This window comes from Nasonia vitripennis (assembly GCF_009193385.2).
Source record: "Nasonia vitripennis strain AsymCx chromosome 1 unlocalized genomic scaffold, Nvit_psr_1.1 chr1_random0015, whole genome shotgun sequence".
NCBI lineage: Eukaryota > Metazoa > Arthropoda > Insecta > Hymenoptera > Pteromalidae > Nasonia > Nasonia vitripennis.
The window spans coordinates 547822-618740 of record NW_022279604.1 but is presented as its reverse complement, the minus strand read 5'-3'; the positions used below and the strand labels follow the sequence as shown (position 1 = coordinate 618740).

Here is a 70919-nt window from a genome sequence, read left to right as displayed (position 1 = left end):
GTTTCCAGTTATATTTAAATGCAAATTTTATAGTACAATTTATTTAATTATATATTATTATTATAAACAAATCATTTTTTGCTATAGCTTAATTAAATATAAATTTAAAATAAAAATAAATTTTGTACCCCCTCTAATGAATATGTACCTTTTTCACATTTAAAAATATACAATGAATTAGTGGTCGAGCGGTTAAAGGAGATCTCGTATATTTTGCTACATTTAAGGATCGTGAGTTCGAATCCACCCCATTTTTTTTTTTTTTTTTATATAATTTATGATTACAAGATATTTTAATTATTATTGTTGTATTTTTTAGTGAAAAAGGTGCATTTATTAATTGGTATAGTGTTATTAATAGTAGTAATATCTTTATTTCTTGTACAGATTTTACATCTGTTTACATTTCTTAGATAATTACATTTCTTATAGTCTTATTAATATTTTAAGCGCGTGATGTGTGATTATTTATTTATAGTTTGGGATTGTTTCTTGAAGATTGGTTTTTTGACTATGTATTCTATTCATTTTTTGGTTATTTATTAGCAAATGATTTACTGCACAAACGTAAAATGATACGTCCACTACGAATGTATTTTTTTGTTAATCAATATAAAAAAGTCACGTACTTTTTTATTTTAACTACCTTGTTGGCAAAAAATTTAACTATCTATATAAACAAATTTTATTTATTTATTTATTCCACTAGTATACATTTACTTTACAATTAAGCAAACCCACAGAGAGAAATGAATCTCTGTACGTGGATCGGTCTAACAGAACTTAAAACTATCGTATAAAACTATTAACAAACTTAATTAGTATTAAATTACCGCTCATACATTAATTAAAATTAGATAATACATTACAAGGATAGTGTCTAGACTCATATTACTGAATTCTATAATTGTGCTTATGAAGTAAATTATTAAATAGTTTAACAGCCATTATTGGTCTATTGTTAAACCCTATCGTTTTATACAGTTTCGGTAGGACCAACTTCTTATTTCTAGTTTTACTATTAGAGTTGATATACACTGATGACTCGTACGCAAATATTTAAGTTGAGTGGTTTTACATTATCGTAACAATATCCTAATTTTGTAGACGGTCGGAATGGATTCTTCGATCTGGAAATTTCAGTCTGATTGACTTGACAACGCAGCAGCTAGACAATAAGCGCAATTTGCTCTCTGCATTTTGCAGTAGACGATGTCGCATATACAGATCAGGCAGGTACGCGAAAATTAAAAAATTCTGCAGTTCCAAAAAAATATCTGTCGGATGCAGTTTTAGAAGACTATCAAGAAGTTGATGAACATGTCACTCATGAGGTGGATTTGCCTATTAATGATGGATTATCTCATGATAATTTAAATTTTGATTCGACAACATTAATTAATCTAGAGCCGGCGTTAATCGATTTAAATGAGCCATCATGTTCTACTTCATTAGCTAAGCACAAAGTAGATTCCGTTAACACCGATGACAATTCTTTTCACACCACTAAAACATCCACGTTTGAAAACTCATTAAATTTTTCATTTTTCAACATTTTTCACTTATATTCACGAATATTCACATTTTTCAATTATATATAGTTAGATTCACTTTTACTTATCTATTTCTTAAATATAATCCTCTCAATTTATTTTCAAGCATGTTTAGTACATTTTCAATTAATGCAATAAGTAATTTTTTTATATTTCCTATAAAGTTTATTGTGGTATTAGTGCATATAAAGTTTATTGTGATATAATTGCATGGATTTTAGATTATATATATATATATGTGTGTGTGTGTGTGTCTGTGTCAACATTGTCATTCCTATACCTTTTTTCCTTTTAACCTATCCTTTTCCTGATGGAAGACAACTCTGCCACCTTCCCGATTGGTTTCCATCGAATAATATTAGTTTGAAGTAAATTTTGTATTCTCTGGATACTTTATATTGCCATCAAGACGCTACCGCGCCCCTTGATACTATATTATTTTAAATGTTTTCAAACTAATATTAACAAAGAGCAAGTTCTTTTTGTACTTAAAGAAAGAGAAGGTAAAGTATTTCACGTTTTAATGTTTTAAAAATTCTTTATTATAAATATTAGAGCAAATACGAGAAATAAATAAAAAATAGAGAAAAAAAAGTTGACCATGAGATTCGAACCCCAGCATAAGAATTGCTAGCGCAACGCCTTAACCATACGGCTACCGACGACGTTACTGTTGTAAGATCGAAAGTCGCACATGATCATCGCCCCCCTTTGGGGTTTAAGTTTAAGTTTAAGTTTAAGTTTAAGTTTAAGTTTAAGTTTAAGTTTAAGTTTAAGTTTAAGTTTAAGTTTAAGTTTAAGTTTAAGTTTAAGTTTAAGTTTAAGTTTAAGTTTAAGTTTAAGTTTAAGTTTAAGTTTAAGTTTAAGTTTAAGTTTAAGTTTAAGTTTAAGTTTAAGTTTAAGTTTAAGTTTAAGTTTAAGTTTATTATAATTTCAACTTTAGTTTAAGCTTTAATTTAAGTTTTAGTTTGACACTTATTACGTATATATGCTAATCTTCAAAGCGTCTATTGACATTATTCTACGATATCACTTTAAATTTAATTCATTATGCAAAATATTTATACGAGCTTTTTTCTTATATATTTTTATTGTATTTACTAATTGCAATTAATGTAACTACAGATATTTACTATTTTCTGATGCGAAGTTCATGAAATTATGCAATCATACATTTACTAGATATTTACGTTTTAACAACAATTAAATAAAAATCGGGTTGAGGGGTATTACCAGCTTTATTTTATGTAAAAATCTTTTAGATATTAAGCTAGTTACAAGCTCGGCCAAGTTTATCGCGCCATTAGTGCGAGAGAGATAGCATGATAGAAATTAGCAATAGGTGCCATCTCGCGGAGATGATGAAACTACAGATCTCGGATCCATCGCCCCCATTAGCATGGTGCTTCTATACAGGTCTATATTCGTTGCTATAAGAATCGCGTACGCGAGCGACCTCTGGTCGTAGGCTGGCGTATGCGCCTGACGTCTCCTCGCCGACGCTCTCTCTCTCTCGCTCCTTACCTCGAGCCGTTCGGACGCTGTCACTTACTAACTACAAATAAATACCTCTTTACGATAAAGTGTCTTCTCATTCAACCCACAACAATAACAGGAAGTCCTGTACTGGTTTTTCTTAAAAAGGGTCGCCCGGTACGGCGGCTGCCCCATACAATAGGCTTTATACACTAGTACTGCCGCAAAGTATGCCCTTCTCTTCTTATTATCTAACCAGCCTACTTTCTTCCTATAGGGATTAATATGCTCGCGCCTCCCAGCACCACATATGTAGTGCACACATGCATTCTGCGATCTCTGCAGTCGTGTCGGAGCTCCCCTGACACTTCAAGGTGCACTACAGAGCAGTAATCTAGGTAGGAAACAGCAAGAGCGGCTTTCTTGCTTACGCAACGCCTTGGTAGTACAGGATCTAAAAGACCTTAGTCCATAAAGGGCTCTGTTAACCTTTCGGTTAACCACATCAACTTGCGCTTTCCACGTTAATTTAGCGTCCATGACTACACCAAGGTTAGTTACTGTGTCGACAAATGGAACAAAGATGCCGTCCTGTACCTCAACACCAGGCAAGTTCAACCCAATAAATGAATAAAATTCAATTAATAAAATTCATACAAGTGTGTTTTCTTATAATTTTTATTGGATTACTTCATAAAGTCTATGAAAAATCGTAAAGGGCAGCCATATGTTAACTATTAACATACAGCTATTTGACATATAACATAGCTACGTTAACTATTAACATACGTATTATTGGCTCGAATCGAAGATGCCTCTGTTGACAGTTAACATATATGTTTGCTGCAATATTATTTTTCTCTCAGTGCGTGATAATGACGCGAACACGCGGGCGAACGAGAAAGAGAGGGAGAGCGCGCGAGCGGCTAAAGAAGAGACGGGGAAGGCGTTCGCGCTACAGAGAGAATGGCGGACTAACGGCCACTTCTTGTAAACAAAGAAGATACCGTGATTTTTCAAATCGAAAACGCAGAATCGACGTATAACCGTTGATGAACAATGCGTGTTTATGCTACCACGTAGTAGGTTTCGATGCTGTAAGATTATATGTATTGCGTGTATAGACAGCGTCCGAGATGGCTTCGTTTCCTCTCGTGCGACATTATACGTGACAATTTCGAGCGCGAGCAAGTGTAAGCGACAAAAAAATGCGACATTGTTCAATGAAATAAAGGAAAAAGCTACGATCTTACGAAACCGATTATTTTGTAGGAATTTTCATCATACAAGCGCAACGCGTAATTACGCTTTGATCTAAAAAGTGTTGGACAACGGCGTTGCATTTTCGAGAATCGCATATTCTGCGTGTATACGTAGTATGCTGTACATGCAGCCTTGCAAAAATCACACGCGCGAGAAAAGAGAGAAATTTAGAAATACTAGAATGCAAAGCTTTTTAGGTTATAACGGCGAAGCTAACCGGAATATAATCGCTATAAGATATCTTATACTTACTTGCAACATTGATATTCGCAGCTACTTCACCCCACTTGCTTTCAACCAAGGTTTTATTTTTGTGCTCTCTCAACTCTTTGTTCCAAATAGCAGGTCTTCGATGCACTTCTTCAATTAGTAATAGCACTTTCGTTTGATCCATCGCGCTGCCGTGATGTTCTGGGAGAGAATGCCGGGGCCCGACTCTCGTGACGTTTGAAACGACTTGTCTATACTGCAACGTTGCCAAGTACCGCTCAGGCGTGCGCGCGCGTGCTCAGCAGATATAGCGGTCGGTAAAGCAGGTTTCTCATGGATATCGAGCTGGCCAAATGATGATTGATCGTGCGCGCGGGGAATTCTTAGGTGCTCGGACGCGCTCGGGTTCCATCGATGTAGGTACATCGGAGAAAGCTCGAGCATACCGGAATAATGCTAGAGCGGACCTCGATCAACGCTCGAGCAAACCTCGATCAACGCTCAAGCGGACTTCGGGAGATACATCATAGTCGGTGATTCCTGAAAGGCGGTCCGGCTGTTCGGCTTTTGTTTACTTTAGGCTGTGTAGTCCGATATGCGCTCGAGCATCGTTCCGAAGTTCGCTCGAGCGTTGAAAAGTTATAGATCTTTGAAAAATACAACTTTTTCCCATTAACATCAAATCATGAAAAAGCTTATAACTCGAGTTTACAGCCTAAAATCTATTTTTTACAGCTAAAAACCAATTATTTGCCATAAAACATTACGGATTTACGTTTTATATGAAAATGTTAAATATAAAAGTTGTAAACATTTTCAAAATACAACTTTTTACCGTGGCAAACACTTTTTGACATACACAACCCTAAAAGCGATTTTTTGATACATAAATTCAATAATAACTTCGGTGCAACATGCCCCATCCAACCCAATTATTTTCAGCAATTTTCCTATATTATTAAAAGCTGAAAGTTATATTTTGGCCTTTATCTCATACATATATACAAAATTAAACCACTTTTTTAATTAAATTATAAAAAATGCATAAGTTAGGAAATACGTAATCGCCGAATACAATCCGTGTAACTTGGCATCATATAACGACGTACGCTATATTAATTAAATCTTTTAAGCTGAATCAGTACAATTCACTTTCAAAATTCAAGTGTATATATTGAAATAGAAAAACCTAAACTCAATAAAGAAAATTGCTTAGATTGAAGAAAAGCTCTAAGTAGCTTACTACATCCCTTTAAACTATGCTAAATACCTAAACAATCAATTTTCTAATATTCTAATTGAAATCCTACAAACGAAATATCATCCTTTTGTTTACTTCCTCTTGAAAACTGCGATACGAACGTGTTGTATTATTTATCTGAAATTACAATAGAATAAAATTAAAATAAGATATATTTTCAGAATATCTACAAAGAAAAAAAAATAATTGATACAAATACAAATAAGTTACTAATTTTCCAGTAGTTTTGATGACCGCCAGAAGAATATCAATCAAAACTTTGACAACAATATTGAAAAAAAAACAGGATAATACTGTATAAGCACCGATAGGCATTACGAACGCGAAGCGCGAGCGTCAGCGGTCGTGCCTTATGCGCAAAACGTGAAGCGCGAGCGTTTTGCGTGCGCTTCGCGATGCAAGGCGGCAAGCCAACGCGGCCGTAAGGCCGCACGTGGCGCGCTAGTTCCTTTTTGATATTGTGATGTTGCGCTTTTTATAACCGATTCCGGTGACGCAAACAATCAGTTTACACTAGTATTACAAGGTTACCCGTGATAATTCCGCCTTATACTCGGCGCGTGATGTTATTCGATGATAAACGAACTCACAAAATAAACATGAGAATATCCGGTTACTGGTTTGATGAACAAATAACGAACTTTTACTAGTAAAACAAACAAGACCATCCGTGCTTCCGTGACTCTAAATTCCGTATTTTAAATCGCCCAAAATGGCGTCGGCGTCCGTCAAGATGGCGTTCGGTCGTTAGATTTGCCCTCTGGGAATCGCTGGTAATTATTCGCTCGTTGTCGCCTTTCCCGCAGTGTGAATATTTGCTGAAAAGCGCGAAAATCTCATAAAACATCGCGAAAACCACCGCAGTAAGGGATGTTTCCGTGGCGATACGAACCACGGTTATTCGTAAGTCGAAACCGCGACTACTACTCGTTGAGGGGATAACGCTACAGCTGCTCGGTCGGCGACGACGCCATACAAATATTTTAGGGGAATTTCGGGTTGCCGGACTTAAAAGACCAACGGCCTCTTGACTTAGTGTTCTCCTAATTGCTGGATCTGTTGATCGACAGCGGCTCGATGGTTCTTCTTAATGAGGCTGGATCGTTTGGCGATCAACAGCGGCGCTACACCATTAGTCGACGATTTCTGGATCGCTTAGCGATCAAGAGAGGCTTGAACAATTATCCGAGTACGTTGCTGGATTGCGGAGCAATCGACAGCGGCTCAAAAGGTTTATTATAATGGCGCGATCCAGTTAGATCGACCGCGTCTCAACGCACCGAAACGAGTATTCACTCGTTCTTGACACACGTAACTTCGTTCCGCGTCGCGTACCTCAGCCAATACACCCACCGAACAATAATTAGTGGCCCTCGTGTCGAATATGCAACCACTTACTTAATATTCTTCTTCGACTCCAACTTCCTTCTTATATTGGCTCTTACTCGTGGGAAACTCCATCAGGTCGGCAGTTACCACCGCCCACGGGCGCTCAACAATTCTTTGCCCCATTTGACCGGCCGTGCCTAACTGGGAAGTTTTATAACTCTGGCATTCGTCGCACTCTTGTACATAGTGGTTAACATCATGCCATACTCCCGGCCAGTAATACTCTCTCGCGACGCAATCATATGTCTTTTCTACTCCTAAATGATCGGAGGAAGCTTCGCGATGTGCGTCACTCAGAACTCGGGGGCGATATTTTATCGGCACCACCAGGCGCCAACCCTCTGACGGGTGAGTAATCGGGTATAATAGTGGGTCACGGCGGTATCTGTACAGCATTTCGTCCTCCACTTTCCACTCCCTAAATTTCTTTGGCGACGATATCACGTCTCACCGGCGCTGAAGATACCACTCATCCGTGATTACCTCGAAGGCGCTAACTACTTCTTCGTCTTCTCCCTTACTACGAGATAACGTGTCTGGTACGTGATGGTTGGCTCCTTTTCTATGCACGATTTCAAAGTCCCATTGTTGCAACTCGAGGGCCCAACGCGCTAATCGGCCAGTTGGGTCTTTAAGATTTTGGCGCCAACACAAGGCGCTATGATCCGTGATTACCGTGAAACCATATCCTTCAATATACGGGCGCAACTTCTTGATCGCGAAGATCGTCGCTAGGCATTCTTTCTCTGTCGTGGTGTAATTCTTTTCCGCTGGCTATAATACACGGCTTAGATACACGATTGGGTGTTACCCATCTTCAAACTCTTGAGTGAGTACCGCGCCAATTGCGAAGTCGGATGCGTCGCACTGAATCGTGAACCTCTTCGTGAAATCGGGACGCGCAAGAACTGGAGCACGAGTCAGAGCCAACTTTAGCGCCGCGAACGCTTCTTGTTGCTCCTCTTCCCATATCCACGGTTGCGTGTTCCTCAGTAGTTTCAACAGGGAAATTTTGATTTCCGAGTCATTCGGAATAAAACGACTATACCACCCCGCCATTCCTAAAAATCGGCGCAACTGCTTCTTTGTTTTTGGTGTAGTATACTCTAACACCGCCGCAATTCGCTCTGGATCGGGCCTTAACCCTTCTCTGTCTAGCAAATAACCCAAGTACCTAACTTGGGAACAACCGAACTCACCTTTCTTCCGGTTAACGGTCAGTCCCGCTTCTGTAATCTGCTTTAATACAATTTCCACCCATTTCAGGTGATCTTCGAAATTCTCTGTTACTATGCTGATATCAGTATTGTATATTGATATATATATATCAATTCATCCAAGTAACCAAACACGTACGGCTCAAATTCTGGTCCAAATAAGCTATCCGCCAGGCGCTGAAAGGTAGCTGGTGCATTAGCCAACCCAAATGGCATTCGCGTGAATTACCATAGACCCGATCCAGGCATGGAAAACGCGGTATACTTTTTACTATCTTCGTCTAGCGGCACTTGAAAGTAGGATTCCGCAAATCTATTTTTGTGATGTACCGAGCATTTCGTAATTTATCTGAAATACTATCGATTAGCGGTAGTGGATACGCGTCCTTAGCGGTTCCGTCATTTACGTCGCGATAATCAACACAAAACCTCTTTTCCCCGCCTTCTTTATTCGCCACTACAGGGGCGCTACTGAAGTCGCTATTTGAACGTTCGATTACCCCCATTCGGCGCATCTCTTCAATTTCGCGCATCGCGATAGCCCAACGAACCGGCGACCAACGACGATGCTTATGTTTAACGATTTTGTTTCCTACATACACGATCTTATGTTTAATCAACCAAGTTGCCTTCAAATCAGTGGGCGGGTTTTCCGGCAAAAATCTCTTTACCACGGCTAGTAATCGGTCATGTTCCGACTGGGTGAGTTCTGATAACCCGACACATTCGGCGTAGAGTTCCTTACCGTTCGATGATGCCTTTCCGCAAAAATCGTGCACGATCCATCTGGCAGGCGCCAATTCCACGCGCCATTTTTCTATGAAATCTATCCCTAAAATAATATCATGGTAGAGCCGTATACCAACGTCCCCCTAGGCATAATCGCTTGAATTTTCGGTTGTCGTCAACTATCGCATCGACGTCCTCCACCGGGGGCACGTTATCCGTCCCTACAGGGTCGTTCTGTACTGATTCGTCATCAGTCTCACCCCCCTCCGAAACAACACTAAGGGGGGTTTTAGTCTCCCACAGACGCACGGAGCATTTCACGGCCGGTACGTGTCGAGGCACCGCCCCCTTCGACTCGGGATCCGTCGGTAAACCCCTTTTCGGATCCCCATAATCGGCGCTCGCGTCATCGGCCAAAACCTCACTTAACTTGGGGCCCAGAGGCTGTTTTAGCAAACGATTCAGTTTCTCGCTCTTGGATTCGGCGCTACCTTTCCCCAACGTCATCCGCCCACCGATGGAGATCGCAAATTTATCACCGCTTGGTTCTGACCCACTAACTACGTTCGCCTTCGCGGTAGGCGCCCGTTTTTCCAGTGTACCTCCCTGCGACTGCGACTCCGGCTGGTCGCTAATTAATTTGGTTGGCGCCGGTTCTTCCTTCGTACCTCTCTTCGGCTTCGACTTCAATTGGTCGCCCGCCCCTTCGGACGGCACCAATCCTTCCTTCGTACATCCCTTCGACTGCGACTTCAACTGGTCGCCAAACCCTTCGGGCGGCGCCAATTCTTCCTTCGTAAATCCCTTCGACTTCTCTCGCGGGTGAGCGGCTATATACTCCGGCCACACCTTATGGTTAAATCCCTCCCACGCTTCTCCCCAATCCGACTCTCCTTCCCCTCCCGCCTCGTCTGATACACCCCCGGACGCTACTACTGGGGTATCAGCGCCAATGACCAAACCAGGATCTACTGGAACGATCGGCGCTACTGAATGTTCAACCCTCCTCACTTCGCGGGCCCCAGGGGGTTGAGCTGAGTTCCTGCTACTCCGTTTCCCAGACGTTGGAGGATATTACAATTCGAGCACTCCCGTACCGTCACCCCCTCCTTGTTGCACAGCTGGCAGTACACCTGTCGTGCCAATCTTTTCGGGCAACTAGCCGGCTGATGTTCGCTTTGGCCGCATTCGAAACAATTCATCTTCGGGCAATTTGCAGCGCGGTGTCCCTCGATTCCACACCCAAAACACAGCCCTATTTTAGGGGGTCCGTTACCGCGGCCTACTTGGGGCCCATTATTCGGCGGCTGGGCAGGCGCAAGGTACTGTTGCGGTGGAGGATTTGGCGCACAATTCGAAGGATTTCCTCCTCCCCATGGCTGATTGCCTATACGTAGTCCATCGCTGGCAGCCACGTTAGCAGGTTCTGCTACCGCGGGCGTGACTTGTACCACCGCCGTGGGGCTAGAACCCCCTGCCGGAGCATTATTCGGCCCTGCATTCGACTGGTTCCCATCCCTATTGTTCGTCTTCCGATTACGGTTATTTCTGTCCTTGTTCGGGTTATTGGATGGATTACTTCCACCGACGCTATTCATTCCTTGCCCGTTTCCCGTTTCCGGCGACGGTTCTATTGCAGCGACTCCTTTGCCCTTCTTTTTACCTCCGGCATCGGAAACATACGCTGAACCCGGAAGATTCATCTTATCAGAGGGTGGCGGAGGAACCCAGCGCGCGTTCAAATTACAATGCCGCTCATACTGGTGACCGTAACGCTCGATGTTGTCCAACGAATAACGTGGCAAATTAACCATAAAATTCCGATATTCCAGCCGCAGTCCCGCGTACACCGTCGCTACTTGATCTCGCAGGCTGGGAGGATGGCGCAAATGACCGCGAAGGTACTTATAACACGCGATATAGGCGGAGATAGTCTCACCCACCCCTTGGGTATGACGCGCCAGGTCCATCTTGACCTCCTATTCATCCGTCTCGCCTATGAACCGGAAAAGGAAAGCCCGACGAAATTGTCGCCAGCTACGGAAATCGGACTGCGCACCTCGGTACCAATGCGCGGCATCGTCCGTGAACAAACACGATAAACAGTTAAGTAAACGATGAGCGGGTGGCCGGCGGGTACGCACATATTCCGTCAAACTAGACAAAAAATTTTCTGCCTTGGACCGTCCCTCCGCCCCACTAAAACGCGGCGTCCAATTCTTCAATGATTTTGTCAACGACTCGATTTTTCGCGAACGCACTGCGTGTATTTCCGTCACTCGTCCATCCTCCACTAAGAGAGTCGGACCGCGAACTACTCGATGAGTCGCTATATCGGTATCTCCGTCTATGATTTCGTCGCGAGCCACGGCTGTAATGTCAGCTGCGGTCGTCGGTGAACGAATCCTCGCTATCCGACGCGTCGCGATGATGATGCCGTCGTTCTCGATGCACTCGGGGAGTGGGATCTCGACTCCGAGGTCGTCTGTCACGTGGCCTTCTATGATGATCGTCATGGCGCGAATGGCGACTCGGAGAACGAGAAACAGTACGATCACGAGGACGATTTACGCGATCAACCGGGCGGCGCGAACGATTGCTCCCGTGGCTGCGATGTGAGTGTCCAGAATAATTTGTTTCCGATCCACGAATCGCTTCTTGGCGAGGTCGACGTTCAGGAGTTCGGGCGCTACGTACTTTTCCTCGACTTCTCTTCGTAGTATTGCTACGTTCATTCGACACCGGCCGTCTGTCATTTGGGCACGTCCTATTTTCCCGGTTAACTTTTGGGTTTGCAACCTCCTTACCCTCCGCCGGAATGCACGGGACTGGTACTTTTCTCTTAGCCCCTGGGGCCGGAGCAATGCTACTTTCTTTGATGGAAGGGTTCACGGGCAGGTGGAGGTTGGAGGAACACCGTGGCTTGCTAAATTCCAATCCCATCGCAGGGATGGAGGGTCAAGTACACTACCCCTTCCCTCGTTCTCATGATCCGGAATATTCTGCTCTTCGTCGAGTTCGGGGTACCGCGGTACGTCTTCCGCCTGTACCGTTACCATAATCGTTGCCCGGAATAATCGTTCAGCCCTCTCAGTATGCGATACGACGGTACTATACTTTGATTCGGTTAACCGTCGGAGAAACTCGTCCGCTGGCAGTCTCTTACAGTCTCTTAATACTGCTCTCAAATCTCTCGATCGCGACAATATGGTACGCATCCGCGCCCGATAATCGTTAAGTCGATTATCCATCATCTCGAGACTCAGGGCAGCCGTCGTTTGGACTCGCTATCTACGCTCTTTGGGTAACTTATCCCGTGGGGACATATTTAAAGGCGCTACTTGTCGTTGTTCGAGATACGCTTCATCACTTCAGTATCTCTTCCTCCGTTGAAACTTCCAACTTCTCCTGAGGTTCGGCCGCTTCCTCTATCTCTCTCTCTCTCTCTCTCTCTCTGTCTCTCTCTCTCTCTCTCTCTCTCTCTCTCTCTCTCTCTCTCTCTCTCTCTCTCTCTCTCTCTCTCTCTCTCTCTCTCTCTCTCTCTCTCTCTCTCTCTCTCTCTCTCTCTCTCTCTCTCTCTGCGTTAGAATTGCTGTGGATCGCGATTGCGTCCTGTCGGTTCAACGGTCGAGACAATTGTGCTCGAGAAGATAGTCTCGTTCTTCCAAAGTCCTGCGCGTTCCAGGAAAACCCGAATCCGCGCCCTCTATATTAATTAACCGCACGGACACTCCCTTCCGTCCGCGTCGAACGAGCGAAAGAGAGACAGCGCGAACACGTCGTATCGTCCTGACGCGTCATCTAGCGCTGAAGTTATATGTAAGTCACCGTGCAGTCGCGATGCACGGGACTCCCACTAGCGCACTGGGTCGCGCCAGTGCGGCGACATGGCTCAGTTAGTGGTGCGCGCTAGTGGTGTATGAGCGCTCCCCCCACTAGTCGCGTCGGCTCCGCGGCGGCAGATGGCTTCGCGCGCGATCGCGGCGCGTTCTCTCTCTCTTTCGATGGCTCTAACTCCCTCCCTCGCTCGGCCCGCCGAGCTACCGCGGTGTGCTCGCATCTACGCGGCGACGATGCGCACTCGTCACTATGTCTCGTGCCGTGTGCTACGCTCTTCTCGAACTCGCTTACTCGTGTCGCGACGCGACTCCTGGTGTGTACAGGAGCAGGTGCGTGTCGGCTGCGTCGGTACAGCGGTACCAGACAATACCTGACAGACCGCGGCGGCGCTACCGTAATGGCATAGTCTCCTGCCAACCCTGCAGGGGAGCCACCGTTGCACCATGCGGTTGGCAGGTGAGGTTATACTCCTCGGCGCGATAGCAATCAGTGTTATTGTTCCTCTGCCGCATGATAAATTGCAGCAGGGAACAACATTGATTGCGCATACCCCCAGTGCTCGTGTACAAGTGTAGCCGAGCAGGCTACACGTCGCTATATATATATATATATATATATATATATATATATAGTACCCTGGTAGAAATATGGCTGGTTGAACCAGTCAATATCCTAGCGGCTCGGCAGATTCATTCGGTAGAATCCCGACTTGAAATACTCGAGAAATCTCGCCGATAACTCGGATCGACCACTAACGTATATTTTATAACCTTTTACGCATGCGTTTACTCGTCACGACAGACGCTACATAATACCAACGCATATAGTTGTGGCTTATTATATCAAGTGGCGCGGCAGCGCCACGAAGGCGAGTTTGAAAAGCAGACGAAGCCGCGGCGCCGCGACACTATTTACTTCTGTATTGGTGGTCGGATTTTTATAGTATCCAGGAAAAATGCATATATATTATTACTGTTTTCAATTAATTTTTGACTCATTAGCATGTTTTTTTGCTAAACTATAATTCTACCAAAAATATTGTCGAAAAAAACTGTTTCATTTTCAAAATGAATAGATGTGTAATTCCCGAATGCGCAAATCATCTCTTTATTCTCCAGACAAATGTTAGGACCGTTAAGTTACCTGCACATGCAGTGTAGTTGGATTTATTATTTATTATTGTTTTTCCCTCACTTAACCTGCTGCAAAAATTGTAGCTTATATCAAGTGGCTTATGTTTTATTAAGATTTTCAGTACAAATATTATCAAAAAGCCGATTTTATTTATGTAATGATGAACCATGTGCGATTTTGCGATTCTCCAGACAGAGAAACGTTAGGACCGTGAATTTTGCCAGTTATTAGGTATACCTATAATGTAATTGGATATTGCTTTCCCACACACTCCCATCATATCAAGTGGCGTGGATTATAAGTGCTATACGTTCTATGGTCTCTAGGTGTAGAAATCATTCGAGGACGGCGTCTAGAGGTACATGGTGGCCGATGACGAGGTCAAGATGGCGCGCCGTGGTTTTTTGTGTCTAGGTGTAGAAATCATTTGAACGGGTGTCCAGGTGTACAGGGTTGCCGATGACGACGTCTAGGTGGTGCGCTCCGTGGTTTTTGGTGTGTAGGTGTAAAATTATTTGAGGACTGTGTCTAGGTGTACAGAGTAGCCTATGACGAAGTCTGGGTGGTAAATACTCAAAAAATTTACTAAAAAGGACTGAAATCTCTAAAAAAAAATTGACTTTTAAAAAAGTAAAAGGTTGGCGAGTTTGATATTTTCCGCAACAAAATTACAAATAAAAATGAACTGAGATCAATCAAACAAAGTCAAGTTTATTATATTTAATCATAATAACGCAAAAAAATTGTTTTGTTCAATTAAGGGCTTACTTAGTTTAAAGTCAAGTTACATGATGATCCATTAGAAATAACTCTCAAGATACTTATTACGTAACTTGCTATGCCCTTTTTTATTGTACTTATGGCTATTTTTTGGTAACTGTTTGTAATTGCGCCTTATTATATTAGTTATAATATTTTTCAAAGGTATATTAGTGATACATGTATATTATGTTTACACGCAAATTAAAAGTCGGTCACACCTCTAAATTCTACGAACCATAAAAAAGCAAAAAAGCAAGGTTATGTTATGTAACCGCAACTCTTGCAGACGACTTCAAACAGATCTGGCTAGAAATATTCCAGAATTCATGTCATTTTAGATGGGATTCCTACCGATATGTTGAGACTGGAATCTACTCAGTTCACGCAAATCTTGCCTATTTCTGAAAATATTATCGTCAACATCTCTACCATGGTATCTTTATCTTTATTTTTATTTTTGTCCCTGTCCACCCTAGCAACAGTCTTTTGTGTTCTAATCGAGTTATCAGAAGAACGTTAAAAGAGGCCGCGAACAAAGTACTGGGTTAAAAAACCAAAGAGCAAACCATGGTTTGACGAAGAGAGCGAACTCTGGTTTGAAAGGCGGAAAAAGGCTAAATTAGATAGTTTACACAATAGAAGCGGCACACAGTGGGAGAAAATGGACAAAATTCGAGCCACGCGTCATTTTTAATCGTAGAGCCATGATTTTTTTTAAACACTTTAAAAAAGCATCAAGTTTAAGCTACAGGTGCGGAAATTATTGTATCACCTTCCTCTAAACCCATGCGACCCCTAGAAGCCACCCCTACCAAACCACAAGCAGTCTAACTCATCTATCCCAGGGAACAGCGCGTTAAATCGCTTTATTTTTTCTTAAAATAATTAGGCCACACACTATAAGCCAGCTAATAACCTAAATATCTACCCCTAACCCGCTTAACCCCTAGAAACCACCCCTACCAAACCACAAGCAGGCTAACTAGCCTAACCCTGGGAACAGCGAGTTAAATCGCTTTATTTTTTCTTAAAATAATTAAGTCACACACCATAAGCCTGCTAATAACTTAAATACCTACCCCCTACCCCTAGAAACCACCCCTACCAAACCACAAGCAGTTTAACTCATCTATCCCAGGGAACAGCGAGTTAAATCGCTTTAAAAAAGAACGTGCCACATTTCCTGTGTTAGTTGTTCCAGAACCTTGCTTGACTACATCTACCGTTAAACCAAGTTCGCTCTTTAAAGACTGCTGAACTAACGATTTTCTCTCTTTTTTCAAATCTTTATCTGAACCTCTTGCTGATCTTTTCTTAAAATCTAGATTGTAAGAAATATCTAAAATATATTCCATGGATCGAATCCAGGTGTGTAAGATAGGAAATCCCCATTGGTAAAACTCTGTATTGCCCTGAAGTTTTAAGACAAAATTCATATCATTAATATCTTTAGGACTAACTCCACAAATGTTGCAGCGAGAAGAAGCCTTTTGTTTAGTTAAAACATTGCATACTTTGCCATCTATCATGGTACATTTTATGTCAAATGCTACGTCAAATGCCATCTCCATACATTCAAAGTTATAATTTTTTATTTTCTTTAGCAAAGCTGAAATATTTTCGTAATGTTTCTCGGTTACTTTATCGCTTTCTTTAAGAAATTTGAAATTTATTGGACGACAATAAAACACGGATGAAGGTTTTTTGTTAACCCATAAAATTTCGTTTTTTGTAGTCCTTAGCTGCAGAGGTACAAAATTACAAATAAATACAGATGCGTCAGTGGCTGTAGTTTGATAAACAGAATTATCATCGCTTGATTCAAGATCGGTAGAGTCAACATCACCAAAATTCTATTTTTGTCTTGTCGTCTGTTGTCCTGAAGCTCCATCCATTCCCCACTTGCCCACAAATATTAAACTTTTCGTTGCATTTGTTAATACTTCTTTATCTAAAGTCATTAGAATCCGTTTTATAGTATGTTCTAGCAAAGATATAAAATGAACTTTCGCTCCACTATTAGAACAAGTGATATGCTCAGGGTAACAAGCTTTCTTAGCTTCTACGATTGCAGAATAAGGTGGATATAATTTATTTCCATGCATATTGTAAGTGTGGTTCCTTAATTTCTCATATGTTCGTTTTGTTAAATCTAAGTCCATAAACATCGCTAATACTTTATTTGTATATTTTTAAATAAATTTTTTATAGTATCCGTAGTATTATCTGCTGAAGATGTTTGTTCTTTTAATTTTAGCGCCAACGATAGCTCCTCTTTAGAATGCTTTACAGAGATTTCACGAGCTAGTCTATTTTATGTTTTTGAACATCCTTTGTCATAACTTATATGAGGTCGACCTATATTACGAACATTAGAAAATTTTTCAGAAGTACGTGAAGTATTACTAGTAAATAATGTTAAAGCTTCATTATTCATGATTGATATTGAAATATTCATATTTGATGTTGAAGTATTTATATTTGACGTTGAAGCTTCGTCAAGTAACTGAATCACAAAAGAATTTTCAAAAAATTCTTTGTGTTTCGATTTAAAAACATCTTTCTTTCGAGAAACATCTTGCCATTTTAGTTTATATTTTGGAAAAAATGATTTGGTTAGTTGGTTTCTTAGATGCTGTGTATGTCTTTCAGAAAGTGCATACTTTATTTTTACATCATTTACAAATATGTCGAGAATACAATTTTGCTCATTAGGATGATTCCATATTAATTCACATAAATATGAGCTGAGTTCTATATTGAGTAATATTATTTTAGCTCTTAAATAATTCTACGTTGTAGTTATTTAATAAATTTTAAACCCCTTCAGAAAATTATTATTGACAAAGTAAATACCATTTCGTTTTCACCTAAGTATTTATTTTATTAAGAAAATCAATATGATACCTGTATCCATTATTTCATTTCTAAATAAATCTTAAAAATCACTACTGCTGATATGAAATATAAGAAAAAAGTTAAGTAATTTTACATCCTCAATTAAAATTGAAGTCCATGTGTTTATTAATGTAGAAACAGAAAATATGAAATAAAAGTTGATTGATTCTTTAGTCGCAGCTGTATTAATTAACAAAAAATAAATACATAGAGTTAGAATCAACAGAACGCACATATGCCATATGTTATATCAGACGTAATAGAACAAATTTTACTGAAGAGAAATATTCTTGGATTTGACGGAAGAAAATTTAATTTAAATTTAAAGTTATTTTTTTTCAATATGATAAAATAAACATTTGTACGTATTATACTATAATCTAATAAATTCTAAAATAAACATTTAACCATCAAACATTCGTATGATCAATAGATTTAATTATATTAAATTATACTATAATATAATAAATTCGAGAAATCTTCAAAAAATTATGATAGAATTTCAACGTATTTTTTTATTTAATCTAAGAACTTTTTCCAGCATTCTCAAGTAAAAAAATTCTGGAAATTTTTCAGAATTTTCCGTGTTAGCCGCCATTTTATGTGCTTATACCTTTTTTTTCCAAAATTTAAACTGTGACACTGAAGTTTAAGTCTCTAGGACAAGATTTCTTCGCTCTAAACATTAAATCTAAAATGATTACAATGTGAAAAATCGACATGAATAAAGATTTTTTTTTTAAACCATGTTTTATTGCTTGTGGTTTGGTAGGGGTGGTTTCTAGGGGTTAAGCGGGCGAGGGGGAGGTATTTAGGTTATTAGCTGGCTCATGGTGTATGGTTTAATTATTTTAAGAAAAAATAAAGCGATTTAACTCGCTATTCCCTGGGATAGATGAGTTAGACTGCTTGTGGTTTGGTAGGGGTGGTTTCTAGGGGTAGGGGGTGAGTGGTTAGGTGGTTAGCTGGCTTTTTGTGTGTGGCTTTATTATTTTATGAAAAAATAAAGCGATTTAATTCGCTGTTCCCAGGGTTAGGCTAGTTAGCCTGCATGTGGTTTGGTAGGGGTGGTTTCTAGGGGTTAAGCGGGTTATGGAGAGGTATTTAGGTTATTAGCTGGCTTATGGTGTGTGACTTAATTATTTCAAGAAAAAATAAAGTGATTTAACTCGCTGTTCCCAGGGTTAGGCTAGTTAGCCTGCTTGTGGTATGGTAGGGGTGGTTTCTAGGAGTTAAGCGGGTTAGGGGGAGGTATTTAGGTGGTTAGCTGGCTTCTGGTGTGTGGCATAATTATTGTGAGAAATAATAAAGCTATTTAACTCGCTGTTCCCAGGGTTAGGCTAGTTAGCCTGCTTGTGGTTTGGTAGGGATGGTTTCTGGGGGCTAAGCGGGTTAGGGGGAGGTATTTAGGTTATTAACTGGCTCATGGTCTATGGTTTAATTATTTTAAGAAAAAATAAAACGATTTAACTCGCTGTTCCCAGGATTAGGCTAGTTAGCCTGCTTGTGGTTTGGTAGGGGTGGTTTCTAGGGGTTAAGCGGGTTAGGGGGAGGTATTTAGGTGATTAGCTGGCTTCTGGTGTGTGGCTTAATTATTTTGAGAAAAAATAAAACGATTTAACTCGCTGTTCCCAGGATTAGGCTAGTTAGCCTGCTTGTGGTTTGGTAGGGGTGGTTTCTAGGGGTTAAGCACGTTAGGGGTAGGTATTTAGGTTATTAGCTGGCTTCTGGTGTGTGGCTTAATTATTTTGAGAAAAAATAAATCGATTTAACTCGCTGTTACCAGGTTTAGGCTAGTTAGCCTGCTTGTGGTTTGGTAGGGGTGGTTTATAGGGGTTAAGCGGGTTAGAGGGAGGTATTTAGGTTATTAACTGGCTTATGGTCTATATTATTTTAAGAAAAAATAAAGCGATTTAACTCGGTGTTCCCTGGGATAGATGAATTAGACTGCTTGTGGTTTGGTAGGGGTGGCTTCTAGTGATCGCATAGGTTTATGGAAAGGTGATACAATTATTTCCGCACCTGTAGCTTAAACTTGATGCTTTTTTAAAGAGTTTTAAAAAAAATCATGGCTCTACGATTAAAAATGACGCGTGGCTCGAATTTTGTCTATTTTCTCCCACTGTGCGGCAGGACGTAAGGAAACAGGTGGACGCGACCTACAGAAATAAGAAGCGGGAGTATCAAAAGAACCTAATTAGGAGAATAGGAACCAACAGTAAGGAAAATAACTTCCGCGAAATGTACAGAGGTATAAACGTCATCAGAAAGGGTTTTAGGAGTAGGGCGTAATTGATGAAGGATGAAAACGGGGGACCTCGTAACAAATGACGGCTAATTACTGTCGCTGTGGAAAAATTATTTCGATAAATTATTAAACGTGCACGAATATAGCGAAGAATTAGGAGACAAAATTCACATCGCTGAACTCCACATGGAGGAGCCGAGCTACTAAGAACCAGAGGCCGCGTTAAAAAAATTAAAAAACAACAAAGCCGCGGAAATGATTCCATACCAGCTAAGTTACTCAAATATGGGAGCGTCGAACTCACTTTTAAAATCTATAAACTAGTATGTGCCATTTGGAAAAATGAAACAATACCCGAAAATTGGAAGGAATCTATCATTATACCGATTTTTAATAAGGGGGATGAGACGCAGACTGCGATAACTAGAGGGATATCTCACTTTTAGCAACGTGCTACAAAGTTCTGTCAAACGTAATACAAGCTAGACTCACTCTATCCGTGGAAGATATAGTAGGAGATTGTCAGTGCGGATTCCGGCGCAATAGATTGACGAACGATCAAATGTTTGATTATATAAGACAATTGTAGAGAAAAAGTGGGAGTGAATAAACGTTGACTATCTAACTTGCCTTAGGTGGCAGGTTAGTTATTCTTAAAAAGAGATAATTTTGTTGAATTGAAAAATTAGGATACTTTGACTTTAAATTCTTATGATTTTACACTGTTGGATAAAAGTTTTAAAATGGAAACACTTGTTTACGGGAAAAAGCCTTTCGGCATAAAAAAACCCGGATTTATTAATATTTAAGCAAACTGACACAATAAAAAGCGAAATGATATATAAAAGATAAAACGAGAAAAAACGCCGAACACGCACACAAAGCACTGATTGCACTCGCACGCATAGATACGGAAAATAACGCACTAATTTAATAAATCGTTCGTTAAGTTGATGTTAATGCAAAAAATGGCGTTGATGTCACGTTGTGACAGAGGATCGGAAATCCTCGTTGAATGTTAAGTTAACGTTAAGAATTCGGTTGTAGTCGCGATTCAGATATGAACGCTGCCGAAGTCGTTGAACTAACTGCTCGTTCATGCGCGCTAGTCCGAGTTCGCAAGAAAGAGGCCCCTGGAAGGTGCTGCCCTCTCTCACTACTGTCATGCAAACGCACACATAACCTGCTCGTGCATACATGCGCATGCGTATTGCGTGTTGCGGAATAGTTATGACGGAACAGGGAGTTTTGTGAAACCATACACCAACTATTTATGGAAAACCGTACGACTCTATTAAGCGAAGCAAAATGTATCAAATTCTAGTACTTCTCGGTGTACCAAAAAAACGCGAGATTAATTCAAATATGTTTAAACGGAAGCAAGGGAAAGGTCCGAGTAGGCGGTAATGTATCAGAACCCTTTACGATACGCGATGGTTTAAAACAAGCGGATGGGCTCTCTACGGTGCTGTTCAACTTGACGGTAGAGTACGTCGTTAGAAAAATGGAGGTTAGCCAGCTGGGCGCAACGCTTAATGGAACAACGTAGATATTAGGCTGCGCAAATGATTTGGATATACTGGGAGATTATAGGGAAACGATAGCAAGAAATGCGGAAATCCTCATAAAAGCAGCTGAGTATACAGGGTTAGAAGTGAGTGAATAAAAAACAAAGTACATGACTGTGGATAAACTGGGCATCTGCAGAGGGGAAGGAGATCTCAGAGTTGGGAATTTCACTTTTGAAAAGGTTAGCGAATTCAGGTATCTGAATTCTACGCCGTGAGTAATTTACTTACGTAGAGGCTGTTGTCTAAAAACGTTAAAATAAGAATATAGAGGAGTATAATACTGCCGGTGGTTCTGCACGGGTGCAAAACATGGGTTCTCACTAAGCAGGCGGACAACCGTTTTAGGGTTTTTGAAAATAAACTTTTGCGGAAAATATACGGGCCGAAGAAAGATGAGGAGACCGGGGAATGGAGAAGACTACACAATGATGAGTTACAAAATATTAACTGAATAATAAAATCACGCAGATTGGAATGGGCAGGGCACGTAGCGAGAATGGGAAACGACCGTACGGCAGCGCGTGCCATGAAGGGCAGGCCGATGGTAAAGTGACCTCTAGATAGACCTAGACGCAGATGGGAGGACAACGTAAAAGTGGATCTAGTAGAAATAGGACGAGTGGGTATTGATCGGAGCGGTGTATCTTGGGTGGGGTTGACACAAGATAGGGCAGCGTGGTAGGTTTGCATAGATGAGGCGATGAACTTACGAGTTTCAATTCGATAATTTCAAGGCGAATTTTCATTAAAATGTTTTACGGGTGTGTTATTGTGTGTGGGCCAAACCTCGCCCCCGCATCCCGGGCCAGTCCTTCATGAGTATGTGTGATAAAAAAATTCAATACCCATTGATTCATAGAATCACTTCAGCTTGAACAGTCAGGTCTGATTGACAAAGAAGTTACTCTAGTATGGATAGGTACATCACTCAAAAAGTCAGGTAAAAGCTTTATTGCGTTAGGTATTCCTTCAGGCAGAGGTGATTTGCAACTACATCTGCATGCGCATTAGATTCAGCACCTCTAAGTATTTGCAACTAGAATGGAAAACCTAAAACAAAATGTAAATAATATTTATTTTATTTATACAATGTAAAAAATAGATGAGTTTGAAAGCCATACCTGCTACAAAACCAGTATAACTGGTGTACAGTTATCGGTTATCAATAAAAGATTTGCTTTTTCTAATCTGGTTTATTCAGTATCAAAGGCGTTGCCTAAATTGATGTATAAATTAAAATCCTGTTCGGGAGTTGTTGGTTCTTCTACATTTCTTTGTGTGCGTTCAACTTCATCTTTAAAAAAGGGATGTACTATATCTGGTTTAGTGGTCAACAATTCTTTAAGTTCTCTGATACTAGCTTCATTAATACCTTTTCTATAATCAACTGCATCATATTGCTCTGGAAAATTATACAAAATGTGTGGTTTCCCACCAATATTATTTTGTTCTCGTTGCTTCCTGATCCTGTGCTGATTCCAAAGATCTCTAGTCATTTCTAAATCTTTTTTTATGAGAGGACCAAACGAGTATTGCAAACACTTCTTTTGAACGTCACTTCCTGAATTGTCGCGCGGGAAGCCTCTTAGGCGTGGATTCCCGCTTGTTCGTGTTTTGTTATTCGAATAGGAAGAGGTATGGGAGAAAAATAAAGAAGTCGATTTGAGCGAAAACGAGAGTGATTTAATACGCTCAGAATGAGAGGGGAAAGCCGTCCAGTATAAAACCCCTCTCGAAGATATTACAAGCTGCGGAACAAAGAAGTGTGGACTGTGAGTGTGTGTGTGTATCGTGTACTTGATCGACCCTCAAAGAGAGTTTTCACTTCGTGTCAGCGGCGCAGTTCCGCTGACTCAAGTCGGTAGCGCAGTTCTACCGACTTGCACGATTCGACGCGCGCGTAACCACGTTCGCGGAACTGGTCGCGAGTCAAGCACGGCGTGCAAGCTGAGATAGAGCGAAAGAGAGAGAGAGAGAGAGAGAGAGAGAGAGAGAGAGAGAGAGAATGAGAGACACCAACACCAAGATATCCAGAGAGATTAGATTAGATTAGATTAAATAACTTTTATTTCTGTACATTGTGTTGTACAATTCAAAAATAACAGTATAAAGTAAAACCAGTTATAATTTGTGTGTGTGTGTGAGAGATGATATATATATATAGAGTGAATGTAAAATGATATATATATAGAGTGGAGGAGTGTAAGTGTTTGTGAGATGATTATGAGTTTTGAAGTGCATAAAAATATTCTTTAGCTAATTGTTTGAAGTGTGACATGGATGAAGTGTTGCGAAGGCGTGATGGTAGCGAGTTCCAGAGGTATGAGGCGCTTATATGGAATGAACCTTCAGCGTCTCCGTCTTGAAAGTCGGGATGTCCAAAGGCGTCACCTCCCCCCTCACAGGCCTGTGCGCGACGTGAAAGTCAAAAAAGGCCAAGATGTAGGAAAGTACAGCTATGTTAAACAGTTTTCATAGAAAACAGGCTGCAAAGTACTTTCTACGTCCGGCAGTTGTAAGCCATTGCAGTTCACGCCTGTAGAGGGTGATGTGCTCGTCCCTCCTTACACCATAGATGTATCGAATTCCCGTGTTTACGAGTCTCTGGAGTTTTGTGTCAAGTTCTTGCGTCAGGTCACAGTATACGAGAGAACAATAGTCTATAAGAGGAAACAGGGTCACAGTATACCAATGAGCAGTAGTCGATGATTGGAAATAGGAGTACTTGCACGAGATGTTTACGCAACCTGAGATTGGTACTTTTCCTGAAAAAGTAAAGCCTATACATTAATGAGTGAGCACGTTTGCATAGTTGTGTAACGTACTCTTTCCACGTTAGTTTGGAGTCAAGCACCAACCCCAGATTGCGCACGGATGATTCATAGTCGACCCGGGCTCCCCCTATGTTGATGTAGGTGTTAGCAACAGTTGGTAAAGCATTAATGTAGTAGGGGGAGCCCAGGACAATTGCCTTAGTTTTCAGGACATTAAGTTTAAGGTGATTTTGTGCAGCCCAGCCCATTATCCTTTCGGCATTAGCTCTCATCTTGTCAGAACGAGAATCGAGCTCCTCAAAGAGAGAGAGAGAGAGAGAGAGAGAGAGAGAGAGAGATAAAGAGAGATCAGCGGAAGCACCAACACCACAACACTTCGGCGGACGTTTTCGTACGAGCAAATTCACAAGGTCGAAATCGATTCGTCGCTAGCTAGACAGCGTGAGCTGTCAACGGCTTGGCGTCTTATCGAGAACTGAACTCGGCGCTCGTCCGACCGCGCGCGACATGAGGCCGGTGGCGCTGTCGGCGAGCGCAGCAAGTCGCGAAGTCGTTTACTCAACTCGAGCACGGGAGATGGCGCCACGGGCTCTACGTCGACCTCGCAGAGTTCGCTCGACGCCGTATATATAAAAATCCATTGAATGGTTTCTTAATTGTCCCCAATAGGATTCAATCCGTTGGTTGTGTACACTTTTTCTTTTTATGTAACTCATTTCACCAGCAAACTTGTCATCATGTTCTCTTCTTAGACAGATCTGCAGAGATTCAATTAAAACATTCTCAGTACCCTTATCTGATCTAACAATCGTAGGAAGGCATCTATATTTTTCTACTGTATTTAGAAAATAATGTGCTGTGACTTTTGGATTCTTGTTCGTAGTTCCAACTTCCAGTAGCCATCCAAGTGCCAAACAAAGTTTGGACCCGGACTGAGATATTCTCTTCGACGCAATCTTCTAGCATATCTACTTGCAATACCTTCTGGATCTATAATTTTTAACAATTCATAAATTGTATCCCTCTTCACAGTCAGATAATATTTTTTTTTTTAGTTTGCTCCAAAGTGATCTATAACCAAGATTGTATCCTGAACACTGTAACTCTGCTATGATAGCTAGACATATGTCCTCCAAATCACTTTCTTTTATATTTTTCCTTTTCAGACCCATAGAACATATTTCTCTTTTCAATGTACTTAAAGATATAGAAATATCATGATATTTTTTTAACAAATTACATATTTCAATGTACGTAAAGTCTTCAAAAAAATATTTTTTAATTAAATTTTCCATGACTATTTACTTTAAAATAATTTAAAAACCAAATTCACTAACACACTTTGGTAACAAAAACATTAAGTATCCTGTAACTTGTCTTGTTTGTTTTATAAGAATTTAGGTTAGGTACTTCATTATTTTCACACACGGCATAGCGATATGTGGAAGATATGGAGCACTGCAGCTTTGCATGCAGCGCCACGGGAAATGCGCGGCGGTGCGTAAAGTGAGCCATACAGGCTTCCGTACAATATCAATGCTTATCGTAGCGCCGAGGGATATAATCTCACCTGCCAACCACGTGGAGCAACGGTGCCCCCCGCCGGGTTGGCAGGCGACTATGCTGTACGATAGCGCCGCCGCGGTCCGTCAGGCGTTGTCGAGTACCTCTATACCGACACAGTGAGGACACACCTGCTCCTGCGCACACCAGGAGTCGCGTCGCGACACGAATAAGCGGTTTCGGGATGCGTACGGTGCGCGGCACGAGGCGGACTGACGAGTGCTCATCACGGCCGTGCATCTGCGAGCACACCGCGGTAGCTCGGCGGACCGAGCGATGGGGGGAGTGAGAGCCATCGGGAGAGAGAGAGAACGCGCCGCGGAAGAGCGCGCGCGGAGAGAGGGGTCGCGCGCGAGGCTTTCTGCCGCCGCGGAGCCGACGCGATTAGTAGGGGGAGCGCGCATACACCACTAGCGCGCACCACTAACTGAGCCATGTCGCAGCACTGGCGCGAACCAGTGCGCTAGTGGGAGTCCCGTGCACCGCGACTGCACGGTGACTTACCTATAACTTCAGCGCTAGACGACGCTTCAGGACGATACGACGTGTTCGCGCTGTCTCTCTCTTGCTCGTTCGACGCGGACGGAAGGGAGCGTCCGTGTGTTTGACGCCGGCGGTATCGCGCCGCCGTTAATTAATATAGAGGGCGCGGATTCGGGTTTTTCCGGGAACGCGCAGGACTCTGGAAGAACAAGACTTCCTTCTTGTACATTATCGTCTCGACTGCTGAACAGGCCAGACCTACTTGCAACCGTCAACCATTTTCCAGGTGGATTCTGAGGTGGAGATAGAGGAAGTCGTCGGGTAGTAGAAGGAAGTTGGAGTCGAAGAAGAAGATTGTGTAAGTTGTTGTATATTCGACACGAGGTCCTCTAATTATTGTTCGGTAGGTGTATTGGTTGAGGTACGCGACGCGGAACGAAGGTACGAGTGTCAAGAACGAGTGAATACTCGTATCGGTGCGTTCAGACGCGGTCGATCTAACGGGATCCCGCCATTTAAATAAACCGTTTGAGCCGCTGTCGATTGCTCTGCAATCCAGCAACGTACTAGGAGAATTACTCAAGCCTCTGTTGATCGTTAAATCATCCAGAAATCCTCGACAAATGGTGTAGCGCCGCTGCCAATCGCTAAACGATCCAGCCTCGAAAGAAGGGGGATTATTGAGTCGCTATAGAATCCATAAACGATCCAGTAATAACTTCTGATATTGTGTAGCGCCGCTGTTGATTGCTAAGCGATCCAGCTTCCTTAAAGACAATCGCCGAGCCGCTATCGATCAACAGATCCAGCAATTAGGAGAATATTAAGTAGAGAGGACGCAGTCCGGCAACCCGAAATTCCCGTAAAATAGTTGCATGGCGTCGTCGCCGATCGAACGGCAGTAGCGTTACCCTCTCAACGAGCAGTATTCGCAGCCTCGCCTTACGAATAACCGCTGTTCGCCTCGCCATCGAAGTATCCCTTATTGCGAGGATTGTCGCGACGTTGTAGGAGATTTTCGCGAGTTTCAGCACACATCCCCACTGCGAGAAATACGACAACGAGGAAATAATGCCAGCGATTCCCTGCGGGCAACTATAACAACCGAACGCCATTTTGACGGACGCTGCGTCCGTTGAGTGCGACTCAGACGCCATTTTGGGACGATTTAAATACGAGATTTAGAGTCACGGAAGCACGGATGGTCTTGTTTGTTTACCAGTAAAAGTTTGTTATTGTTCATCAAACCAGTAACCGGGTATTATCATGTTTATCTTGTGAGTTAGTTTAATATTGAGTAACATCACGCGCCGAGTTTAAGGCGGAATTACCACGGGTGGTTACAAGGTTCTTGTAATCAGATCAAGTCTGATCCATACTGGGGGTTGCAGAATATACGATTATTGTTGTTCAGAAGAACCAGTGTGTAACAAGCTTTATTTCTACACCTCTGCCACGCCAGGCATACCTGTTCCTAGACCTAACCGTTGTCCCCCTCTGTAGATGTAAGAGTCCGCGGTACGAAGATCGACGTAAAGACAAGTGTAATCTGATTGTTTGCGTTACCGGTTCGGTTATAAAAAGTGCAACATCACAACGTATATCTGCAAATTTCTTAAATCATATAAGTAAATTTTCCTTTATTTCTTCAGAATTAGGGAAAAGAAATTGCCTCTTCTAAAATACTAACTAACAAATCAACTGTGTCAATAAAGTAAGTGTGAGCTGTAACACGTGAAACACCAATTAAAATTCCTAAGAACTGAAAAGAAAGGCACAGTTTCAATTTACAAAAAGTTAACACAAGTTGTTCTTTTGTGGAGATAACACTCTTTTGATCATCTGATTTATTTTGTAACAAATTAGCACACTTCAATAAAGAATGTAAAAGTTCATAATTTTCACCAGTAAACGCACGCAAATGATCATTATTTTTCAATAATCCCGTAAAATACTGCATTTTTCTTGCAATTTGAATACTTTGATCTTTGACACTGTCACCATCACAGGTTTCATTAGAAGAATAACCATCGTCTTTGATCCACCCCGCATTTGTCTGTTGAGTGAACAAAAGACTTCCCTATCCTCTGAAGTGGGAGGCCCACCAGAGGAGAGCTACTCGTGTGTTGAAGAGGATGAGTAGGGAATATCCACTACGTATGCCCGGCACACTTAGGTAAACCACGCAGCTTCAAGCTGATGTGTGAGGTACTACCATCTCATCACGAGCCCGTAACCAGATAGCTCCACCTAAGAACAGGGTACTGCCATCCTGATCCAGTGAAATATCTGAAGGGGGGGGGGAAGGAGTGGATGATAATATTTAATAAAGGGGGTAAGCCATTGTTATATTGTATTTATAAATGATTTTCGTTTATTCACTTGATTGATATTCATATGCGATACTGGATCTCATAATCTACAGAAGAAGGGAGTGGACTGCGCACATACTCTTCGAGAGCCTGGGGCTCATAGACAACTGGGTATGATGGAGACCGGAACAAGAAGCAAGAGCTACAATTCGCAAGTTATCCAGTTGAAAACCAGATCATTAATGCTCGCTGCTGGCTCCGGGGCTCCTTATATACCCGTGTCGCTCCCTCTTTCCTGTGTTTGTAGGGATTCTCCCCTCTTCCGCCGAGTGGGGGTAAGCCGCCATGTTGGCGAGGAGAATTCGCCGCCTGCGCGCGGTCAGAAAGTTGTTGGCTCTCGAGTCGAACGGATGTACGTTCCACACTTGTTCTAATAAACATTCTTCTTGCAGAAGTCCTGGCTACGTCATTATCCTCTCCGATTATCTCCTAGAGGAAGTGGGCCTCTACCCAGGTCCAGTCGGACCAGGCATAACCCACATTGGTGACCCCGACTTGGAGAAGGCTGCGCGGGACCTCGCCGGATTTTCGCCGGCCTAATGGTTTGCACCCGCTAGCTGCTCGCTGGACTCGGCGTCTCCGCCTCGCGGTTTGCCTGTTCAGGCGACCGCCCCGCAGCATTCATCGGCATCATCGCCGCGGTCAGCCTATTCAGGCAACCGCCCTGCTGCGGAAAAGCGACGTCATCGACGCGGTCAGCCTATATAGGCGACCGCCTTTCAACTTGCCATCGTTGCCGCGGTCAGCCTATTTAGGCGACCGCCCTTCAACGGTTCATCGTCGCCGCGGCCAGCCTGTCCAGGCGACCGCCTTTCGGCGCAGCAGCAGTATCATCAGCAGCTCTCAACGCAGCAGCGTCATCGGCAGCGGGGCGGCCCGGCAACCTGGACATCGTCTCCGCGGCAGTTCTTCACCACCTGGACGTCGTCACCGGAGCCTCCAGGTCTGCCCCGCTCTCCTCATCGCATCATCGAGCGCCCCAGGTATTTCGCGGGAATTTTTCGAGTGCGCGTCGAACATAAAAAGCGCGCGTCAATTAGTAAAAAGCGTGCGGCGGTTCGTAGGAAAGCGCGCCAACGGAATTCGTTTCCGAGAATTCGGCGGCCATCTTGCCATGACGCAATTGTTTCGTTCTCTCAGCGCGCGCGTTTTTCTGGCTCAGTAGTGCCAACCTTAGCTTCGCGCATCGATTTACAACTAGCTAGCACGTTTTCGTGGTTCAGTGATGCCAACCTTCGCTTCGCGCAGTAGTTCGCGAGCAACTAGTGTTCTTATGGCTCATTGATGCCAACTTCAGCTTCGCACGATAGTTCGCGACTAGCTAGCGCGCTTATTCAAATTTTCTTTTCTTTTCTTTCATACACGTACTCTGCACGAGGTATGCGTAATTTTTTATTGTTTGTATACAGTGCCTGCGTGCACACTTGCGCTAGTCACACTGTAAACCTCGTAGCAGAAATCTAGTTAGTAGCGTTTAGTTTTATGTCCCTGCGTATGCGTGCGGCTCAAGATCCGTATACAATTAGTAACGTTTATATTGTGAGGTGCCTGCGTGCACCCAATAGGCAATTTTGTCAATCTTGAGCAGCTTTTCCCAGCGTTCATGAGCGCCAGCGGGCACTCTGCGAGCAACAGCCAGTCTCCTAGTAAGACCCGATCAGGCACAATTTTCGGCTCCAACATGCCTTTAGTACACAGTGATTCTGAGGATGAACCCCTGGGCACGGGGTCTGGCAAGGACAATCCTTCCTTGGCCCAACCAATCTCTGATGCTCAGGCTTTTTTAGAAGCTAAGCTAAGCAGTCTCCAGCTCGAGCTTCCCAATTTGATTAAGGGAGCAGTTGCTCCATTGCAGACTCAGATCGACCAGCTGTCGGATAGGCTTCGTTTACAAACTTCTCTCGCTTCCAGTGTAGAAAATGACAGAGCCTCTGCTCTCAGCACTTCAAACCAAGCGTTTTCTCTCAATCCGACTGCTCCTTCTTTTTCGGCATCAGCTAGAGTTCCTGTTTCCAGTGCATCATTGTCTCTCGATAATTTTAAGAGTAATCCGATTCACACGGATACTCAAACCACTATGAACCAACCTGCAACCAATGCTCCTGGCAGCTTGGTCCCTGCAGATTTGATTCCAACACACACGGACGCTTCTCGTCCTCACTCAGACGCCTTTCTGGCTCAGAAAATCAATCCAGGTCCTTTCTGGACTCACAATCCAGAAGGCTGGTTCGTTGGTCTCGAAATCAACTTCGAGGTTCTCAACATCACTGATGACAAGCTTAAATTCGCCACTCTCTGGCGCAGCTTGAGCAGAGATGTTGCCCTTAGAATAGACAGCACCATTCGTAACCTTCCCCTTGAAGGCAGGTACGAGGTAGTCAAACAAGCTCTGCTAAAGGAGTTTTCCGATACTGTTGAACAGCGTCTTGACAAACTTTTCGAGAGAAGCGCTCTAGGTAGCAAGAAGCCCTCTGATCTTCTTAAAGAGATGTACATTCACGCCGGTCCTAACATCGATAAGGACGGTGTGCGTAGCTATTGGAGGAAACTTCTCCCCAAGGACGTGCAGTTTGCGATTGCGTCGTTAACGGATCTTCCTGACGACAAGTTATTCGAGCTTGCGGACAGGATTCATCACATTCATAACTCCGTCCCAGATCAACATCTCAATGCGGTAGAGACGGATAGATCTATTTCTTCAGTCGACCTTCAGGATCTCAACAAGCGTCTAGCTAGCTTAGAGAAATCTCTACGCGAATCTCGCAACTCTTCTCGCTCTAATAATAACTCCAACAGATCTAGGAGCAAGAGCCGTAACACTAAGTCCCGCAAGAGTGCTTCAGGGTTGTGTTTTGCGCACTCTAAATATCCAGACAATCCTACCTCCTGCAGGGATTGGTGTAGTAAGAACGCAGAATGGAAAGCAAAAAACCAGTAAGACCTGCGGACTTGGAGGCCGTCTGTCAAGGTCATTCCTCTAAGCGTCTCCACATCCAAGACCTTATTTCAGGTCAATTCTTTCTAATCGATACAGGAGCAGACATCTCTCTGCTTCCTGCTGTAAATAATATTAGTTGTAAGCCCGATAGTCTTAAGTTATTTGCGGCCAATGGCACCAAAATTAATACGTATGGCGAATCTTATCGCACGCTGGATCTCGGTCTTCGCCGTCCATTTGCGTGGAATTTCTGTATCGCCGAGGTTCCGTCCGCTATAATTGGTGCTGACTTTCTGTCACACCATAGTCTCACAGTCGACCTGGCCAGCCGGCGACTGGTTGACACCCAGTCGAACATTTCTTCGGCTGCGACTCTCAGAGCAGCACCCGTCGTTGCTATCTCTACTATCTCGCCTAATAGCGAACATGCTCAGCTGCTAGCGGAGTTTCCAGAGATCACTGGTCCCGCTAGAGCTGGCCTCAGTGGCAAAGCTGATGTGTATCATCACATCTACACCTCGGGTCCTCCCGTCTCTCAACGCCCGCGTCGGCTTCATCCCGACAAGCTCAGAGCCGCTAAGGCCGAGTTCCGTGCGTGGCAAGAAGCAGGTATCTGCAGACCTGGTAGCGGTCCCTGGGCCAGCCCTTTGCACATGGCGCAAAAAAAGGATGGTTCACCCAGACCCTGCGGTGATTACACGGGTCTTAATGCCATTACTATTCCGGACAAATATCCGACTTCGCATCTTTATGATTGCAACAACAATCTTCACGGCAAAAAGATTTTTTCCGCGCTCGATCTTCACAAGGCATTCAATCAAATTCCGATTGCGCCTGAGGACATCGAAAAGACGGCTATTATAACGCCCTTCGGCTTATTTGAATTTTTATTCATGCCGTTTGGTCTCCGCAATGCGAGCCAAACGTTTCAGCGCTATATCAATCGTGCTTTGGGGGATTTAGACTTCGTCTACATATATATTGACGATATCCTCATCGCTTCTGACTCTCGTGAGCAACATCAGAAGCATCTGCGCACCGTTTTCGAGCGCCTGAAGAAATTCCATCTTCGGCTCAACGTTGACAAAAGCGTCTTTATGGTAGAGGAACTCGAGTTTCTTGGTTACCTCATCAACTCTCAGGGAATCAGGCCTACTCGAACCAAAATCGATGCCGTCTTGAATTTTCCCAAACCTCGCACGATTGTAGAACTTTGTCGCTTCTTAGGGATGGTGAATTTTTATCACCGAAATCTTCCGCACGCAGCCACCTCTCAGGCTCCTCTCAACGCTTTCTTTCGCGACTCTTGCAAAAATGACAAGCGTTTGATTCAATGGACCCCTGAAGCTGACGAAGCCTTCGAGAAAGTCAGATCTGAATTTGCAGAAGCTGCACTCCTGGTGCATCCTCGCTCAGGTGCAGACCTTCGCATCGTATCTGATGCTTCAGATTTTGCGGTAGGCGCGGTTCTTGAGCAGAAATCGCTCGATGGTGTCTGGGAACCTTTAGCTTTCTTTTCTCAGAAGCTATCCCCTTCGCAACAGCGTTACAGCGCGTATGATCGCGAGCTCACCGCTGTTTACGAAGCCATCAAATATTTTGCACACATCGTGGAAGGTTGTGACTTCTCTGTGCTTACAGATCACAAACCACTTATTTACGCATTCCTGCAAAAAACTGACAAGGCTCCACCTCGTCGTGTGCGACAATTAAACTACATATCGCAATTCACTACGCGCATAGAACACGTTAGAAGTATCGATAACACCGTAGCTGATTCTCTTTCGAGAATCGAATCAGTGCGTTTCCCTCTGGAATTCGATCTTGAGGAACTTGCAGCGGCGCAAGAGGCTGATAAACAGCTTCAGGAGATACGCGAGTCACCTGAGCACTCACTATCCTTGAAGCGCATTCAATTCGGTCCGAATCACACAACGATATGTTGTGATTTAACAGGTGAAACTCTTCGACCTTTTGTACCAGTTTCCATGCGAGAATCCGTCTTTGCGTTCTTTCACAAACCAGCTCATCCTGGACCCAAGGTCACTGATCGTCTGATCAGGCAGAGGTACGTCTGGCCAGCGATGCATCGCGACATTGCTAACTGGTGCAAGCTTTGCCTCGACTGTCAGCAATCAAAAATCTCACGACATGTCAAGCTCACTCCCAGTCAATTTGTAGCACCAGATGGTCGATTTGACCACGTGCATATTGACATTGTTGGTCCGTTACCAATCAAGGATGGCTTGCAGTACGTTTTGACCATGATTGACAGGTTTTCCAGGTGGATCGAGGCTGTTCCTCTCCCCGAAACCTCGGCTCAAACGGTCGCACGAGCTTTCTTCGATACTTGGGTTGCGAGGTATGGCGCGCCCAAGGTCATCACTTCCGATCAGGGTTCACAATTTGACTCTCAGCTTTTTTCTGCTCTTCTCTCGCTCATAGGATGCGAACGGATTCGCACCACCGCCTATCATCCCGCCGCTAACGGCATGATAGAGCGTTGGCACCGCTGTATGAAGGCTGCAATCATGTGCCACAACGACACAGATTGGCCTCGTACTCTTTCCACAGTCCTTCTCGGACTACGTTGTCATCTTCGGGCTGATACCAACGCTTCCCCTGCGGAATTCATGTTTGGCACTACCCTACGCCTTCCGGGCGAATTTTTCATACCCGAGGATCAGACACCGGATCCCAATTTCTTCTTAGAAGAATATCGGGAATACATGCGTCAAATCCGACCTATACCTGTCGCTCATAATTATAAGAAGCGCGCGTTTTATTTTAAGGACCTTTACAAATGTACCCATGTGTTCATGCGTAACATGGCTAAAAAATCATTAGAAAGGCCTTATTCAGGACCATTCAAGATTGTTAAGCGAGTTTCCGATCGCGTCTTCGACATAGATGTAAACGGTACCACGAAAAGCGTTACGGTTGAGTTGTTAAAACCAGCTTATTATATTCCAGATGATCTCGACGAACTAGTCCCGTCAGATAGTACTAATGGCAATCAGCCACTATCTAATCCTAGTGATAAGCCTAGTTGCAATCCTTCTAACACTAGTCGTCCAGCTTTAAAAACTTATGCGCGCAAAAAAGTATCTTTTGCTTCTTAGTTTGCGTCAGTTCTCTTTAGTTTTCAAGAAATACATTTTGTTGTTGTTCTCCGTTTAAGGCTGCCTCCCAGCCAATAAAAAAAAAAAAAAAAAAAAAAAAAAAATGTTAAAACTTATTATTTAAATAAAGAATCATTTGCGTTAACACTCGGGGGGGGAGTGTGTAGGGATTCTCCCCTCTTCCGCCGAGTGGGGGTAAGCCGCCATGTTGGCGAGGAGAATTCGCCGCCTGCGCGCGGTCAGAAAGTTGTTGGCTCTCGAGTCGAACGGATGTACGTTCCACACTTGTTCTAATAAACATTCTTCTTGCAGAAGTCCTGGCTACGTCATTATCCTCTCCGATTATCTCCTAGAGGAAGTGGGCCTCTACCCAGGTCCAGTCGGACCAGGCATAACCCACATGTTATATGCTCGCACGCCATCTACCAGCGCATATGCAGACTATTTACATTTGGCTACTAGCGCCACTCGGTCGGTAACTTGCATTCGCCAGGCAAGTTATCTGTTTCTGCTCTCTTATTCCCTGGGCGGGGCCTGCCGTCTCATTGGATGCATACTGTAACAGCCACCCGATTATTTAATTTAACTGAATATCTATAAATCGCGGTCGTGTTCATCGGTGACTAGAAGAGCCACGTTTATTATATTTCGACTAAACACACAATCCATTAAAACTTAATGCTCACATTTATTCAAAATAATTATGAGACAAACGTTCGTCTGAGACGATCAATGGCTACTACGCACGAGATGTTCGAGGGAGAGAGAGAGAAGGGCTTGATTCCGAGTGCGACTTCGAGAGAGACCAGACCGTTGACCGGATAAAAGGATTTATCCTATAGCCGATTGACTGTAAAAGTGCCATTCACTGTCCAACTACAATCTTTTTAACGCCTAATTGCCGATCCACAATAAATCAAGAGGACGAGGACTCCGACTAGATACACACCAGGTCCAGAAATCCCTTCACTGACGCAAAATCTCAATAGTAATTAAAAGGTGCGTGACAGAGGTTGTTTGATTCGAGTACCATCTACACATGTAATTGTAGAACTATAAATGAAAAATACCAAATCCTCTCGCGTTGAATATTACTCTCTGTAGCTTGTACATTCAAACTGCAAGTTCGGTTAAACATCAATCGGAAATATTCACCCGGATTAAAAGGGATTGCCAAATAGCTAAAGTACGCCAAACCGCTATTTCTCATTCTTCATTTATAATCCCAACAATTGAAATCATGTCAGACGAACAAATGACTCCTTCCTTCTCAAATCCAAACTTTGTTCAATTTCAAAAAAATAGATATATTTGCAAAACCCAAGCCCCATTCATAGTACACATAGAGTCAACTAACAGCATAAATAATATCGGACATATTGATCCAATAAGACTAGGTGAAATCTTAATCAAAGCCCAAATCAATTTCGACAATGTTCGAAAAATCGGCCCAAAAAAATAGAACTAACATTCTCCTCACTAGAGGAAGCGAATCTCACGGTAGAATCTCCTAAAACTATTTACGAACACTGGATATATTACATCCCCAACTATAAAGTTTTGAAAATCGGCCAAGTTCACGGAATCGATCCTTCTTATACCATTGAAAAATTAAAACTAGCCATAGAACCCAGTTATAAAGACGTGAAAATCGAAAGGATTTCCAAAAAAGTTAACGAAGAACTTGAGCCAACAAGTTCGATCAAAATATTTTTCAAATCTACCAATCTTCCGGAAAAAATAAAATTTTTCGGCGTCTCCATCAAAGTGTACCCTTACATCTTTAATGTTTTGCAATGCAAAAACTGCTATCGTTTTGGCCACTCAGCTAACAACTGCAGCCGAAATCCTGTCTGTGCAGAATGCTCTTCGGAACACGATCCCGCTTCTAACTGCGTACTATCAAAAAGGTGTATTAACTGCAAGGGAAAACACTCTGCCCTGGATAAACAATGCCTAAAATATCTTGAACAAAAAGAAATTAAATACGCCATGGCGACTAAAAATATTTCCCTCAACCATGCGAAAAGTTTATTTCACTCGGGATATCTTAATCACTATCGGAATGCGAAAACAGAAAGCCCTTACTCATACGCTCTAACCAACAGTGTTAGTAAACACCCAAGTCTAGAAAGCAAGTATCTGCTTAATAATCCCGAAAAGATAAACAAACGCCGAAGATCCAATTCGCCAACGGTTCAACTAAGTGACGATGACACACAACTTCCCGATAATCGCTCGGAATCGCGCTATATTCCCAAACACGTAATTGCTTCGCTACAACAAGGTACTGACAAATTAGACAGACTCATAGACTCTATTCATGATCTAGTCAAACAAAATGCCGCGATGCACGCGACGGTTTTTACCTTAACCGAAATCCTTGCAAAAGAAAAAGGGATTCAATTGAACTCACAAAATCCAAACCAATTAACGTTGTAAATAGTAAAAGTTATAATAGTACAAAAAACGTGATCAATAAAGTTTTTAACCTACTTTTTAACATTAAAATTATAAGCATATCTGTGATACTAAATTACATGCCTATAGGCTCTTACAGCTCTTTTAGGAAATTTCGACTTCGAGTAGCTCCAAATAAGACGAGAATTCCCTCATGCATCATTTCCACCAATTCTCTCTATTACTGCCGCTATTCCGTATCATCAATCCAAAAAAACAAAGGCTTTAAGGTCATCCCAATTAACCCTTATTATAATACCAATATACTAACAAATAAAATGAGTAAGTCCAAATATCCCACCTCTCATGGACTTATCATACAATCGTTTGACTCTATACACCTTTACTCTAAGGCGATTGATAGAACCTTTTCCCTACTCGCAACTAGACACGATAAAACCATCTATGCAGTCTATTCCCTATCACCCCAATTGCAGCTCAACCTTATAACCCACTCCGAAATAAAGACAATAAAATGTCTCTAGACAAACACTTAAAAATTCTGCAGTGGAATTGTCGCAGCCTGAGGGGGAAAACATACGAATTAGAATCATTACTTAACAATTATAATGTTGCATGCCTTCAAGAAACTTGGCTAAATAGCCAAGATATAGTAAGACTTAAAAATTTCAACATCAGTAGAATCGATCGTTTAACCGATACCCATGGTGGTGGATTAATCACTGCAGTCAGAAACAATTTAAGTTTCAAAAACATACCATTGACCGAAAAATTCAACGGATTCGAAATTTTAACCACGGAAATAAAATATCACAAAAAAATTATCACGGTTATTAATCTATATAGGGATCATAGAATCAGAACAGAAATTAAATCTATCAAAAATCTAATCAAATATATTACGGAATTCAATAAAGTAATAATATGCGGTGACTTCAACGCGCATCATTCTATGTGGAGTGTGGGAAAGGAAGATCATATTGGTAAACATATTGCCTCCGAAATAACTCATACTAACCTTGTAATCTTAAACGACCCCTTTCGGGCTACGCTAATTCCGAAACCGCAGAATAAACCCGGATCCCCAGACATATCCGCCATATCCCTTAACCTAATCCATAAAACAGAGTGGTCCCTGCTGGGAGATGCATTAGGTGGTGATCACCTCCCGGTTTCGATTACAATTACAAATAAAAAAACAGACTCTTCCACAAATAGAGAAAAACTAAACACAAACAGAGTAAAATGGGAAGGGTTTAAACGCGACCTGGAAGTAAAAACTTATAACACTGACTTTAGCCCCTTAAACGCAATAGAAGCTTACGATAAAATAAATTCACTAATTATTGGCTCTATAATGGAAGCCGGAGCGAAGATATCTAAGGGAGAAAGAGTCATTACCCCTAAACCGCCCTGGTGGAATTCCGAACTTGACCGCGCTGTTGAAGATAGGAAAACGAAATTAGACGTATATCGTGACAATAAAAACTCCGAAAATTACCAGAAATACGCCGAATCAATGAACGCTCTCAAACTACTAGCAAAAACTCTAAAATCTAAATATACGCGGGACTACATGCAATCTTTAGGAGTGAATACCCCGACGAACTCAATATGGCAAATGATTGGAGGCTTAAAGGGATTCCTATCTACAAGTCAAAATACAGCAAGCTTTGATTATGAAGACCCTAAAATTAAAGCCACTATAGACAAACTCTGCACAAATGCAGATGCCGAAACCACAGATATCCCTTACACGACTTCCAATCATCTCTTGGATTCCAAAATAACCACGTACGAACTCCAATATGCAATTAAAAACCTAAAAATTAAATCATCCCCAGGGAAAGACTTAATTTCTAACGAAATTATTCTGAATCTCCCTCCAAATTTACTTGATAAAATAAAAGACACTTTTAATAGCTTACTGAAACAAAGAGTCATCCCTAAACAATGGACGGAATATAACACAATTTTAATTCCGAAGCCCGAAAATAAAGGCTATAGACCAATTGCTCTTGCCTCCAGTCTCCTAAAACTTTTGGAAAAAATCATTAAAAAGCGCTTGGACTGGTACGTCGAAAACGACCATCTTCTGCCTAACTCCCAATTTGGTTTTCGAAAACAAAAATCGACACAAGACAGCACAACATTGCTCGCTACTGACGCTTATCTTGCCCTTTCAAAAAAACAAATTTTTGCTATCTTGATGGTGGACATTGAGGGCGCCTTTGATAATGTGGATCCAAAAATCCTAATTAAAGACTTGATTGATTTAAATATATCAAATAAGATCACGGCATTCATTCAAAACACTATCAGTTTAAGAAAAATATCATTCTATCTAAATAGGAAACACCTTATTGATCAAACCACAAACAAAGGCCTTCCCCAAGGATCAGTCCTTAGTCCCATTTTGTTTAACTTATACGTAAGAAACATAACTCGAAATATTGGTGAATGTAAAAACCTTCAATTCGCAGACGACTGCGCTCTAACTTTTTCCCACACTAACCCAGAAATAGCTAGCTTAAAACTGGAAGAAGGGGTTAAAAAACTAAAAAGTTGGCTAAAAAATAGGAACTTAAACATAGCTCCTCATAAATCTAACTTCATAATAATCCATAACCACAAAAAATTATCAAAAAATATAACTCTTAAAATAGACAACACAATGTTGCAACCAATAAATCAAGTTAAATTTTTAGGAGTAATATTCGACTCAAAACTTAGATGGACTCCCCACATAAACTACATTAAAAAACGCGCTCAAAACACTTTAAATATAATTAAAGCATTCTCTAACAAATCCTGGGGAGTAAAGCCCACGATTTTACTAAATACGTATAAAGCACTCACTCGATCAATTCTTGAATGGGGATTTACATGTTTTTCAAACGCAGCAGAAACTCACCTTAAAAAACTGGAACCAACGCAAAATACGGGCTTAAAAATCTGTCTAGGGCTTCCGAAATTCGCATCCAACGATCTAACTCTTAATATATCTCAGCAAACGTCTCTCTCTCACCGTAGATCCTGTTTAATAGACAAATATCTCTTGAAATCGGCTAGTTTAAGAAAGCACTCTCTTATCCCAAAACTCCAATTATTGTCAGAAAATATAAAAAACAATAAAAAATCAAAATCAAAATTTATAATGAAATCTATAATCAATAGATATAACCTAATTAAACATAAATTCCACAACATTTTCCAAACAGACCTACCTTTAACTTATGAATTCCCATTACAATGTCAACTCAAGGAGGCAACAGTGACAACTCATCAGGATACTTTGACTGCAAACAGCGATCAAATCTCGGATCATCTCATCAAAACAAATTACCATAATTATAACCGATTCTACACCGATGCATCAAAGTCAGACCACTCAAATACTCATGGAGTAGCCTTTTATTTTGAAAACAGAAATATAATATCAAAAGAAAAAATTACAAATCTATTTACGAGTACGGAATCAGAACTATACGCGGTCCTAAGGGCAATAAGATACATTAAATCCAATAATATAGAAAATTCTGTCATTTTCTCCGACTCAAACCAGGCCCTAAATCTTATAAAAACAAACAATCCGAATGCTAAAATTCCGGCCACCGCTCTAGACTGTAAACTCAACTTAAATTTTATAATGAAGTCCGGCTTCAATATCCAACTGGTCTGGATTCCAAGTCATAAAAACATAAGTGGAAATGAAATAGCAGATAGAGAAGCCAAAGGCGCCTTCAAATTACCACTCCAGATAGAACTAAAATCCCATTGGTACCAAATTTTTAACTCTTCGATCTTGGAATCCAACAATGCATGGCATAGCGAACACTCCTACAAGATTGAAAAGAAAGGTAAAGAATACTTTAAAAAAATTTCTTTCACTCACCCCAATAACCTATCTAGAATTTTCAAAAACCTAAATAAATCACAACTAACTACATACATACGAATCCTTACAAACTCCCAATGTACACCCAATAAATTGTACGAATTCAATCTAATACCATCCTCAATCTGCGTTTGTGGACATGATTTCTGTGACCTCCGTCACATTGTTTGGGATTGTAACCAATACATTGTTACAAGACAAGAGATTGAGGACGAACTAAACAAAATTGGTCTCTCCTTACGCGATACTAACTCTATTCTTGCATCAATGAATGTACAAGCCATAAAACTACTCTGCGACTTTTTCTCAAAAACTGGTATTCGAATCTAACCGCTCTGACAGGTGATACCGTTGTTCCCTCCAAGGGATTCAAAATTCCCGCCACGCGGAGGTGAGCGGATTTCTTTGAGCCATATTCATATACGTCCATGTCACGACTACACGTACAACTCGTGAACGCAGCGACACCTATGAATGCTTGCTTAAACCAGACTATAAAAATCGCTAACCAACGAAACTTCGAAGTCGTCGATACTCCAAATATTCACTCGCAAGAACCACTTTAAGATCGCTTCCTTCAAGAGGATTTCAAAGGCTCCTTCACGAAAAACGGGGTTTTGATTTCCCGGCACCCGGAAAAAAGCAGTTGGGTCGGCATTTTGACCCTTGTGGTCCAGCCGGGGAACGAAGTAACATTCGCTCCAAACAATACAAAAAAAAAAAAAGAGAAGGGCTATCGATCAAATAACCGCAGTAAGAGAGAGAGAGAGAGAGAGAGAGAGAGAGCCAATACTTACACGTAGGTTGATCTGCAGCCTATACTCGCCCGCAAAATACAGTTGATGCACTCGAACGTATGTCTCGATTGCGCGCGCGTTCAGAGCGGAGACAAGACTCAGTTATAATCGTTGACGAAGCGAGACTCGCGACTACTATCGCGATCGGAACTAGAGCAGCACGCGAAACGTGAGCCATTAATTCGCTGACCCTTCCCACTATTGTCATATTTTAACTATACAGTGCGAAGTTTCAGGTAGCAACAACACTAGTTGCCAAATCTCTCTCTCTCTCTCTCTCTCTCTCTCTCTCTCTCTCTCTCTCTCTCTCTCTCTCAATTATGCAATAATGCATCAGGAAGGACCATAATACATAATCTATAATTATTACAAAAAATGTAGAGCTGTGCAATGTAAGATACAAAAAAGGATATAAATAAATATAAATAATGAAAAATGTCAAATTATATAAACTCAGTGATATTTGTGTTTGTAAAAAATAGTATTAACAATATATTGGCTATAGATAATTATAAAATTGATTGTTTTTCTTGTCATTTTCATTTCTATCACATTTATATAATATGATTAGTGTACTATCCAAATACTTTATCTCCAAATCGTGTTAGCAAACTTTTCTCTAGAGCTTTATCATTTTTTAGTTGTTTCTTTATTATCTTCTTCTGCTCTTCTTTCACAGCTAAAACAAAAATATACATCTTTATATATCAAGAAAACAACATAGTTTCGACTTAATTCACTCAAAATATTAATTAATAACGAATTATAATGCGCGAGACTGTAAGTAAACCAAGATATTTTATCTATACGCTCCTAACAAAATCATTAGCATTTTTCACCGCGGAAACTAAGTAGTACATTTGCATTTCTCGTGAGGACAACCAACACATTACACTCTTTTGCATTGAAGACTAGTACATTACGTTCTTTTGCATCGAAGATTACATTTGGTTTTTCGGCCTCGTAAAATATTCCAGTCCGAAAAATCTACTACTTTCGCTCCTTGTTGCATAATGTACTATTTTACGATGCTGGAAAGCCAAATGTACTAGTTTTAGACGCGAGCGTGCTAGATGTTATTAGTCTTCGTCAAGAAATTCAAACGTACATATCAGTTTTCCTTAACAGCTAGCGATGTTATGATCTCGTTTCGAAAAAGACTTGAATCAGAATCTTAAACCAAAACCTCACTACCCGAAATCTGAACTCATAACCGAGATCTTGCATTTTTTCTTTTGAATTTTTCTAAATTAGAGAACTGATATTAAGTAATACAAATTATTATTGTACTTGATTTTTAGATTTTTTGCCTAAATTTTTTCGCGGATCAACATTGACGTTTATCACGAAATCTCGTTTTGAACCGTTTTGAACGGACATTAATTCGATTGACACCGATCATACTGCACACAAATAAATACCCTACACAAACGTATTTCTGTACACGGAAAATTCTACACAGATATTTTCAACACAGAAATTAATTTTACTCCGCTGCAAAACTCTACACAAGCATACAAGTTATTGCTATACCATTGTTGCAACAATACTTAGAAACTTGTGTAGGGTTTGCAGTTAAGTAAAATTAATTTTTATGCAAAAACAAGTTAGTGTAAGGTATTTTTGTGTACAGTATGTTCGGTGTCACAACAAGACCTCGTCTGTGCTCGAAGCCATCTAAGACGCCCTTATTAGAAATGTATTACTTTTTTAAAGCTATCATTGTTGATAGTATGGTTTCTGTGTGTATGTGTGATCATTGTAAACTTGAATTGTATCTTTTTTAGTATTTGATAAATGAAGAATATTGATAACTTTTTTATAAAAAATAAAAATCACACTTACAGCAGAAAGGGTCAAGATCACCTGTCGGTACGAAAAATATACCTCCGTTTCGTGGAAAAGAAATAATAGACGTAATTCCCATTTCTGGACAAATATCTTCTGTGCAGCTGCTTCCCAAAAGTTTTTCTACGTGTTCGTACTTACGGTCCCACCTATGACCGATAAAACTGCAATTACCAGCAGCTGCATTTAGTACAGATTCCGTAAGAAAGCTATGCGATCTTCCATGGCTACATATTGAGGCTTCTACCACTGTAAAGATGTACATATTTATATCAAATTTTTTTGTTTAATACAGCTCTTTTAAATATAGTACATTATAATCCTTTTCAATAACTACTATATCTTTATATCTTTTAAAGATATTGGTTACTTACATTTGTTCGGAAGTAAAAGAAAGTCCCAGAATGATGCATTTACATTTGAACAACCAGGTTGGATCTGTCCCCCATTAGGATAAAAATCTACGAACCCTATTATAATCATCAAATCATATGATGTATAATTTAGTTTTCCTTTATTTCATTGCTTCATTCTGATCAATAGATAGGAAAAATATCTACAAATACCTAGCTGCTCGGGTAATCCTAGTCCTAAGTGTATGAGCTGTCTAGCATTAGTGTGGATAACGTCAACATATTCAGCGTCATCTTTGCCAAGCTTTAAAGTTTCGTCAGCGGTAACGAAGCATGGTTGTGCAGGATCTAAACCAGTAATCCTGCTTACATTCCAAGCTGATCTAGAAGGTTGATCTGGCCGATTCCACTGACTTTCGTGAATTCCATATGCAGCGCGTGCACTGATATGTGAGCCAAGACTATGACCTATGAAGTGAATTTTTCCCCAGTCGGCTACATTTGTAACGTTTTTATCAAATTGAAATTGTCTGATGCGAGCAAAGAGACTATAAAAATTGATTAATTTAATCAAAACGACATTTTTCTGGGGATTCACAGCGACAATTTGTTTAAAAAGTATCATTACCTTGCTATTTGCTGTCCAACAATTTGTGTATTCGCAGTGGCCGCTATGTAATTCCATGTATTACTGCCTTTGTGCCAATCTACCACAATGACGTTTACATCGTCCTGAAAATATTTTAATGAATGATTTTTCCGAAAATTAAATATCTCAGACTAGAGAGTAACTATGATATTAGTACGATAGTCGATAACTACAGGCCTCCCTTTCCTGACTTATTTTTGGCAACAAAATTTTCTATGATTATACCTGTATACAAATTGTCTACAAATATGCGTGTACGTATACATTAATTATATAAAAGAATGTGTTATTCATAAAAAATATTTGGCTTATGATTCTGATGAATTTATTCTTAAGTGTCGTAAGTATTATTTCATATAACTTATGCAAAATCTCACGTATTTTAAAAACGCGTCCTTCATATCCACCAGCCACTGCTCTTTGCCACTTGACATGAATCCATGTACCAAAACTATGGTATCACGATAGACACTATAATCAACATGTTCTAAAGTAAAATCATCTTCAATTTTGATATCTGAATATCCGGGTGTCTTCTGAGAGAAAAAATAAAAGCGTACATCCTCAGCTTCGGTATCACTGCTATATATCGTATTTGCAAATAATTTAGTTGGTAGACCTAGGCAATTTAGTTTGGCACTGTCTCTCAAGAAAACTGCACCAGTTGCGGCTACTTCGCTAATACTCTTCGATACTGATAATGGAATTTGTAGTGTTTTTTTACTATCTTTTTCTATTTTCCTTCTTTCGGAAGTAAACCACCTTGTAAGCCAGTCCCAACTCCAGCTGTTAACATTTTTCACTAGTAGTAGATGCAAGAAACCAACTATTATTACAAAAGCTAATATGTTCATGGTGTGTTAGTATGTTTTACAAGTACTAATGACAAGTTTTCTTCGACTCGAAAGTGTAGTTAAATTGAAGTAACGCAGGAAATCTTATCTGTATATAAACCTTTGACACTCGTGAATCCTAAAACGTTTACAGTGCACGATTTATTTTATTTTAAAAATATATACTGCGATAAACGTAGTGCAGAGGTACTTTTTTGTGAGAAATCAGTTAACAAAGAAAGGCAACTTTACGACGAAATATTTTGATTTTTTCGCTCATACACTCGATTCACTCGATGGCTTTCAAGCTGCAATAGAGGTTTAAATTGATATAAAAATAATAATATTGAACATTCAAAGCAAATATTTTTTAATTTTTGAGAACTCGAAACTTTGATAAAAAAATAACACGTCCTTTAATTTAAAAAAATTCTTTTACGGTGGTAGTTTGCGAACATTCTATACATACGTGCGACAATGATTAGTGCGTATATAATATGTAAATGATTCAATAAGTATAGAAACGATTCTATCATATATCTGTTAGCTCAACTTTGAATTTAATATTCTAAGGCTACGCATATTAAACATTGAAGACACGGAAGAAATAGATGGCCGAATAAAACAATGAGATATAACGTTATAACATGTCATCTTGACCTCCAGCGGCTCCATGAACAAAATTGTGCACCGTGACAGAAACTTTTTCCGCATCGCTGTCGAAATAGTCATTAAACCTGAAATTTTTGCACAAATCGTGTTAAACGTGCAGATCTGCCTGCATCAATCCGATGGTAGAGCAATATCGCTGGGTTTAAGAATCGAACTGATGTGGAATGACCTTCGACGTGCTGAACTCGCTGTAATGTAGACTTATATGAGTCATTCAACGAGATGTCGGACACTTTACTTTCAAAAAATCGAGCTCTTGTAATTTTGGAGGCACACTCACCAGACTAAGTTTTATACATGCGTTTGGACATACAATATGTAAAATACATGGGTGCCACCTCCAAACCATATGCCAACAAAAAGTTACGGCCCTGTTAAAAATAAATACATATTTTTTGTATGTATCTTTAGTACGTACTAAAAACATGTAATTTGCCTGGTAATACGTATTAAAAATATGTACTGATTTGGGACTGACTATTTTAAATATATTAAATATAAATATAAGTATTTGATGTGGCCATAAATGATGTTATTATCCTGATGGTACTTCCATTTATGGCCACATCAAATACTTATATTTATATTTAATATATTTAAAATAGTCAGTCCCAAATCAGTACATATTTTTAATACGTATTACCAAGCAAATTACATGTTTTTAGTACGTACTAAAGATACATACAAAAAATATGTATTTATTTTTAACAGGGGGGCCAATTACTATAATCACCAAAAATAGTATATTACGATACATGTGACCTATATAAGTAGCCGATTATTGCACGGTGTATATTAGCGTCCGAGCGCGGCGAGGCGTATACAATTTTATAGCACAGCTGCTTAAATCCGCCAACTCACGCCAATCCATGATCTAAGCAGTCCATTATTGTACCGCGAGGTTAGCTCACGAGCGTGGCAAGTGTGATATGCACGGTGCAATAATGGACTACTAAGGTCACGGATAGGCGTGACTTAAACGCGGATTGAGGCCACACTGTGCTGTAATAGTACATTACGATACGTGTGACTTAAATGGTTCTTTTTTACACGGCGCTAAGAGCTCGATTTTTCGACCGTGAAGTGCCCGACGTCTTGTAGAATGCCTCATATGTATATGTATAGAACTTTAGCCCAATCGTCATGCTGACCTTCGTTTAAAAACGTAAAATGTATTTACATTTCTGTTTTCTAGGTTCGTATATGTCAATGATGAACGAAAAATATATTCAATTTATTATATAAGCCGCGTGCATATAACACCGGCACACAAAATAAAAAAAGTTGTCTGCGCGAGAAATCAGACCTATCTATTTGTGTTTTTCGGGTCGCTGAATCCGAATCCGGGGTCAGTTTTACCCGATCACGTCAGGTTCAAGGTCAATTCAAGGTCAAATTGGGAAGTAACGGTTAAAAAAATTAAAATGCCATATATTTATGTTTATTTGGTCGCTGAATCTAAATCCGGAATCAGTTTGGCCCCATCATGTGGAAATTTTTTACAAACGATAAAGAGAATTGGTATTCACATGGATGTAATAAAAGTTGTAATTTGTTTTGTTATCTGAAAAGTTTAAGTTGATTTACAGTGAATGCTTTGGTATTGAAGTAGCCAATCAAAATGTAAACTGGATGCCACAAAAAGTTTGCAGTAGATGTTATACGATGGTAACACGCTGGGAAAGAGATAAAACAGAAAGAAACTTGAAATTTACAAAACCAATGATATGGTCTTCTCCAACGTGTCAAAATGACTGCTATTTTTGTATGACTAATACCAAAGGTTTTAACACGGCTACTAAATCTAAAATTGTATACGCAGACGTTTCTTCAGTAGTGAAACCTGTGAGAATAGAAGTCAGGGATAAAACTGTTAGTATCGAACCCATGGATGTGGACCGCTCAGACGAAGTAGAAGAAATGCAAGTTGATGAGTCCTGTGACGAAGAAGGTTCTGAGGTTGAAGAAGAATCTGACGAAGAATCCTCAAACGAAGAATACCTGCCAGCTAGTACAAGAAAAGCTCCAGAAACCTTTAACCAAGAAGAGTTAAGTGATCTTATTCGAAATTTAGGATTACCTAAAGATAGAGGAGAATATCTAGCGTCAGTTCTTAAAACGAAAAATCTGTTAGCAAAAGGAACAACGGCCTCTTTTTATCGAGATAGAGAAAAAGAATTTAGGAATTTTTTTACGAACGATGAAGAGAATTCGTTGGTATATTGTATAGATGTTAAAGGTTTAGTCGATGCAATAAAACCGAATACGTATAAAGACGAGGAATGGAGACTTTTTATTGATTCGTCAAAACGAAGTCTGAAAGCTGTTCTGCTTCATAACGGAAACAGGTTTGCATCCATTCCCATAGCTCACTCGACTAAGCTGAAAGAGACTTATGAAAATTTAGAAATTGTATTGGAAAAAATAAAGTACTTGGAACATCAATGGAAAATTTGTGGTGATCTTAAAATTGCAACCATGATCTTAGGACAACAATCAGGTTTTACTAAAAATCCCTGCTTCTTGTGTTTATGGGATAGTAGAGACAGGGTAAATCACTACATTAAGAAAGTATGGCCAACTAGAACACATTTTGAACATTATACGTACGCCATTGATTGACCCATCAAACTATCTTCTACCACCACTTCATATCAAACTTGGCCTCATGAAGCAGTTCGTCAAAGCTCTGGATAAAGATGGCGATTGTTTCCAGTATTTGGGAGAAAAGTTTCTCGCAATAAGTGAAGCTAAATTAAAAGAAGGTATTTTTAATGGTCCTCAAATTCGTACTCTATTTGAAGACGAAACATTTATCACAAAAATAAACGACACAGAAAAAGCTGCATGGCAAAGTTTTAAAACTGTTCGTGAGAACTTTTTAGGAAATAAAAAGAGTGAGAACTATCAGGAACTAGTTGAACAAATGTTGGAAAATTTCAAAAATTTGGGTTGCTTGATGAGTTATAAAATGCATTTCTTGCATTCCCATCTTGATTACTTCCCTCTTAATCTAGGAGATGTCAGTGAAGAACAGGGAGAACGATTTCATCAAGATATAAGTGTAATGGAGAATCGATACCAAGGAAGATGGAATGTCAACATGATGGCAGATTTTTGCTGGACACTGAAGAGAGACATTAAAACAAATAACAAAAAGAGAAAAAGAAACCCATTGCATAGGTCATTTGAAGTAAAAAGAGTTCGTTACAAGAGAAAACAGGAGTAAAGAAAGACATCGAGAGTTACTAAGCTAGTGGAAAAAAAGCAAAATAAGAAAAAAATATAAACGAAAGCAACTTTTCTCTGTACACAAGGAAGATATTATGTGATTAAATAAGATTTTTATAATTTTTCGGTATCTTTTTCCATTTTTGGAAAGTTTTGATATGATATTTTAATCGGTTTAAACTGTTTCTTCTCAGTTTGACCTCGAACTGACCTTGAACCTGACGTGATCGGGTAAAACTGACCCCGGATTCGGATTCAGCGACCGAAAAAACATAAATGTATGGCATTTTTATTTCTTTTAATCATTTCTTCTCAGTTTGACCTTGAACTGACCTTGAACCTGACGAGATGGGGCCAAACTGATTCCGGATTTGGATTCAGCGACCCGAAAAACATAAAGATAGATAGGTCTGATTTCTCGCGCAGACAACTTTTTTTATTTTGTGTGCCGGGTAAATTATAATTTATTCTAGTAGTAGATTAATGACAAAATTAGGAATTGACGATAATGTGTGGAAAATTCGAACTGTATAAGGCATGTCGTACATAATCTCGCAATGCTACAAGTAGAAAACCATTAATTTCTCAGATGTCGCAATCTGTTTTGAACATGCAGTTTATCGAACAATGCATAATGCATAAGCAAAGTTAAGCGTTTTTTAAATACATTCTGCGTCTGTAAAATTCCCTGGCTGGTTGCCAAAATGACAAATGTCCGCTTTTCGCGAAAATCAAGATAGCTGTGGATTTCATATCTTTAAATAGGCTCTTTTCAAGTCCATGAGTAGCCCCTCGACATAAAGGTGCTGCCCTTGTGCCCGGTAGGTTAGCAATTTTTGACCTTTTAAAAGCCATACTACGAGGTCGTATTACTCGAGCGAGAGGCAAAACAGCTTATTGGAAAGTATTGTTTTTCGCATTTCTGAAGCTGTCAAAAAAGATAATTTTTGCTTCACAACCTCAACTCATGAGCGCACTTTTTTCCCAATATGGACCGAGACATTTTTTCCCAGTATAATGCGGAATCTATAGGTTAACATAAGATTGCCACGGAGATTGTTTGACTTTTAAATGTAAGACTTTCAAACGCTTTAAAAAAGCACTGTTTATCCTGGAAACGCCTTAAGGGAAGGTCGAAGAGAAACTGCGATCAATTTCGATAACTTTTGGAAGTATTGATAAAATCGACGGCAAACAATGATAAACTGGTTCAAATGAAATTTCTTTAAAAAAGCAAACAATTTTAATGGTTTTTAGACATTTACAATGTAAACGTGTCATAATTATTGTAAAAAATATCAATGGTGTTCCGTCCCTGGTAGAGCGTTAACGGTTTTCGCTCGTTAAGTGATTAAAAAGTAGCTAGGAACGGTAGCTAACGGTAGCTAGAAACGGTAGCTAGAAACCTGGCTGTTGGACGGCTTATTGCCTGCTAATCCTGCGAATAACCTGTTAAGATATTTTGAGCGAACCCTCTGTCGGCAAATTATCGACCGAAAATATAAACATTGGAATAAACTCGTTGGGCAAGAGAACCCGTTAAAAAGGTCGCTCTGATAACAGATTTTTAGCTAATTTCATGCTAATTTTTAACGGGTCTCGCGTATTTCTAGCTGGAAACCCGTTAATATTTCTACCAGAGATACTGGGAGACACTTTTTCGATATCCAAAAAAAAAGAGCTTTTATAAAAGCTCATACTTTTATAAAAGCCGTATACGAATATCAGAAGCCCATACTTGGCGCATATGTGCAAATCCACGGAAAACAGGGCACTTTTAGGGGTCTGAGCGAACAAAATTTAAATTTGAGAGCACACCTACCGGACGACTTTTTTCGTTCTTTAGGTCATATAGAACCCGAAAAATATCTATTTTTTTGCCGGACAGTTTAAATTCTCTTATGAGAAATTAACATGAGCCATTAACCATTTTTAACTCACCAGTCCTCAATTAAAGCTTTCTTCGGATACTTTGATCGTTTTAATACACATTTTTGGATTGCGCCTCCGGACATTGAGTACCTACAGTTGAGCAATGACTAGTTTTTCGTTAATCTTTCTCATGTTCATTTCCCATAAGAGAATTTAAACTTTCCGGCAAAGAAATAAGGATTTCAAAATCACGGGAACGGGTTTTTCGGGTCCCATAATATGGAAGAAAAAAAGTGGTCCGGTAAGTCTGCCCTCAAATGTAAATTTTGTTCGCTTAGACCCCCAAAAGTATCCGGTTTTCCGTGGATTTGCATATATATCTCTCCTATTGCCTTTCAACCCGTTTCCATTCGTGGTGTTACGCGAGCCCTACACGCTCCATGTTAAATGATACTTATTTTAGTTCTGATACTGACCACCCCATTTAATTTTACACGTATTTTGTGGCGCCACTCATCGCGTAACACCTCGAATAGACATTCCAAAAAGGTATACATATAATACGGCGGAAAAACAACCAATGATCAAGCAAAAACCAATAATGAACTTAATTTTGCACTCGTAGACTTGCGAACTCATTCGAGTAACACGTTGCATGGATGGCATGCCGATTGCCTTGTAATTAGTCTTATTGTAAGGCGCATTTGCGGGCGAGAGTCGCAGTCTGTGCCTGTCTGTGGTATATTAGCAGTCTATTTGTGCACCGTGTGGTCGGCGCATGAGCGTGGCGAGGGCGGTGTATGCACGTGCGGCAATAAAGGGCTGTACTTACTTGTATGCCACGGATAGGCGTGACAACAAAAATTACACCATTACCATTCTACGATGGTGGTGGAAAATTCGGAAAGCGGGCGAACACATCATGATAACGCACTTCGCGCACACGTGTTGACCCCCTCTCAGTCCTCAGTTTTTAACCCCCCCCCCCCCTACCCCAGTCTATAAAAGTATATTTTTTGTAATAATAAAAATACTGACCGATGTATTTTAATTAGCTCTATCCAAAAGCATGGCCAGATTAAACTGCTCCACCTTATATTTCTAATGAAAAATGAATAAAGATTTGGGAAAAAAAAATAAATTATCTTAATTTTGATACAGCCATATCTTTTTAAATAAACAATATTTCAAACTGCTCCAAACTGCTCTACATCCATATAATACTGCTCCATAGTAATTTTTATCGGCTCCGCTATAGTTAACTGCAAAATAAGTAAAATTCATTTTGTCAGAAATGAGCTGACTGAAGCGCGTAGCGCGCAGGCGCGGATCTCATTCAGTGCCGTATTGCCGGGATAAAGTTTGAATTAATTTCAAGGTGAACAATTAATTTATATGACAAGATTAAACAGTTTAGAAAATAGTGTAGGTAACTGAGATGGAAAATAAATGAACCAAGTAACTTAATACAAGTACTTAATGATTTTATTGTTGTTGATTTTGTAAAAATATTCTTACGTTTCATAAGTACTCGAACACATATTTCCTTTTTTTCGAGTATTTGTGACCCCCAGGGCCATCTATAGGTACTGACGCTAACCCACAATCTTAATACACAAGCTAAGCACTTATAACCTATAAATATATTTATTTCGGAGCTTGGAGCATGTACCGTTTCGGAGCACAATACTTATTTGTTTATTAATCACATAATATAAATAAAGGTATCTATAATATTACAATATTTTACTGTTCTACTTTTCACAAACGCTTATTTCACTTAAATTCAGTCTTAAAGTTAATACTAAAACACAATTTTCAACTATTGAAATTTCAAGTTAGAATTAATAATAGTTTTTTATAACAAGAGCACTCTTTAACGTTTAACATACAAAATTGCAGAAACTTTGAATGATGGCAACTGCTTGTCGGATAGAACAACACTATTTTTCAAGAGATCATTTTTTTCAATCCATCGCTTTTGAGCAGTATAGCAGTAAGCAACGTAGTGGCCTATTTGACTATCACCCATGGGTGGTATGTATCGTATTACACCTCCAAGGATATCAATTTGTTGGTGAATTGTGATTTTTGTTGGTATGTTGTTTAAATTTGTTGTTAAATTCTGTATATCTATTTTCAGATCTTTAGCATAACCTGAGCTGGCAACCAAGTGTTCAACAGCTTCGAACCACTTTCCAGGATCACGCCGTTTTTTTTTTCTAGAGTCCGGAGGAGTCGAACTTCTCTGCTCTTTAACTAAAAGGTCAGACCCGGCGCTGAGACTGAATGGAATCTGGGCTCTGATGAATGTAGCTTTTCAAGCAGAGCAAAGAGTAAAATCGCCGATATTAACGTGTTTAGGAACTGATCAAATTTTTCGTCTACTCGCTGATCCGGAATTGGCTGTCTTGATGAAAACGTTAGACTTATTAAGAAATCCCCTGTCAACCAAAACTCACATGGATTGAATCATGGCTGATCATGCGGCGCATGTAATGCAAGCTGTCATTTTGGCTTTCGAAGATCCAGTTCATCCTGCAGATGTAAAAGAGCAAGCGCTTTGTATTCTGGCCAACGACGCAGACGGAGACCGAGCGAGAGACCATATAATGGCAAACGAAGATGTTTTGAAGAAACTTATGGATTACATGGTAAATATTTTTAACTATATTTAAAGTAAGAGTTAGTATGTCAATGACTTGTAATTTTTATGATTCGTTTCAGATGCAGAGCAATGTCAAACTACAAGTAGCAGCAATATTTTGCGTTTGCAATCTCGTTTGGAGAGAGGAGGCTGGAGCGGCGCAGCGTCAGGCTCGTTTGAAAGAATTGAGTCTATATAGGATTTCACTGCAATTGCGACGCACGAAGGACACACAGCTATTTGATAAGTACGTTGACTATTTCTAGGATGAAAACGGTTTTAGCACAGTTTTTCGATGCTTGAAGATTCAACGAAGTAAGGGGCTCAACGGTGTTTACAGAATATATAATCATTACTAGGACGTTTATTAAATTATTAAATAGTATAAATAAGGCCCATATTATAAGACCGATGCGCGTTATTATATACGATATAAGTCAGTGGATCTTATCATGAAATTGTTGCTAGTAAGTTTGTAAATTTTATTGTAAAATAAAAGAAAAATCTAAAACCACTTATCACATAAACTATAAATGCAAAGAGTTTTCATTATTGACTGCTCCGAATGTCTGTATCTCCCAAGTTCATTGAGGCTTCCGATAAGCAAATTGCCGTTTTCAAAGTTACAAACACGCGGCGAAAAGCTTTTTGTACGTCTCGCAGTATGTGACCCATATTACGAAACGCGACGTGACAACTTGTAAGCAAATCCATATAGCGTCGTTCGCGTCGCTTCGTTAATTAATCTTTCGCGCATCTGCTCATCCGGCGAGTTTCTCGAGATGCGGGAAAATCCAAAATTAGAGGAAGAAAAAAACAAGGCTGCAGGGATTCCAGAAACGATCCGTGTCCTGATCGAGATCCCCTGCTGATTCGCGCATGCTCGATATAGCGAAAGAATAGACGTCGCAACGAGCCGAGTCATAATCAGCCCCTTACATACGCTACACGCTATTGTCTTTCTTCGGGAAAATAGTTCGTCTCTTGGTTTTTCGCGTGTTTCCGTACAAGTTTGCATTTAAATGAGCGCCGAATATCGAGGACTCCAAAAGCGACGTGTACACCTCCTGCGAGGATATCCCGGCGCTGACGTGGTTTTATTTTTGGAACAGTGATTCGCGCGGATAATTAGATCAGGATCTTCTCTAAGTTATGGAAATTTGAAGTTGAATAAATTTATTTTACTGTATTGATATTAGTAAACTTGAAAAAATATACTTTTCGATGCAGTGTGTGTCAAGTGCCGCTTTACGCGTCATACGAATTTTTAGTCGCAGTTTACACGCCCTGAATTGAAAAACAATATTTGATGCACGTGCGAAAGATAACTCTCCCACTCGTTTGACTGGCAACCTCACACGCGTGCCAGAATCAACTATTTCTCACTACCTATTAGTATTATAAAACTACCATCGCTATTTCTTAGATTATCACAGATTATTTGACTAAAAATCTCCTTCTTATAGTTAATACAGTGGCACCTAAGGCAGAATCTAAAATAAAATACGTTTTCATTAAACACCATTGGCAATACATAATAATAAAAAAATGTATTTCGTTAGAAACTTAGTTTGTAACACGTGAATTCTTTACCTTAATTTAAACTTTATCCCGGCAATACGGCACTGAATGAGATCCGCGTCTGCGCGCTACGCGCTTCAGTCAGCTCATTTCTGACAAAATGAATTTTACTTATTTTGCAGTTAACTATAGCGGAGCCGATAAAAATTACTATGGAGCAGTATTATATGGATGTAGAGCAGTTTGGAGCAGTTTGAAATATTGTTTATTTAAAAAGATATGGCTGTATCAAAATTAAGATAATTTATTTTTTTTTCCCAAATCTTTATTCATTTTTCATTAGAAATATAAGGTGGAGCAGTTTAATCTGGCCATGCTTTTGGATAGAGCTAATTAAAATACATCGGTCAGTATTTTTATTATTACAAAAAATATACTTTTATAGACTGGGGTAGGGGGGGGGGGGTCAGTTTTTATGAATCATAAAAACTGGGAGCCGATACCCGCACAATGGCATCTTTCTTTCCACTACTTCTAAAATTTATCTTCTATTTTCCTAACGGTTGAGTGACCAAGAATACAGAAAAGCTTTTGTACTTTCTCTAAATGATTTTATAAGATGTATATAAAATATACTCGATTTTATTAATAAGATCTTGAATTACGCGCTTATATTCAATCACGTGATCACGTGATTACGGCTTACGTCACAATATACCTATAGAATCTATCAGATCGTAACAGACCCGTTCATAACAGACAGATGAACGATATAACTCTACGCACAGCAGTAGTCAGCCGTCGAAAAAGCCATCATGACTGAATTTCGATAAATAACTAAATAACGTATGAAATTTGTTTACATAAAATATTGTGAACCATTCATTTGTTGCGTCATACTCTTCTTAATTTTATAACTTTTACTTTTCTATTTTCAGTTCTTCACGTAAACGAAAATGGGAAATTTTAGGTTATGTTTTTAATTTTCGAAATTTGATTGTAACACGTAATCGAAAATTGCTCATTACTAAAAATAATATTTAAACATTCGATTTCATACATTGATACATACACGGTCATACTAACCCTATATCTGTAAAAACACTTAAATTGCCTATTTTCTAATTGTCCATTGCATTCTACAGTTAATGTAAACAAATATTTTTTTAGAATATCACATGTGGGCCCAAACGAAATCTTTCCTGATGGATGCTACATGGCAATATAGACATTATAATCTTCGTACTTATAATATTAACCAGCAAGAAGAGGCCCACAAGGAACCTGTAAATCATGTAGGAAGAAGAATACGCCCTGTATGGCTGCATCTTATAACAATATTTTTCTCAAAGAAAATGTTTTTTTCCGCAGTAAAGATTGGTATTGCTGGAGGTATTATGTTCCAATATCATGCTCGTCTTGGTCTTTATTTACTGCTCTTAGCAGCTTTCCTGGATTTTATGTGATCATAACAAGCAGCTTCTTTTTGAATCTTTTTATTTATAGATATTTATTTTTCTTTCTTTTACCCGTAAAATCTTTTAAGTGATCGTATTATCAAGTCTTACAAGTATTAAATAAAAGAATGTCTATTGCAAGAATTGCTCGTGTTACAAATTGTCTAGCTAATAGCAGATTTAAAATAGCATCTTGTGCTATTTCGTGTCAGTCATATACAAGAGTTCGTAAGCTATCTCAAGTGCAATACAAGTCTCAAGTTCAAGTTCTCCAGCTTATCAAGGCCCAAAAATGCAACTTTCATACTTCAGAAAGAAGGGATATTCACCCTGTTCTTGCTGTGATTATACGGCCTGTGATTAGAATTGCAGCCTTAATTTTTGGAAGAAAGTTCAAAAAATGGTATGCTAGTAGAACTCCTGAAGAAAGAGAAGAATTCTTGAAGTGGTTCCGAGCAAAGAGAAAGTATTTTTTAGGTAAACAAACAGTTTATTCTATGCTCATTGAATTGAAAATAATGCATTCACTTTAAATGAACAGAGGATTCATTAATTATTTTCAGGTTTCATAAGTTTGTACTTTTTTTCTTTGTTTCTCTACTATCTTGCCCATCTGGAGTATGACCCTATTACTAAACGTTCACAGTTCATCATGTTAAATGAAAAACAACAAGAAAAACTTGCTAAATTAACCTTTGAAACGGTATAAACATGTATTCCATCTGATAAAGATTGAAGATCTAGTAAAGATTTTACATTAATAAAATGAAATTACTATTTTTACATCCAACAGCATTTACAAGAATTTCAATCTATTTTGTTGCCAAAAACACATCCTACATACTCTAAACTTTTGAGGGTTACTGCCAAACTGATTAATGCTAATAGAGATATGCCTAATTTCAAAAATAAAAAGTGGACTTTGACAGTTGTTGATTCTCCTTTGAAAAATGCTTATGTTTTACCTGTAAGTGTTTATATTTAGATGTGCATGTGTCAAAAAACCGCAACTAAAATTTTTTCATAAAATCTACAATGTAGTGTGTTATTTTAGGGTGGAAATATTTTTGTGTTCATGGGAACTTTACAAATGGTAGAAAATGATGATCAACTAGCAATTGTATTAGCCCATGAGATGGCTCACGCTGTGCTGAAGCATTCGGTAAGAAATTGCAATAAAACTTCAAATAAAATTTAGTTTATATATATATATATATATATATATATATATTCAGTTGAGTATTTGTTGTTATACTTTTATTATGTATATTTTCCAGTACGAGCAGGTCTCAAGAGGAATTATTATTGAACTAATGCTTGCTTTACCAATAGCAGCTACATGGGCTGTATTCCCAGACCTGCTGGCAGGGTTCTTGTTGTTGCTAGGCCAATCTATTGTAGATGTCTTTCATACCTTGCCTTATAGCAGGGCTCTTGAAACAGAAGCAGATACAATAGGATTACTGATTGCTGCTAAAGTAAACAGATTTAAGTTTTTAATACATAAATTTATGTGTATGAATTTACTCAACTAATCATTAAAAAATTTCAACTTCTTTTGTTAGGCATGCATAGATATTCGAGAAGCTGTAGTCTTTTGGGGTACAATGCGAACTTTGACTGACTTAGAGATTGAACCTAATCAAATTCCATGGTTATCAACACATCCAGATCATGGAGATAGAGAAAAAAGAATAAACGATCTATTAACACAAGCTCTTCAGTTTCGAAGTAAAGCAGGAGTGAGTATTTTAAAACAAATTTAATAACAGGTTTAACTTTATAATAATTATGGTCCAGTTATAAGTTGCAAGCTTATAACAAAATTCTTCTATAACTGGCACTTTTTTCATTATAAAAAAATTATTTAGTGGCTTTACTTTCATGAGTATCACCTTAAGCGAATGATCCATTAAACTCAACACTATGGCGCTCTGGTCTTGGTTTTTCGTGGCAAGCTTTATTTAAAAAGTTACATGAAGTAATAACACCTTAATATTTATTAATGAATAAAATAGTTTTAATTTACTTTTTATTAGTTTAAAAAAAAACTTTTGACCTCTAAAGAATATAAAGTATTTATACACCACATAAAACATTTTTCAAATATCTGGTAGAATAAACCATTAGTTCTTCATTGCATTGCATCTAACATATTTTATCCGAAATTAAAACTATTTAATATTCATGTTACAGTGTCCTGCATTGAGCAATGTTGATCCTCGGATATTATTTTATCAGCGATCACGTGAACAGCAATTACAACGTCTAAAACAACGAGGAGTTATACATACTTAAAGACTAAGCATGGACTTGAGTTCTGTTTATAATTTATAAGTGATCAAAATTCATCAATACCTAATAGGTAAAATAATTCAAGTAAATCGATAAACTGTCTATAAATTTATGAATTTTTCAATTTACAAAGTAAATAAGAATTCACGTATTAATATTGCAAAAAAAATTATTGAATTGTTTAAAATACATTCAATGTTTTAAACTTAATACAAAAATAAACTTACAAAATTAAAGAGACTAATGTATTTGTATACAGACTTCCTATCATTATGGTAGTCCTTTGATTACGTTATCACTACTTTCATCCTGTTCTCTCATCTCCATATTGCAGTTGTAAAAACACTAATAGCTGCATTGTTGAATTTATGATGATTCTCGTGCTTACTATAGTTTTGTCTCTCCTATCAGTATATTCTTATAATTTGGATACAAAATATCCTATTATATTTTCTGATCCTTTAAAATCAAGCTTTAACAATGATTTTGATTTTCAAAGCAGCTACTTCGGGTATAGTGTGTTACTTATTCCAGAGTTTGGTAAATTAGAATCTCAGTATGTGTCAACAATTTGGGTAATATTAACTATAATTGTACAAAATCAATTAAAAGCACTTTTGCAATTAAAGATTGATTGTTGGAGCACCAAGAGGCAATTATTCTAATTTTGGAAAGTCTGTTAAAGAACCAGGTATTATTTATCAATGTTCTCTATCCACAAAGTGTCATCCAGTAAGCCCAACGTCAGATTCATTATCAGATTTAGCTCTGGAACAAATAGGTATGCATGCAAAAATAATTCAAGACAACAGCTGGTTTGGAATGTCAATGGCTGCTATTCATCCCTCTCTTCTAAAAGTGAGTTCTGTTATTTATTAGTTATCATTTTGAGTTATAATGTAATATTTTTGTACCATGCACCATTTCTGCGTTTTTAAACCCAAAAAGCGGCCCTAAAGTGACCTTCTCTTGACCGGTCTGATAAAAGCAGACAAAATAGTATTATATATTACGATACTAGTGCGGTAAAGTAGTTTCACCCTCGTGGGAACGTTATCGTGATAAGTCCCCACGAGGATAATATTTCTTTACCCCCCTAGTATCGCACGATATGACACAACCAGTGCATTTGTGCACGAGCGTGCGGTAAATCGAGGTTTACGCCACGGCGTGTCATAATTAACTATAGTGTGCACCAAGTGCTAAGCGGGCTTTATGGCCTCGTGCGTGGATATTGCGGTACTCGTCGTCTGCGACCCGTAAATGCCTCGCGACTGATACTGCAATCTCCACACTCGGTACAAAAGAGCCCACTTTACGCCCTTGGTACACAACATACTATTGTAATTTTATTTAATTACAGATTTGTGCTCCCCGTACAAAAATTCACTTGTTCAAGCCATTCACAAGCGAATACAAGGAAACCATGCAAGGGATTTGCTATTTTTACTATCGATCTACTGAAAACTCATTTTTGCGAATTGAAACAGAAAGCTTAAAAACTTATAGTAACGTATAGTTTTTATATTCACTTTGATAATATATTGCACACATCTATATGACAATATTATCATTGTTGTATTTATATTCAGACTTTAGTTCACAATACTGGTATAATCCTCAACATGGATTTTCACTAAATGTTGCTGTTGGGATTCCAGTAAATATATATTGATTTTATAAAATTCTAAAGATATTTGAATCCAGGTAATTGTTAAAATTTTTTATCTTATATTTTGCAGGCGAAAATAAATTTAAATATACAAGAAAAAAGCGAATTAGTTATCAAATCTTTCCTTGCAAGTGTTTCTATGATAACTGGAAATCCAACAAACAATCTCAGTGGTTCAATAAGCATTTTGCAAAGCAACAAGATAAAGACATTGGAAATTCCAAATGATGAGCAAAAGCAATCTGAATTTGGTAAACAATTAAATGGCATATTTAAATTAGTCAAATTGATTTCATGGAACATTTTCATTTATAAAATGCGTAAATTAATTCAATTGCAGGATATGCAGTCAGTTCAGGAAACTATTTTAATAAAAATAAAATTCTTTTTGCAAGTGGGGCACCAGCATGGAAATTTATGGGCAAAGTAGAATTATAGATTGCTTGTGTCTCTAAAGGCTTTACCCATTTACTACATTGTATACAAATATTTACTTTTAAGGTTGAAATTATTACTAGTAGTACAGAAGGCCTTGCAACTCTACATACTCTTGATGGTCATCAATTGGGCGAATATTTTGGAGCTAGCTTAACTAGTGGAGATTTAAATAATGATGGATTTGCAGATCTTATAATTGGAGCTCCACATTACGGAGATGATACAGGAAAAGTTTACATATATTTAGGAAGTCAAAATGTACGAAAATGTTGTTATTGTAAACTTAATATACTTGTTTTATTATATCTATGGCGCAATTGTGTTACAGCGGTTTCAAGATTACAATCCAACAATTCAAGGCACTGGCAAGGGATCTAAATTCGGTTACTCTCTTTCATGTGGCGATTTAGATAATGATGGCTTTTTAGGTACTATCGCGTTTTTTAATTTTTAAGGTATATTTTATTTAAAAGTTTAATGCTTACTCCAAAAAAATTCCTAATTTACTTTGATGGTTGAAAAGATTTGATTGTTGGAGCACCATGGGAGGAATTCGGGGTAATATATGTTTATAATGGAAATTCAATTATTGATGAAGAAAATAATTTGCACATGTCGCAGAAAATATCTGCATTAGAAATATCACACAAAGTCAAAGGATTTGGCTTTTCAATTTCTAATCTTGCAGACATTGATAACAATGGGTTAGATTTTCCGCATTGAAAAATTATTTTTAAACATATTGACGGCCCCGCGCTTAGTTTAAATAAATTGTAAATTATTAGGTTTTTGGATATCGCTGTTGGAGCATATAAATCCAATCATGTAGTGATACTTCGTGCAAAAACTGTTGAGAAAACTCAAGTAGATTTCAGAGTCCAACCAACAATATTGCGACGAAATATTCACCGAATTTCGCCAGAGTTCTGCTTCAAGAATTACAAAAGTATAAATTCACAAATAATAAAGAGTGAGAATACCAATAAATTTAATATTCTTTAATATGTTTTTATGATTAAACGTCAGAAATATATCAAATACTTCCTCATTTCAGATTACACTATAAAGTTGGTTGTTGATTCTAAATACAAACGTTTCACATACAATTACATTGTTTGGAATATTCCAATTACTGAAAGAAACCGTCAAATATTTCAATATCGTTATTCATCTCAAGGAAAAACGTCAACTCTTACAAATCCTAATTGGAATGGATGTACTACTTCCCACTTCAATGTGAGGGTGAGTATACTTCTGCAATGTAAGAAACAAAATTGAGTTCAGTTAACTCGTGTAAGGAAAAACGGGGCTACCTTGAACTGAACCTAAAACGGAAAAATTCTTTTTTTTTAAATGACAGTTTTATGCGCGTTTTTTGATTAATAAATATTAGTATTTACAGTGATGATATATTTTAAAATAACAAAAAGGCAAACTAATGAACAGTTAAGAATTACACGTCATATCGGCTTTGACTGCTGCATGGATATTTTTGCGTTATTTAAGATACAAAATATAGGGATTTCTCTAAGTTTTTGGTATTTGCAGTATGGGCCCGTTACTTTTTGTCGGCATAAGATTTCAGCTATGTTGCCTTTTTCTTTGCATATTATATGCTCTAACGAAACTAAAAAATTCGGTCTAGTGCGAGCGTGTCCCCCAGAGACTCTACGAGAAGTGTCCGGCTTCTCGTAGAATTGCTCATATACATATACGAGTAAATTCAGTAACAATTTAAAAATACGTATGTGCATTATATCATAACATCTTTCAATGTTTATTTTCTTATATTTTAGTCAGATATTCACAATGTCCTTGAACCTGTTGATATCACTCTAACATATTCGTTAAATAGTTATTCGAAACAAAAAAGTAATGCGAGTTGTAAGTAAAATAGTTGTTTTCAAATGATATACATATACTCATAATATGATTGTTTATTACTTGCCATTGAAGAGCTATGAGTCCCTTGATATTATAAAATTAATGTCGTACTCTTGTCACAGCAGCAGATAATTTTTGTAAATTATGTCCTATAAAATACGTAGGACAACGTGAAAAACCAATAAAATTATTGGTTCCATATGAAATTGGATGTGGGAAAGATACAGTGTGCAATTCGGATATTTCTGTGACGACGTCTGTTTTTGGAGTAGGGTAATTGTTATACATCTAATAAATTATAATTACGCATGATATCGTGTAAATAAAGAAACATCACCTATAAAATGAAATGTGCAATTATAGAACAAATAATACGTGGGAAATCGGGTCAGGCGATATAACCATAGAAGCCAAACTTCAAAACCACGGTGAGCCTGCTTATTCGGTGATGGTGAATTTTTTTATTCCAAAAGGTATCCATTTAAGAAACGTTTTGTCCTTCTGTCAAGAAGAAACATACAATAATACACTCGCCGTTACATGTGACGTCGGAAATCGCTTTTATAAAGGAGCACAGGTAATTAAACATGCATAAATATTGAAATCGATTCAAGCACTATATAACTATTATAATGTTGAAAATATCTACGTTATTATCAATAGAAAATAATACAGTTAGATTTGGAGATGGCACACTTCGAAGTACACAATTTGACCAATATTGGGCAACAGAAATTCTTCATCAATATGACACTTAAAAGTCAAACTGACAATCACGGAAAAAAACAAATTTCTATACCTGTGCTTTTAAAAACTAACGTCTCAACTTCTATAACAGGGTAAGTTTTCATTAAACAAAATATTTTAAAGTATGCACTATAGCATAATCAATTTTTAGGAAAACAGATAAAGACAGTTACTACTTAACGAATGTTCAAAAATCCCGCAAAAACGTTACATTTCAACATGTATATAACATATTTAAGTACGGATCAACTCCGATTATCGAAGGACAAGTAATAATAGAGATCCCAATACAAATAGAAGATAATGATCCGTTCATTTTGCTAAAACTACCCCAAGTAAATATTAAACATGAATGTTCATAATTCTTTTTTTGCTGACGTACAGATTTGTTCATGATCGTATAATAGTTGCAGGTCTATGGAATATCACACGATTGCACTAGTCACGAGATCCCTTTAATATTGGATACACCAACAGAATATTTCGAGAATTTGGACGTCATCAGTGAGAATAAGAAATATAATGATAACACGAATGTTATGAATAAAAAATTCAAACGTTCAGTAAATCAATGGAGAAATAAATCACTATTTCCTAATCAGCTTCAAAAACTCAACGAATATAATATCAGGAATAAGGATAATACGATTTTTGTGGATTGTTCAAACGAGAAAATTAAATGTGGAAAAATTAAATGTGATCTAATTCATGTAAAATCAGCCCAGGATATTGGTACCGTAACTTTAACTTTAACAATGAATCTAGAACCAATTAGAGAAATTTTCGACACTGAAACCGTAATTCAATTCAGCACAAGAGCATATGTTAATATCATAAAACCATCGATTGATACGAACGTATTTAGTGTGTTGACTACGTTGTATAATGTAAAGGAAGAAAATGTAAATGAGCAGCTTAATATTTGGATAATACTGATATCTGTTATGGTTGGATTATTAATATTATCTATCATCATATTAGCACTCTATTATGTACGTGCTTTGTTTGATAATACTAAAAAGTTACCAATGGAAGATAATATTAAAATGCATGCTTTTTCTTGTAGATGGGCTTTTTTCAAAAGAAACGAAAGTTAGAATTAAATTTGTTGAATATCAATGATAATAACGCAGAACAAGAACAAATTATTGTAGAAGAGATTAATGAACAAGAAATGTTGGAAAATATGGTTGCAAACAATGAAAATTTTTCATAAGGCCGGGGCTAGAAAAATTCATGTAGAACAATTTAAATTTATAAAAAAAACTTTTTTTATTTTATTTAATATTTACAAAATTGTCATTCATAGACAATTGGGGATTAACGTTTCAGTCGCTGTTACAGGAATTGAAGTATTTACATGACAACGGTGGCAATTACAGTGTAAAACATGATATTCAGAATAAGGTATTAGTAATCAAATGAAAATATAAAAAGCAATCAATATAGAATTAATAAATACTCGTGTATGAAAATAGACGTTTTTTTTGCATATTTTCATGACAGTAATGTACTGCGAATGAATTTGATACTTATACAACTACTTTATAATAAGTAATTTACACGATTTAATTTATTAAAAGATCTTGATCTCTCAAATAAAAATGAGACCAACTCATTGCAACTAGTAATAACAAGGACTGAGAAGTTTGTAATTATTAATTTTTGTCCAAAACATTGTAGTTCTACATACCAAATAATGTTTGGTACCGTCGATTGATAATTTACAAACCAAAAAAAATGTATTAGGGTCTTATCACGGTTACAGTAAACCAACACAGCCCTTTCAAAGAAACGAAAATGATTCTTGGAAACAACTCTACATTTTTTCCAGTTTCTTCAAAACTAAACGAAAAATGAATAATTTTGAAGAATATCGCCTATATGAACTTTCTTAAACATTATTCACGTATTTTACATTTTTATTCAGAAACGTTATATAAATTTCTGTATATAAAAATTTAACTTAAAGATACAGACTTATTTTGTAAAAGCCGTAGCTGGTATTTTGCCTAAACTATAGGCTTCTTGAAATGCTGCACGAGCATTTTCAAAATGCCACTGCACTTCCTCGAGACATTTAAAACTCCACTCAAAGTTCATGTTCGTTTGCTGACTCAGAGTCATAGTCATTTGGTTTTTTACTTCTTCAGTCAATGGTACTGCGCTGGCAAGTGCTGTTGCTGCCACTGCTACTGCTGTAGAAGGTCCTGGCGTAGGTTGAGCAGCTGTAGAAGCGGCGGAATTAAACTGCTTTTCTTGAACCATAGTTGGATTGCCAATATGTAATTGTTCATTACTTATACAGAATCCCGCTCCTTCGGGGACAATAATGAAAGTGCGATTAAAGTATCGCAGTTGCTCTTTGTTGTCTTTAGTTTGTAATTCCTGGAATAAACCTGTTACAGTTATCAACATCATTCCATCCTGTAATCAAAATTTAATCAATTATTATTGTGCAGTGCATTCAACAAGTTTTAATATTAATATAAACTTTCTATTTAAAAACATACAGTGACTAGACTGAGATCCATTGTAAAACTGCCTAAATCGTGTTTTGTGCGTGGCATTTCGGATATAAAGGAGACAACGGGTAATCTACCCATTTTCAATAACTTCCGTCTTAATCTTCCATCTGAAACTCTTTTCAAATTCCGACTTTCTGTCAAGTAAGGATTATACCTGCAATTAAAATTGAACATGAAAATTTAGCCTATAAATCAGTTATTAATTTTTAATAGTACTACATACTTGTTAGAACTTTGCTGCATATTGACTGTCATACTAAAACAAGCGTGTTCATGATAGGCGTTGAGCAACGGTTGACGATTTTCACTATCAAACACAATGAAATATTGATGAAGAAACTGAGTAGCAACATCTTGAGCCTTTGCATTAGATTGAACAATAAACATTCTTTGTATAGGTGGCAGTTTGACTTTTTGATCCTCTAAGTCAAAGACAATAGGAGGTGGTAAATCCATCCCATCCAATTTCAAAAGTTTGGGAAAAGTTTTTCGTACGTCACTGAAAATGTAGTAATATAATTAGTTCTAGAAATGAGGAGATAAAGTGTGTTATACTTTATAGTAAAAATTATTACCTTATGTAGTCGTCCCGTCTGTTTTTGTATTTATTAACAACTGGATTTCCGTCAAGTCTAAGTTCTTCCAAATGCAGATTTTTTAAAGCATTGAGATAATGAATCTCCTTAATCTAAAAATGAAATGTAATAATTTAAACGCAGAAGCCAAGGCTTTTAATTTGCTCGCTAACATTTTTTAGAAAGCAATATATTAACGTAGTAATTCTTCCCTTACCTTATTATCCCCTATGTAAAGGATTTTCAGTTTTTCAAATTTGGTTGCGAGGACACTCAATTTTTCTATATTATAAATTCTGTTTGAATCCAAATTCAATGCTTCCAAGTTGGGTATATGCTCTTGAACAATATCTAACACAGTCATGAGCATAAGTGGTCTTGCTAATGGGCACCAGTAGTCAGAAGCTAGTTCTAGAAGAAAAAAATTAAAAAATTACGTATGTGTATAATATATTTGACAGTCAATGTAAATATAAAAAAAAAAATTTATATTCAATACCTGGATCTTGATAAAACTTAGACAGGTCTAAGGCATTGCTTTCTTGAACATATCTTTTTGCCATGGCCTGTTTTAGTCTCTCTTTTAGAGTTTCGTTAACTTCAAGAGGTGGAAGACCTGGTCGGACTTGAACTCGCATTTTAAAACCATCACTTGTTGTAATTCTGTTGTTACAGTCAGATAATTGGGTAGCAACTCTGTGATCTTCGACATAAAACATTGAATCTTGTCCAACAACTTGATACTAAAAAATTGAATTATAAATTTTATCCATACATAATTATATGTTTCAGAGTTACTTAATATTTACAAATAATGAGTACAAACCATGTATGGAATAAAAGTCATGGGTGCTATACAACTTGTTAAATTGCATATTACAAATTCCTTTGTGTACTTTTGCCCCTTTGGAATCTAGAAATACATAATATTATGGATAAATATAATTCAAAGTACAAGTCTAAAAACATCAGAAAATAAAAAGAGCTTATTTAGAATAATCAAGTCTCTTTTCCCTTTTCTTTAATTTGCATTTTTTGATGTGTACCATAGCTATTTTTTATTTTTGGGCATAAAAAAGTGTTAAAAATATTTTTGTAAGCACAGACAATAAACATTGGACGTAAGTTTTAAATACCAATTGAATACTAATAATATCATGAAATATTTTGAGATAACCTCTAATACATTGTACAAAAATAGTACATTACGATACGTGTGACTTAAATGATTCTTTTTTACACGGCGCAGTTAGCACCAGAACGTAGTGAGGGCACTAAGTCCCGTGTAAAACTGAACCATTTAAGTCAAGAGTATCGTATATAATTTTATAACACAGACTGCTAAAATCCGCAAGTCTCGCCTATTCGTAAGTAAAGTAGTCCTTACTTGCACCGTGAGGTTAGCACACGAGCATAGTGAGTGTGATAAATACGGTGCAAAAAAGGACTACTTTAGTCACAGATATGCGTGACTTAACAGCGGATTTTAGCCACACTGTGCTATAAATACTTTTTACTGCATTGTATCATAATAATTGTAACATTTTTTCATCACAATATACTATAATCTATGGTAATAATAATAAATAGCATGATTACAGAGTAGTGTAAACTTGAAATTTTTTTTAAATATTTCAGCTCACAGTTACATGCAAATCAATTTGTGCCAATAATTGATACATTATAAAATATGCATGATTATACTAAGTGTTGTTTTAACTAAATAGTTTCAATACTTACGAAAATCTTGTACCAATTTGAGTCACTAACAGTTACTTGTCTTGGTCGATTATTTCTCAAATTACCATGTGGCAATGGGCTGTTTCTTCCTCGACCAAATCCTTTGCCGCCTCCTCTACCCCTATTGACTATCTGTCGACTATTGTTATTAGAACTATGTGACATTGACACATCATCATCTAAATGCTTTAATATGGCATTTCTGGTTCTATCACTGTAACTTGGTTGCTTACTGCCTGTCCTTTTAAACGATACACGAGGTTTATTGTTCGTGAATTTGGGACCATCATTGGGATGGCTCATTCTGTCATCATGTCCTGTAAAAGCCAAGATTTTGATAATTCGGATATTAAACTAAATAAGCAGTAAAGTATAAAACCAAATTGACTATTACTATTGAAACACTGAGCAGTAGCGTAACGAAACGCTGAATAAAGGAATATTGCAAAGACAAAACTTAGAGGTTATAATAATAAAGACGAAGGTTTTTTAAAAAAATTGATACAAACTTTGCGATGCTTACCAAAATAAGATTTTTCTTCGTGATTGTTTACTCGACCTCGTCCTCCCCAATTGGGCTTGTTGGATTTTTTGGGCATTTTATACCGTCTCCTTCAGGTGCACAAGAGGAAACGTAAATAGTCAATAGCTTTTCGCAGGGGAACGCAGACTGGATTCACTTTTTCACTAGCATTAAACAAATTAAACAAGCTTTAACTAGCTTTTCACACCTGTTTCTCCAGCTCTTCACCAAAACGCCACACGCAGAGAAATAAAGTACGTCGATGCTGTACGTGTATGCCGTTACCTACTCCTTCGACTAACACGAAACAACTGATCAGGCAACTGCACCTCCATCAGTAATGAGCGATGTTAGAGGCAGCATTGGCAGCGGCCATATTGAAAACGAGGTTAATTATATGCTATAAAATAAGCCGCAAAATTGGTAGCCCTGCTTTCAGAACGACAGGAGCGCCGCCTATCGCTATTCAAACGTCCAAGTCCCGCTTGGCGGCGCCACCGACGCGCTTGTGTGTGACCTGACCGCTGATGGCTATATGGATCTCGCAGCCAGCTCGGCTGCTGGAAATTGCTAGCGTGAAACGCGCGCGAGATTCGAATCGCCGAAACGTTAGTCAATGATTTAAGCTGCCGTAAAGCTATAGGCCGCTAGGAATCGTCCTTACAGTAGGATTCGATCGGAAGAAATAGCGTATGCAAGCAGGACTCGGAATGATACTTGAGTCTGCGTTCATTCGAGTCTCAAGGCGCATACAACAAAACTGAGAAGTGAGAAGTGAACTGGAGAGCGTCCCGAGTTGATCTCAGTTGATCTTCTTTTCTCTGAAGCGTCTGTCCTTGGTTTCGCCCTCCACGGTGACGTGTCCTGAGCCATGAGGGGTGTGTGTGTGGGTGTGGCTGAAGTAGTGGTCGGCTCCGTCATAAAGCACATGGCAATGAGCGCACTGACCTGGTTCTGCCGTGCCGCTACCCTTGTCGCACCGTCAGACGGCAACTGGGTTTTCTCAGCTTGGTTTGGGTCTCCGTTTTATTGATGCTTTATAGTGTCTTCCATAAATATGTTCGTGCTTTTATTGTTCTATATATGTATACATATAAGCCTTCTGAGAGACGAGTGATAATAAGCTCACATTCTACGGTTATCTATTTCCCTTGCATAGCTGCAAGCACAGTGCAATTATGTTATTTATTTATTAATTGTTCAACGGGCGAAACGCCCTTTACAAAAGAAAAAGAAAATAAAATGATAATAATACAAAGCGATGAGTTAGACAGATGTACAAGGAATAAATTGGGTGAGCTAGTATAGCTCCGCAGAATACAGATAGTCAAATCACATAGTTAATAAGCTAAGGATAAAGACCGAACTGATGATTTAAATAATATAACAGATTCACTACATTGAACACTTTGCGGCAATGAGTTCCACTGACGGTTCATACGATTAATAGAGCTATAAAAATTTCTAATTGGATAAGCGGCCGTCCTACTAACAAAAAGACCACGCAGGTTCACA

At 38.8% G+C, this 70919-nt stretch overlaps 5 protein-coding genes across 16 annotated transcripts; 3 read left to right on the top strand and 2 right to left on the bottom strand.

Moving 5' to 3' along the window:
* Positions 1–42362: 42362 nt before the first annotated feature.
* Positions 42363–52319, bottom strand: LOC100680360 (pancreatic triacylglycerol lipase). 2 transcript variants are annotated; one of them, XR_004345176.1, is made up of 6 exons: positions 52210–52319; positions 44749–44852; positions 44334–44668; positions 44142–44237; positions 43765–44016; positions 42363–42598 (listed from the first exon to the last, which is right to left on the bottom strand). XR_004345176.1 is itself a non-coding variant. In XM_031922388.1 (6 exons), exons 1-6 carry the CDS (start codon positions 45621–45623, stop codon positions 42495–42497), a joined length of 1368 nt encoding a protein of 455 aa, XP_031778248.1. In that variant the 5' UTR covers positions 45624–45691; the 3' UTR covers positions 42363–42494. The 2 variants fall into 2 exon arrangements, 1 of the variants encoding a protein (XP_031778248.1); XM_031922388.1 differs by lacking the exon at positions 52210–52319 and adding an exon at positions 45147–45691.
* A 642-nt stretch (positions 52320–52961) lies between these two features.
* Positions 52962–54558, top strand: LOC100118999 (armadillo repeat-containing protein 8). 4 transcript variants are annotated; one of them, XM_031922389.1, is made up of 5 exons: positions 52962–53101; positions 53280–53414; positions 53521–53643; positions 53742–54031; positions 54105–54558. In XM_031922389.1, the coding sequence occupies exons 4-5, from the start codon at positions 53852–53854 to the stop codon at positions 54288–54290; spliced, it is 366 nt and encodes a 121-aa protein (XP_031778249.1). In that variant the 5' UTR covers positions 52962–53101; positions 53280–53414; positions 53521–53643; positions 53742–53851; the 3' UTR covers positions 54291–54558. The 4 variants fall into 4 exon arrangements, with proteins under 4 accessions (XP_031778249.1, XP_031778251.1, XP_031778250.1 ...); XM_031922391.1 differs by having other exon boundaries at positions 53280–53450; positions 53521–54031; XM_031922390.1 differs by having other exon boundaries at positions 53280–53454; positions 53521–54031.
* Positions 54559–56256: 1698 nt separating this feature from the next.
* LOC100113523 (metalloendopeptidase OMA1, mitochondrial-like) lies at positions 56257–59537 on the top strand. Of its 6 annotated transcripts, none has more exons than XM_008212014.3 (10): positions 56280–56391; positions 56484–56640; positions 56716–56840; positions 56917–57479; positions 57566–57705; positions 57796–57969; positions 58057–58164; positions 58280–58480; positions 58568–58744; positions 59199–59537. In XM_008212014.3, exons 4-10 carry the CDS (start codon positions 57131–57133, stop codon positions 59298–59300), a joined length of 1251 nt encoding a protein of 416 aa, XP_008210236.1. In that variant the 5' UTR covers positions 56280–56391; positions 56484–56640; positions 56716–56840; positions 56917–57130; the 3' UTR covers positions 59301–59537. The 6 variants fall into 6 exon arrangements, with proteins under 6 accessions (XP_016843974.1, XP_008210238.1, XP_008210236.1 ...); XM_008212015.4 differs by having other exon boundaries at positions 56281–56391; positions 56484–56515; XM_008212016.3 differs by lacking the exon at positions 56484–56640 and having other exon boundaries at positions 56261–56391.
* Positions 59315–65513, top strand: LOC100679802 (integrin alpha-4-like). 3 transcript variants are annotated; one of them, XM_031922375.2, is made up of 20 exons: positions 59315–59367; positions 59797–59853; positions 59927–59988; positions 60064–60155; positions 60661–60805; positions 60890–60957; positions 61040–61220; positions 61310–61395; positions 61471–61665; positions 61736–61835; positions 61931–62111; positions 62193–62377; positions 62462–62649; positions 63204–63291; positions 63414–63564; positions 63655–63868; positions 63955–64130; positions 64190–64373; positions 64446–65030; positions 65105–65513. In XM_031922375.2, exons 4-20 carry the CDS (start codon positions 60081–60083, stop codon positions 65252–65254), a joined length of 2952 nt encoding a protein of 983 aa, XP_031778235.1. In that variant the 5' UTR covers positions 59315–59367; positions 59797–59853; positions 59927–59988; positions 60064–60080; the 3' UTR covers positions 65255–65513. The 3 variants fall into 3 exon arrangements, with proteins under 3 accessions (XP_031778235.1, XP_031778237.1, XP_031778236.1); XM_031922377.1 differs by having other exon boundaries at positions 59319–59367; positions 59927–60155; positions 63655–63719; positions 63804–63868; positions 65105–65503; XM_031922376.2 differs by having other exon boundaries at positions 59320–59367; positions 59927–60155; positions 63417–63564.
* On the bottom strand, positions 65292–69766 carry LOC100113601 (nuclear RNA export factor 1). The gene is made up of 9 exons (XM_001598977.6): positions 69405–69766; positions 68882–69198; positions 67968–68054; positions 67641–67884; positions 67359–67552; positions 67142–67254; positions 66790–67065; positions 66552–66720; positions 65292–66465 (listed from the first exon to the last, which is right to left on the bottom strand). The coding sequence occupies exons 1-9, from the start codon at positions 69478–69480 to the stop codon at positions 66019–66021; spliced, it is 1923 nt and encodes a 640-aa protein (XP_001599027.3). The 5' UTR covers positions 69481–69766; the 3' UTR covers positions 65292–66018.
* Between the last annotated feature and the right edge of the window lie 1153 nt (positions 69767–70919).

Coding starts and splice junctions, on each gene's coding strand:
- LOC100680360 (XM_031922388.1), bottom strand. CDS start 45,623: ATGAACATATTAGCTTTTGTAATAATAGTTGGTTTCTTGCATCTACTA. Junction 44,853..45,146: donor AGGACGCGTTTTTAAAATAC/GTGAGATTTTGC, acceptor AAATATTTTCAG/GACGATGTAAACGTCATTGT. Junction 44,017..44,141: donor TCTTTTACTTCCGAACAAAT/GTAAGTAACCAA, acceptor ACATCTTTACAG/TGGTAGAAGCCTCAATATGT.
- LOC100118999 (XM_031922389.1), top strand. CDS start 53,852: ATGGCTGATCATGCGGCGCATGTAATGCAAGCTGTCATTTTGGCTTTC. Junction 54,032..54,104: donor AGAAACTTATGGATTACATG/GTAAATATTTTT, acceptor GATTCGTTTCAG/ATGCAGAGCAATGTCAAACT.
- LOC100113523 (XM_016988485.3), top strand. CDS start 57,131: ATGTCTATTGCAAGAATTGCTCGTGTTACAAATTGTCTAGCTAATAGC. Junction 58,481..58,567: donor GATTACTGATTGCTGCTAAA/GTAAACAGATTT, acceptor TTCTTTTGTTAG/GCATGCATAGATATTCGAGA. Junction 58,745..59,198: donor AGTTTCGAAGTAAAGCAGGA/GTGAGTATTTTA, acceptor TTCATGTTACAG/TGTCCTGCATTGAGCAATGT.
- LOC100679802 (XM_031922375.2), top strand. CDS start 60,081: ATGCATGCAAAAATAATTCAAGACAACAGCTGGTTTGGAATGTCAATG. Junction 64,131..64,189: donor GTCTCAACTTCTATAACAGG/GTAAGTTTTCAT, acceptor ATCAATTTTTAG/GAAAACAGATAAAGACAGTT. Junction 65,031..65,104: donor TCATATTAGCACTCTATTAT/GTACGTGCTTTG, acceptor TTTTTCTTGTAG/ATGGGCTTTTTTCAAAAGAA.
- LOC100113601 (XM_001598977.6), bottom strand. CDS start 69,480: ATGCCCAAAAAATCCAACAAGCCCAATTGGGGAGGACGAGGTCGAGTA. Junction 67,553..67,640: donor TAAGTTTTATCAAGATCCAG/GTATTGAATATA, acceptor TTTTTCTTCTAG/AACTAGCTTCTGACTACTGG. Junction 67,066..67,141: donor AGACGGGACGACTACATAAG/GTAATAATTTTT, acceptor CTACATTTTCAG/TGACGTACGAAAAACTTTTC.